The following is a 53,894-nucleotide window of genomic DNA, read 5'->3' as shown; positions in this document are numbered from 1 at the left end:
ATCTGTAAATACTCTCAGATAATAAGAACTACTTGATTGAACTTGATTTTTTGTTTGAACTTCCTCAAAGTCTGGAGTTACTGATTAGCATTGTTTAAAATGAATCTAGGCTTGTTAGATTCCTAGATGGTTGATTGATAATACGATTAATGAAGCTAATTCTAAGTAATAGACAAAAACACTTAGTAAAAGAATTATGTTAAATCATTCTTATTTTATTAAAAAAGTAAATTAATAAATCTATGTAAACAATTTATCTCAATAAGAAATATTTACTAAAAAAAATATGTTATAATACTATATATTCTTGAGAAAACCTTTTTATATTCCATTAGATTCTAATATGAAAGGTAGTTAGAAAATCGGGAGCCCTAGTGATTACATGCTCAAATTCCATAAACGAAAGTTTTCCGTCCCCATCGACATCTGCCTCTTCAATCACTTTTTCTGCAATTTGTTGTCTATCTTCTGGAGTTAGCTCTTGAGTATTTCTGGTGAGCAGAAGTAGGGCTTGGTCAATATCTTCAGGTCCTACGTGTTGGTCACTATCAAAATCTATAACAGATAATATACATATAAATATATATATGTACATATATGTATATAAATATATGTATATATATAGATATATATATATATATATATATATATATATATATATATATATATATGTAAAAGATATAATCTTTTAGCGAATTTGTCCTCCTAGGCCATATATTTGGCCATTTAATTTAATATATATATATATATATATATATATATATATATATATATATATATATATTTATATATATATATATATATATATATATATATATATATATATACATCTTTATACCATACCTACCATTACCTGTATATAAATATATGTATATAAATATATATATATATATATATATATATATATACATATATATATATATATATATATATATATATATATATATATATATATATATATATATATATATATATATTATATATATATATATATATACAGGGAGTTTCAAAAAGGTATGTCTTAAATTAAATTACGCATTCCGGGGACAAAAATAAATTGATTGAATCCAACTTACCTTAGTACAAAAGTGTACACAAAAAAGTTACAGCTCTTTAAAGTTACAAAATAAAAATTGTTTTTTTTTGCATTATCTCCTAAACTACTTGACATTTTGTAATAAAAATAGACACGTTACTTTCTTGTTCTTAAAGCATTTTTCATACAAAAGAAACAACAAAATCTAAGCGCACAGAAAAATGTTAAGGGGGATGTGCAGCCCTAAATCCCCCCAAACTTTTGAGTACGTTCAAATCGAATGAATTTTGTGGCATCATTAGTTTAACACATTATTTTTTAAATTTTGTGCCTTTTATCACTTTTTTCAAAAATGAGTTACGGCTCTTTTCATTAACCTTTAAAAAATTAAGTGTAACTAAATAAATGACAAATGAATTAACAAGTACAAAAAATGTCTATAACCTCTGTAAATATAATATTACAATGAATGTTCAAAATGACCTCCATTTTCTTCAATACACATTCGGTATCGTTTTAATAAGGAAATTCGAATGCGCTGAAAAATCATATTTTTCTGACGAAATTGATTTACAGCTTCAATTATTCTAACCCTCAATTGTTGTTCGTCCTCTATTGTTACAGAATACACTTTTTCTTTCATAAACCCCCAAAAGCAAAAGTCCATGGGGTTAAGACCTAGACTTCTGGGTGGCCAAGAACTAGGCGCGTCACGACCTATTCCAATCCACAAAAATCCTCAAAATTCGAAGAAACTCTTTTTTTGTGTTTTTTGTAATAGTAGAGTTATATTGGCATTTCTACACTGAAACATACTCCAAATTCGAAAAAGCTGCATTTTCGATGATTTTTTACATATTTTAAGTACCTAACCTCATTTAAGTGTGAGAAATAACGATTTTTGTTTCCCCCCTCTTTATTCGAGTCGTGATTATTCTTTAAATAGTATCATTTATGGATTAAATTAATAAAACAATTATATTTAAATTTTATATTTGGACTCTTCTCATTCTATTATAAATATATTAATAAGAATCTGTTAATAATAATGATATATTATAAAATTAAAAAATAGTAAAAATATTCAAAATCACATTAAAACAATAGTTTTAGTATTCGTTACTATCTTCGTTTATTGCGGTGTCAGTATCTGGTATGTTCAATAAGTTTGAGAAAGTATTCTTGCTGATCTACTAATTTATGACTTACACCTTGCATTGCTAAGCTAATAAATAATTGCGGCAATGTAAGAACAAAACCCTACAGTTTAATCCATGGGTACAGTTACAAAATAACAAAAATCGTTATTTATTGACTGAAGTTAAGTTTATGTGGTAAAAACATGGGGAAAATACCAAAAATGGATTTTTTCATATTTTAAGAATGTTAAGGATGCTAAGGCAGTGACAGAAAATATCAAATTTAACCCTGCCATTCAAAAGAATGGAACAAAGTTACACGAAAAATATTTATTCAGAAGTTTGCCAATAATTACCTCCATAACCTAAAAATTCGATGAAAAATTCAAATATTTTTCCTGAGCTTAATTTTGATCCAAAAATCTGAAAAAATCAAACGGTTTGTGAGCATTAAAACGTATGTTCGTAAAATATTTCAGATTTTTTAAAGCAAAGGATCGCTCAGATTTTTTTTTTTTTTTCGAAAAAACACATTTTTTGCAAAGGCCCCAGTTGCCACCTAGGAAGCTAAAAATTTGGCTAAACGGGTTTCCAGATATGTACTTTCAAGTGCCTAACCCCACATAAAAATACAGCCGAGGGCAGATCTTATCATCCTATTCCGTTATAGCCTTTATAGCGTTTTATTTTCGAATTAATTTTATTTATAATTTTAGTTATTTTGTCATTGCCACCAACCAGAAATACAATTATATTTCTTGTGTTTTAATAGGGGCACGAGCAATAACCAAAACTCCATACTGAAAGTAAAGCTTTTTCTTCAACCAGTGAAATAGTGGACACTCATCATTCAGTAGAAAAACTTGATTTTGGTTTATTTTTTTATAAATCAGTAAGTATATGTAAGGAAAATAGAGGTTAACGTATTTGCGTGACTATCTCAAGTTTGTTTGTAAGTACTTTGTGTACACTGAATTTATTTTTTTTTTTACAGGTAGACGATGCTACTAAAAAAAAACTTTGGACTCCGGATTCTAAATTCAAGTTTCCATAAACTTAAAATTTCAAATGAGTTAGTTAACGGATTTGTACTGGCTGGTATATTTTCCAACAATGAATGCTCTATACTACAAGTTTTGTGCGTTATGTGCAACTGTTGGAGGAGAACAAGGATCAAGAGCACGAAAATTAGATAATTCCATTTAGAAAAGAGAAATATGCAGTGGAAGATTTTAAAAAATTTTCCGAAAATCTATATCATAAAATTTTTTTATACAAAGCGGCAAATTTTCTAGCAACATATACTGGAGAAAAAGACAATATTAATAAAAAAGAAAATTACAAATAGAAAAAAATAGAAAATCCCCTAAAATCCTATATTAAGACGGCCATTTTTCTTGCTAAAATGGGTCAATCTTTTAGAGGTCTTTCGTAAATCAGAAAATATTTCAGACGTTAGGCCATAAACTAATAAATAATATTCACCATAAATTTTAGATCCCTGCTTCAATTTGCTTCTCTGTGATCCTGATCCTTTTCTTCATCACCCACGAAATCAGACATTGTACTTCTCTCCATTCTTTCTTTCGTTTCAACATTATGTTTACTATGTTTCTTTCATCCAGCCCGAAACCCATTCGCCTCTCGAAATCTTCCCTCTCATTTGTTCATCTCTGGCAGTTAAAAATGTGGGCGGGAGTATCTGGTACCCCACAAACAGTACAGTCTGCCGAGGCAGATTAGCCTATTCTATTTGTGAAGGTTCCAAAACTGCTATCTCCGGTCAGAAACTGCGTCAGAAAGTAGTCTAGTTTCCTGAACTTACATTCCCACCACGGCCTCAGATCGGGAATAAGCTCCTTCGTCCACCTTGCCTTTCCGCTATCATTCGCCCATTCTCTCTGCCACTCTGCTATCGTTCTTTCTCTCTCATTGGCATCTATATTTCCATCCGTCCTCCTCACTTACACCATCAGCCGCTGTTTGCACAACAAAACGATCGGTATCACCGCTCCAACGACATATAGAGTCTCATTTGAAACCGTCCTATATGCGCTAGATTCAATGCGCTACACCACACGGGGCAGCGTGGGTTACCACCGACTGGAAAACTCCATTTAGCACCCTTCTTTTGGTGCTACCTTGGCCTCCAATGTTTGACTTCAGCCGTATGAACACCTCCAGAATTCGGTTCGCCTTCTCTACTGTCTTATGGATGTGTACCCGAACCTTAGTCCTTCCGGCAATCAGACTCTCAGATACTTAATTGATTTAACCGGTGCAACCTCCACACCTTCCACTATAAAGTGAAGAGAGGATTTTTCTTGGTTCCCTTTGAGAACTCACACCTCAGTTTTCTGAGGCGCTAGCTGTAGATCGTCCTTTCTAATCCACCTACTAATGCGACGCAGGGCTGTGTTAGCCGCATTAGCCATGTCCGTTTTCTGACTAGCCTTCGCAACTAGTGCGAGATCAACGGCATAAGCTAGAAGAGTTTGGCATTTGTAGCTTCAACACCCCGTCGTACAGGACATTCCACAGGATGGGACCTAATACTGAACCCTGCGGAACACCCTACGACAAACTGATGTGGTATCTTTTTCTCTTATGGACCTTTGAGTGTAGTATCTATCAATTACGTTGACCAGGTACTCACTAACGCCCAATTCTCTCCCATGATGCCATGTTAAAGGAATTCTTGACGTCAAGCCAGATGAGAGCAACCCATCTCTTTGTATCCTGCATAACTAAAGAGGTTACTTCTGTGACCGCATCTATGGTGGACCTTTTGTCGCATTATTAAATTCTTTGGTATATATTGAAAACACCGAAATATTTTTTCAATCCTTTTTGTGTCGACGAGTTGATAATAAACACATTTTTTAAGTCTGTTTATATATCACAGATGCATAGTTCCTCGGTGTTCTTTGATCGTTAAGCCGCCTAATATTGCGCGTTAAATAAATATTCCCGTTTATATATTTTGTTTATACCAAGTTGGGCAAATGAAATTATAGATAATTACATAACTCTCAGTAAGGCCGTTGTCAAGAGCAGTTGGTTTCGTTGTAATCCAAATTTAGTTTCAAATTCGTATTAGATTTTCGTTTTTTGCCTTTTTTTCATGAGAAAATGTGTAGCAGTGTAAAGTTTTATGTGCAGTTAATAAGATTTAAAAGATTGGTCATTAAGAACAGACGCAGTGTGTTTAGTCGGAAAAAACCGGCAAATTTGTTGAAAAAAAAAGTAATTTATTCTCAATGTAATGTGTCAGTTCAGATAAGAGTAATCACTGTTTTTGTTTTATGTCATCTCTCACCTAAGAGATTTGTATCTAAGAGATTTGCTGCGTTTTCAACAAGTTTGAAAAATACCCACATGGTTCCAGTTTTTAAAGCAGATTTTCGAAGTTTGTGTCCAGTACCAACTTTCAGCCTCAATTTGTCTGTCCTAAGAAGCCGTTTCAGAATATCTTTCGCAGTTTGGAGATGAATTTGTTCGTATGGCAGAGAGTGTAAGTCAAGTTCCTAACCCCAGAAATTTTAGTGAAATCCAGGTAACTTTTGTATTTGATTTTTAAAGGAAAAATAAACATTTTCTAATAATAATTGCTTTTACAACAATTTAAGAAATTGTAATAATTAAAATTGTATATCATAGGGCGAGGCTTAGCTGTCATATTAATTGTCCTCAGTTTTAAAATTTAATATTGACATCTGACAGCTAGCTTTATTTTTTTGACATTTGGTAAATACCTAATCATAATAGAGATTTTGTTTTTGTTTTTTAAAAAAAGTTAACCTCTATGCATAGTTTCACTTGAAAAGATAGTTTTTCATTTGTAATAATTTATTTCTGCTACAAATTGTTGTTCATTAACAATTGTAAGTTTTATAGTATCTCCAACTTTAAGAGTTTGTAAACTGATAGAACGTAGTAAGTTTGTTTTTGATATTTTGTATTTTATGGTTATTATTTATATTTGTAACTGTTTATATGTGTTTGTGGTGAGACAACAATAAATATTTAATTTTTTTCCCTAAACCATCTTGTTTATTTCTCTTAACTAACTCTCTAACCCTTTTTTGTGTTTTTAAGAAGGAAGAACCTTTTCTCTAATCCAGCAGAAAGATTCTTCAAAGCGGTGTCCTTATTTTAAATAGCTTGAGAACGTTCTTGTGTTTTGTTTGTCCAGGATACTAATGTAAGTAGCCTTTTAGTCAAAAGTTTCGTTTTATTTTGCTTGCCCTATCTTTACCCCAATAATTTCTGTCCCAAATTTTCAACTCCTTTTAATAATACCCTATGTGGTAGGTAAAATAATCGTTACACTTTTAGCCCTAAAATCATATTGGCGGTAGCTCAGTGAATGCTTTTCTTCTAGCTCTTACTCAAGACAGCCTTTTACAAGCTGCTCGTGTAATTTAGCTATCGAACTAAGAAGGCAAATTGGCCGAAATCGCACCTCTTGCTCTTCACCTCTACCTTTCGGGATAAGGACAACCTTAGTGTCTTTCAACATTGTTGGAAACTGCTGTTTTTCAATCAGTTTATTTAGCAATCAATTAAGTACAAAGATCTGAAAATACAAATAAGGAAACAATGGAAAATGGAAAGTAATCAGACGATACCTGCTATTCTCTCTACTACTGGAGTTATCCCGAAGAGCCTCTTAGAGAACACAAAACAGCTGGTTAATAAACATCTCTATAAAACCATGCAAAAAGCAGTACTGCTCTCAACATCAAGATGCGTAAGAAAATTTTTGGGAGATACCCCATCGTACCAAGTCACCTAGTGCTCTATATCATGGGAAGAGTCTCACCAGAGGTAATGTATGGCTAAATCTGGATAATAATATTTATTTGCTTCCCATTATACAATATAAAATAATGTTACACTATAATAGTTCAATATAATAGAATTAGAATTAATTTTAAGTTAAATATTTTGTTCAAACAAATAGTTGTTAGCAAATAAACAAAAAAGGAATTCCCTGTTGAACTAGAGGTTGTGCTCAGGGATTACACTCATTTACACTATTCAAATAATATTTCTTCTACAGCACCATCAGGTTAATAATATAAAATATTACAAAGTATGTAAGTATATAGCATAGTGTGGTATAGTATTAGTTATATTATGATGAATTTAATCAAAGAAGATCGCTTTTATAAAAATAGATTTAATCATGTTGAATGAGTTGATTTTTCTCATACAGGTTTTATAGATCTCGGGTAAATAGTTAAATATTATAGGAATAGAGTATGTGAAATTGTGTTTTCCAATTGATTTATAAGCACTAGTAATTTGGACATAGTCATGAACTTTTCTTCTAGTGCTGTAAGTATGATCTATTGATTTTAACATGTTTATTTTTGTATGTAAGCAAAATTATGTTTAACAAATATAACTGTCTAATATTAAAAATACTTGATTGCTGGTAAAGAAGTTCTGATAAATATAAGCGAGAGTTTTTTAGCATTATTTTCAAAAATCTCCTTTGTAGTATTTCGAGTTTATTCAAATGAGAACCATATATATGTTCCACCTCATGCTAAAATAGCATATCTAAGACATGATTCTATCGAAGAATATTATACTATTTTTAAGTAAGACAATACTACAATACTACTACAAGTACTATATCAATATGTACATCCCACTTTAAGTGACAATCAATATTAACGCCTAAATATTTTAAGTATTTTTTTCCTATTTATTTTAATGTATGCGTTATTATGACTTACTTTTTTTTATTTAGATAAAGTACCTCGACAGCTATGGGCATTCGTCCAGGAACAATAATATTAAATATATAATAAATAAGGCTAAGACTAATAGGCTTTTGATTCAATACCGCATGAATGGCTTATACATAGATATATTAAAAATATATAAAGTCGATGATAATCTCGTGACCTTTTTGAAGCATATAATGGCTAAGAGTGGAAGACTAAAATTCACCTTCAAATACCTGGTGAAACCAATATCGAAACTGAAGATAACCCTATTAACCGGGTTCTTTTTCAGGGAGACTCGTTAAGTCCACTTTGGTTCTGCCTAGCGATGAACCCACTATCTCAGCTGCTGAACTCCACTGACTCAGGATTTAGCATCAAAAATAACAACACTGTTGTGGCGAAGCTTAATCATCTGTTGTATACGGATGATTTAAAATTAATGGCTTCCACTCGAAACAACTTAGATCAGATGCTAAAAACTGTAGAAACTTTCTCAAATGATATTAGTATGCATTTTGGACTAGACAAGTGCCGTATACCAAATATAGTCAGAGGAAAGGTTCAGCCCGGAGGTTTCGATATGCAAGATGGCCAAAACATCGAGGCAATGGGTGAAAATGATATGAACAAATATCTCGGAGTACAGCAAGCGCGAAAAATTGACCATAAACTAATGAAAACCGAACTAACTTCCGAGTTCGTACGAAGAGTAAGACAACTAAATCGGTCATATCTTAATAGTAAAAATTTGTTTAAGGCATTAAATACATACGCCTGTTCCGCGCTGAGCTACTCATTTGGTATTATAAAGTGGTCAAAAACGGATATAGAGAGTCTTCAGCGGAAAGTAAGAACACTTCTCACAAAGGCGCAAAAACACCATCCACGCAGTGCAGTAGAGAGAACAACATTACCGCGATATCAAGGGGGAAGAGGACTTATGGACATAGGTGAGCAATTGGATAAACAGGTTGCTAATTTAAGAACTTATTTCCAGGTGCAGGCTGAGACATCTACCTTACATCGAGCAATTTGCGCAGTAGATGATACAGCGCCGCTAAAACTGAGGGAACAAGAAATGCGTATAAACCATCTGACTAAGCAAGAAAAAATGCGCACCTGGATGAGTAAACCTCTGCATGGGCGACATCTCAATGAGATCAGCCAAGAATATGTCGACAATACAGCGTCGAACTACTGGTTGACATCAGGAAAGATGTTTCCCGAGAATGAGGGTTTCCTACTTGCCATTCAGGATCAGGTTATACCAACTAAGAATTACCTGAAATATATTTTTAAAGATCCTCAAGTCCAAAATGACAAATGCCGATATGGATGCCAAGCCCAAGAAACCATCCAACATCCTGGGGGCTGCCAGGCGTTTGTCGGAACTGATTATAAAGAACGCCATGACTCAGTAGGAAAGATTATCCACCAAGAACTAGCTGACAAACTGGGACTTCTCCAAACCGCCATCTTCCTTATTATCAATATGTCCCTGACAGAATGCTTGAAAATGACAACTACAAGCTATACTGGGACCGCACTGTGCTCACAGACTAACCAGTGGCACATAATAGACCGGATCTCATACTAGTTAATAAACTTACGAGGCAAACAACACTTATTGATGTGGCGATACCTAACACCAATAATTTGCGTGTTAAATACAACGAAAAGATTGCCAAGTATAGAGATCTAGAAATACAAATCAGAAGACAATGGAGAATGGAAAGTACCCAGACAGTACCTATTATTCTATCTACTACTGGTGTTATTCCCTAAAACCTCCTAGCGAACATAAAACAGCTGGGTCTAAATGAACATCTTTATAAGGCCATGCAGAAAGCTGTACTCCTCGCGACGTCCAGGTGTGTACGAAAATTTTTGAGAGATACTCCAGCAAACCAAGTCACTTAGGGCTCGATAACATGGAAAGAGTCCCACCAGAGCTCAATCCTTTTGATACCGTAGGTATCTGGGATGAGTGAATTTTCCCCCTAGAGGGAGTGTGAGCCGTATGGCTCAATCGACATAATAAATAAGGAGAACAAATAATAATTATATCACTTTAACTAATGTCTATTAGGTTAAATGTTGTAGAGTTGAGCGGTATTTAGATACTGTGTAGTTTTTGTGATCTATGTAGGGTTGTTGAGCATTTCCTTAAGAGTAGGTTTCAAGTCCAGTGCTTTATACAGGTTGGTGGATTGTTTGCAGTCAGTAAGGATGTGTTTTACAGTCAGGTAAATATTGCAATGGTGGCAAGTGGACGAGTTTCAGAGGACATTAAGAAACCGTAGGTAAGTTTGGTGCGGTTGATTCGGAGTCTTCTAATAGTCGATGCTTCTCTTTTAGTTAGGAAGTCCAGGAAGAGATGACCAATAAACGGTTGGAGTTCATGTAGAGTTGTTTTGCTCTTGTGCCATAAGTTTGCCAAGTCTCCTCTACTGACTTTTTGAAAATGAGTTTGAGATCATTAGCTAGTTGAATTGGAGTGACTCTAGTGTTATGGTTGGTAGCTTCTTTGGCAAAATGATCTGCTGTTTCATTACCAGTAATTCCACTATGAGAAAGCAGCCATATGAGAGAGACTGTTACATCATGAGCATAGAGATTTTAGTATAATGTCATGAATGTTTGAAACTAAAGGGTGGTCAGTGAAAATTATATTGACTAAATGGATAGATGAAAGGGAATCTGAACAAATGGCAATGTTTTGATGGGAGATGCATTTAAAATTCAACAGAACACTATATAGTCCCACTGTGTAAACTTCCACTGCATATTAAAGGTAACCGAGATGATCTTAAAAGTTCATATTTAGTAGTTACTGCACAGGCAATACCAGTGGTACTTTTAGAAGCATCGGTAAAGAGAATTAAATCATATGATTCTTTTGTATAATTTCTAAAAATGCTTTCTTTATAAGAATGTTAGAAAATTCATGTTTTTTAAAGATGCTGAGTGAGATGTCGTAAATTTTTAGCTTGTAGGAAAGTAAAGGTAGAAGAAATGAACTAGTCAGAAGGAGGTCAATATTTTTAATTAGTGGAGAAATTAATTGAGGTATAGGTTTTACGATAAGGTGTTGGATATTGTTAGTGAAAGAAGACGGCATTGTGGCAATTAGGAAATGAATGGTATTAAAGGAATTTGTGTATGTTGATGCCACAGACGAAAGTAGAATATATTGTCGTCTTAAAGTAAGAGGAGGTTCATTGTATTCAAGGTACATACTCTCGATATGACTAGAGCGAAAAGCACCTAGACATAGACAGAGTGCGCTATTTTGAACAGAGTTAAATGAATCTATGTGAGATCGAGAGGAAGAAGAATCGATAAAGCTTCCGTCGTCGAGCTTAGATACGATGAGGGCTCTATAGACTTTTAATAAAGTAGTTTCATCGGCACCCCATTGAAGATGACTGAGGGTTTTAAGAACGTTCAACCTTTTAAAACAATTGGTTTTAGGTTCGGAGATTTGATTCTTTCAATTTAATCTGGTGTTAAATACCAACCCGAGAATTTTACATTTATTAACAACAGAAAGTGGCGAATTATTGTTAAATAAAATTTGGGGTAACAGAGTGAAAATTCTTCTGGAAAATTTTATTAATTTGGTTTTGCTCTGAGAGAGTAATAATCCTAGTTCGTTAGATCTATCTTGAAGTAGATTTACTGCACTTTGCATAGGTTTACATGTGGTGAGGACAGATTCACCATGAGTGTAAATGATTAGGTCATGATTGTATTTAACATATTTGATGGGAGCAGGAAAGGACCTGTAAATTCCGTTGATTGCAAGAATTAATAGAGTTGAACTTAATACAGATCCTTGAGAGACACCTAGATTTTGAGGAAGATATTGAGAAAGTTTACCATTTGCAAGGACTTTAAAGGGTCTTCCAGTAGTTCCAGTTAAAAGTGTTTTACAAATAAGACAATATTACCTTTTAAATTATAGTGGAAGAGTTTGTCAGTGATTGCTTCGCTGGAGATTGAATCAAATGCCTCTTTAATTCAAATATAGGTGCTACAACATCTTGTTAATTGTTTATTGCTTGAGAAATGTGTATTTGAAGAAGAACAAGGTTATCAAGAGTAGGCCGATGATGTCGGAAGCCGGATTGAGCGTCGGGAATAATATTATACTTTTCAAGGAACCAAGTGAGTCTTTTATTTATCATCTTTTCGAGAAGTTTGCAGGTGGTACAAGCAAGAGAAATCGGATGACAAGATTTAGGAGTTATAGAGGGTTGGTCAGATTTTTTAATTGGAATGATTATAGAATTGCGCTAAATATCTGGGAATTTATGTGTGTTCCAGATAAGGTTATAAAATATATAAGGGATATCATCAGGACCAGCAGCAGATTTTCTACATAAAGGCAAGGTAAATTAGTTCATATACTGTAAAAACGTAACATGGTCGGGAGTTAACGAGCAGGTGGTGAAAGATTGAGTGTGTAAAGGACTGGGAGGGCAAGTCATATTACTTTTATTGAATTTGTCTTTAAAATAATTAGCGAGTGTGTCGGAAATTAATTGGCTGCTAGAGATAACTGTGTTGCTAAAGATGATAGGAGAAATCTTAAGGTTAGTTTTATTACCTTGGATTTGTGAAATTGTTTCCCTAGTTAAGTAGGGTTTTTATTGTGTGTTAGGTAGGAAGTGTAATTTTGCTACGAGGATCTTTTGCTTTGTTTAATAATGAAGTTGGCTTAGCTTTAAGTGGTTAGTGTATTAGATTTTCCTGGGTTTTGTTTCGCCGATATTTATTTAAAGCATTATTGGATAAATGGATGGCATTATTACAATCAACTTAGAACCAGGGTACCATTTTGTGAGTAGAAGAGATGATTTTTTTACCAATATGTGATTCGGCAGCAGTAAGTAAGGACTATAATAATATTTCGGTTTTAGAATTAAATTTTAACCAATCAGCGTTTTGAAAGTTCCAGAAACTTCTAGTAGTGGTTTGCTTATTGGAAGAGCTGGATATGATGATAGCCCACATGATTGCTATCATGTGGGCCATAAAAAACTTCCCAGGAGAGAAAAGGTGCAATTTTGGTGTCACAAAGACTAAGATCAATAGCTAAAAATGATGCTGAAGAGATGTTAAAATAGATATTAAGTCCAATATTTAAGAGAAAGGTGAACAATTAAAGACGTTTTAAATAACTTTGCCTTTATTAAAAGTACGGAATAAGCCCTAAATTCTGTTATGCACAATAAAGTCACCAGCAAAAATATACGGGAGGAGAAGTTGAAATATTAAATCGACTATTTTTTTTTTTTATTATTAAGGATATGGTCAGGAGGAATGTATATGCTGCAAATGGTAAGTTTTTTAGGACACCAAGCAGAAACTGCTACTCTTTCTAAAGTTATAATTAAAGGAGTATACATCACTAGAAACAAAAATTGAGGTACCATCACTGGCCCTTGTACAGTTTGTGCGAATATGATGATATCCTTTAAAGTTTTTAAGTTTGGCTTGTTGGTTGATTTTAAAATTTGTTTCCTGAAGACAAAGGTGTCGGGACTCTGGGAGGAAATAATCTTTTGATTTTTTTCTAGGCGAGGCTTCTCATCGCAATTCCAGTGTATTAAATTAAATGTTATTAAATTTTAAACATTATATAAAGAAGAGAAAACTATTGAGAAGTAACCGAGAAGTCACTTGTATAACTATCGTTAGTGAACAGTTGTTCTGTGAGATCTTTTTGATCGGGATAAAGTTTTAGTTTAATTTTATTTAACAGACGTGTTATACGGTTTTTTAATAATCTTCTTTTTTATTTTAGTATGGATTAGGGCAAGATCTTTTATTCACGAGGGTATCTCAGTGGTAAATTTAGTGGCTTCATTTAGAGAGCCATTGGTGCGAAAGTAATTTTCGAGGAAAGCAGTAAGTTGGGTTACACTGAGTGAAAAAGATTCTGGGACGTCTTCGTAAAGTTTATTAATAATGGAGAGAGATTCTTGATTAATAGTGTGACAGTCATAATCAGTTGATTTAGATTTTCTTAATTTCTTTTTGGCAGGTTTTTGTATGCTAGTTGAAGAGAACTCGGGCGGAGGCATTGGATTAGGAATTTGGTGGGAGAGTATTAGCGGGTGATATGAACTGAGATTAGTCAAGTGTACTTTCAATAGAACGTGACCTTTTTTCAACAATTTTTTAGTTTGTGAGCTCGGGACAGGAGGAAGGTGTAAGTGTTTCTACAGAGTATGAGTTAGGAATATTTTAAATGGTACTGTATTGGTTAAAATGCCACTAGATGGTTGTTCAATATTTGACGTGTCAATTTGAATTGGAGGAAAGTCGTGGGAACGGACATTATTTTGGATATTGGATTATGACTCTGCAGTTTGTCCAACCTGTTTGTAAAAAAAGTATTCTTGTTTATCAGTTGAAATAAATATTCTGTGAATTAATTTTTAATAGAAATGGTAGTCGATGTTTGCAGAGAACAATCATCACTGTTGGATAAAATATAAGTTACGCAGCGAAGACTCAAAACATGAGCGTATTCATCATCAGGTGATCCATATTTAACGTAAGAAATAAAAGAGGTAAGTGTTAATCCTAGATCTTGGAGTGGTTTTCAATTGTAGGGTGAGGAATGGATGGGCTAACATTAGAATATAATATTCTTTTATTAGGTGAAATAAGTCTGCGTATTGGAATAACATTTAAATTAATAGTAATGTTTTGATGAGTGCTTAGAAGATTGTCAACTCGCGTTGAAGAAGATAAGTAAATACAGATACAAGCATGGGAGATTCTAGATGCGAAGTGTACGTTTTTGGGAGCAACAATACTACCTACTACTTTAAAGTACTTAAACAGCACAGTATTAAGCAGAGTATAATAATTGCATTGTCTCGAGAAGGCACAGAGAGTGAAGGTAATTTTGCAGAGGTAGCAGCTGCATAAGATCTGAGTGCATGTGTATTATTTGTATGTAAAGTTAAGTTTGACATATTGTTATGATCCTGATTACCAAAACCACAAGAAACTGGTTAAATTAGGAAAAGGTTAAATGAGAGTAAATGTCAGCTACGATGACAATCTGCAACACAGTGACAGGACTATTAAACTCAACTAAATAAGCAAATCAAAATAATATTCACCTGGTTTCTACTTAACAGCCAATTTATTGTACTTTTTGCAATCACATTTTTAAAAATGATAAAAACTCTTCAAATTGCTATTAACTTAACGACCTGTACTCGATGAAGACCAGCACGTGAATGAGCTTAAATTTGATTCCAAGAAGTCGGGTAAATTATTTTTGTATATTGAAAATAGTATAAAATAAATTTTATCAGTATTAACTGTCAGTAATTTTCTATTTAGCCATTCTAGAACCTTTATGCTTTCTTTTTCTGTTAAAGTTTTAAGTTTATTACAAGAATCACTAGTGTTAAGTAAAAATATTTCCATGTGTTTTCATTGCTGCTAGATCATTTATGTATTATTGAAAGCAGTAAATAATTTAAAACAGTACTTTGAGGCACACCATACTTAATGAATTTTTCAGCACTTACTTTGTTATTAATTTTGACAATTTGCGATCTATTTTTGAAATAACTTTGAAATAGTAAGTACGGTATGCCTCTTATGCCAAGATTATCCAAAGCACCTGACAACTGCTGATGACTAAGAGTGTAAATGCCTTGGCTAGATCCAAAAATATCGCTAAAGAAGGAGAGCCATTATCTAGCATCTTATACAAATAATCAGTAGAGGCCGTTATAAAATAAATTGGTTTGGAGACAGCATGTTAAACTTTGTTTAACGTGCTGTCAAAAGATATTGATTTAGTCGTTGGTCATTTATCCAAGGCCCTTTCAAAAAATTTTTCAAGGCTGGTAATAAGTGATATAGTACGATAATTTTGCACCAATTTTGTATTACCTGTTTTAAATATAGATACAATTACAGCTTTCTTAAAATAATCAGGACATGTACCATGTTCAAATATTTTATTTATTAAATCAGTTGTCGGATCAACAACATAATTAGAAATTACCTTTAACAGATCGGCGGCAATGTTGTCTATGCCAGGAGATTTTTTTGGTTTCAGGGAATGAGTAATACTCTGAATTTTTGATTTCATTACAGGTTTTAGAAAAAACGTACTATGACATGAAGTTTTTGGAGGATCAGAAGAAGAGGATATTTTAATATTAGAAAAATAATCATTAAAAATATTGCTTATACTCTGAGTGATTAACTCATTATTTTGATTTAAAATGGAATTAATTTCACTTTTGTGCTATTATTACCCAATTTTTTAATAGTATTCCTATATATTTGAAGAGTTTAATGTGAAACAATAACAAGCTACACATGAGTTCAAAAAGAGTTAGTGCTATGATCGGTTAAAGTAATAGTATAACAAGCCACTAAAAATTTATTTCAGCCCGTCGTTAATAGATGACGCGACAAACCTATGGTAACAGTGTTGCATAGATCTAGTTTCTCTTAGAATCTACTCGACATAATGACAAGCCACATCAAAATGGCGAACATGGGCGAAAGCGATTCAGATATTTCTGTGAGTTCTGACGATTCTAGTAAGACAAATACTGAAGTTCAGTCGACATTCGATGACAGTGACCGTGATCCTGACTATGTACAATCTAGAAGTGACTCAAGTGATGAAAATACAGCGGTACGTAATTTTTTTGTTAAATGTGGCTTGTCACATTATTACCATTAAAGATTAAAGTATGATTGTTGTGGCTTGTGACATGGCTTGTTATATTATTGCATTTTGTTGTAGGATAATGAACAAGGTCCGTCAAGAAAAAGGACAAAACCAAACACATCCGACAAAACTCCAACAAGTCGATGGAGACAAAGCAATGAACACTGTTATTCAAGATCAAAAAGAAAAATTCGACGAAATTTAGGGCAACCATATGTAAGCGACAAAACGAAAAAAAATGTGCCTGGTCGAGAATTGGGACCGCCTTGCAGTTGCACTAAGAAGTGTAGGGAAAAGCTTCAGGGCCACGAGAGCAATATTTTTAACGAATTCTGGAACCTCGGTTCATGGGAGTTACAAAATAGCTACTTATTCGGATGTATAGATATTGTTAAGAAGAAAAGGTCCTACCGAAAGAAGAAAAAACATCAAGAATCGCATAGAAAGAGCAATGCAGTCTACTCCATTAATGTTAATGGTGAAACTACACGTGTCTGTAAAACAGAATTTTTAAATATCCACGGACTTCAAGCTTCTAAGGGCAGAGTAAATAACATTGTTCACAAGAAGATAGAAGGAAATCTAGTACCAGAAAGAGACAACAGAGGAAAGCATACAAACCGTGTGAACAAAATATCTGATTCTGAAATACTAAGTGTTAAAAACCACATACATTCGATTCCAAAGTATCAAAGTCACTACAGTCGACACAAGAACATAAATAAAGTTTATCTGGATCATAACATAAGTATAGCCAGTCTCTATTTGGATCGATATGTCCCTTGGTGTACAGAAATGGGAATTGAACCAGTCAAGGAGCATACTTACCGTAAAATATTTTGTACCGAGTATAATATTGGATTCAAGCTGCCAAAATCAGATACTTGCAAGACATGCGACGAAATTAATATCCAAATAGAGTCAGCAAAATCAGAATAAAATGATTATAGCGAATTAACAACAAGACTTAACTTGCACAAGTGTAAGGCTCAGGCAATGCAACAACTACTAAAGAGCGAAACAGCCCAGTCCAAAATTGATAACAGGACATGTGTTTTATCGTTTGACTTGCAGCAAGCGTTACCGATTCCCAAATTAACCACTGGTCCTGCATTTTATTGCAGGAAAATCTGGATGTATAATCTAGGAATCCATGATTGTACGGAAGACGCTGGTCATATGTTTGTCTGGACGGAAAACATTGCAAAAAGAGGAAGTGATGAAATTGCATCAATACTCATAAAATTTCTAAGCTCAAGGATAGGTGAAGTAGAGCATCTCGTTTTCTTCACGGATAATTGTCCCGGGCAAAACAAAAACTGGCTTTTAATGTATTTATGGTTCCAGCTAGTGAAGGAACAAAAGTTTAAGTCTATTTCACACCATTTTTTAGTCAGCGGACACACTCACCTTCCCTCCGACAGGGAATTTGCTCTTATAGAAAAACGACATAGAAAGTATGCTCCGCTTGTGTACTCTCCTGAGGAATGGCAAAAAATTATAAAAGAATCTAATAAAAAGAAGCCCTTCAACTTAACTGTTATGAAGCAGGAAGATTTCTTCAATGTACAACCACTCTTAGAGAACATTAAAAAGAGTACTCGCACTGATGACCAGCAATCTTTGGATTTTTCCAATGTTTTTTCCTTTTTGTTCAGGAGTGATAACAGGACATGTGTTTTATCGTTTGACTTGCAGCAAGCGTTACCGATTCCCAAATTAACCACTGGTCCTGCATTTTATTGCAGGAAAATCTGGATATATAATCTAGGAATCCATGATTGTACGGAAGACGCTGGTCATATGTTTGTCTGGACGGAAAACATTGCAAAAAGAGGAAGTGATGAAATTGCATCAATACTCATAAAATTTCTAAGCTCAAGGATAGGTGAAGTAGAGCATCTCGTTTTCTTCACGGATAATTGTCCCGGGTAAAACAAAAACTGGCTTTTAATGTATTTATGGTTCCAGCTAGTGAAGGAACAAAAGTTTAAGTCTATTTCACACCATTTTTTAGTCAGCGGACACACTCACCTTCCCTCCGACAGGGAATTTGCTCTTATAGAAAAACGACATAGAAAGTATGCTCCGCTTGTGTACTCTCCTGAGGAATGGCAAAAAATTATAAAAGAATCTAATAAAAAGAAGCCCTTCAACTTAACTGTTATGAAGCAGGAAGATTTCTTCAATGTACAACCACTCTTAGAGAACATTAAAAAGAGTACTCGCACTGATGACCAGCAATCTTTGGATTTTTCCAATGTTTTTTCCTTTTTGTTCAGGAGTGATAACAGACAAGCATTTTACGTTAAACATTCTGTGAATGGTACCTACAACCCCGTTAGTGTTGTCAAGAAGGGACGTCCTAATGTGCTTACTGTATCTGCTTTAAAACAGGAGTATATTGAGCCCATTCGGATTGCAAAAAAGAAACTCGAAAATGTAAGTAATGTAATGTAATGTAAAATCATTATTACCCTACATACCTTCAGTGTATCATTCATTCTACAAGAGTTTGCAAGAGAATGTCAGCCCTGATGTTGCTGATGAGGTCGCCGAGTTGGTTGATTAAATAAGATTTTGGGTACTTATCATTAATGTAATAATGTAACAAGCCACATTTTTTTTAAATAAAGACTGTTTTTATCTCAACTTTGGAGTAATTTTATTAATATTGTTATAAATATAGTTCCATAGCGCAACATGCACCCACATATCTAAATTAAAACAACAAAAGTTGTTGCTGGATTTTATAATATTATTTTTAACATTCAAAGTCAAATATCTCACTTTTGCCTTTTTGAGGCTTGTCATTATTTCACATTAAGCTCTTCATTTATATTTTGTAATTTCCATGTGATTCCGAATAATTTTTGTTTACCTCACTAATTAGCTTGTTTAATTTTAATTTTTGATTTTACTAAGCCGTCTGTCATCCAGATATTTCGCTTAACCTCATATATTTTTATCTTTATTTCTTTGGTATTTTTATTGAGTATGATGAGGGTGTCGGTAAAATTATTTAAGAAATCATTAGGGCTATTTATATCAGAACAGTGATCCCAATTTTGAAAACTAAAATCTCTTTTTAAATCATCAAAATTAATTATTTTCCTAAATTTAGTTTGGCATTCAATTTTATTTTTTTTTTCAAAAAAAAAACTTACAAATGTTGCTTTATGATCAGTCACTGAGAGAGCCAAATAGTTCATAAAGCATTATGATTAAACAAAACTTATCTTTTACAAAAATGTGGTCTATGCAACTACGAAAATCTCCCTGAACTCTAGGATTTTTAATTTATTATAGATAAAAAATTATGTTCACTCAATATACTTAAATACTCAGAAGACTCGCGTGTCATATTTTTGATATTAATATTACCCAATAAAACATGATATTGACAAACCGAATTTTAGTGATCGCTAAATATTTATATAGACCAATAAAAAAGGCCCTTCATCTATCGATGGTGGTCTGTAAATTAATGTTATTATTGTATTTTGATTATATTTGCCTAATATACTTATGAACATATGTTATATGCTATTTTAGAATATAATAACTCCATTCATTCATCAACTAAACAAAAGCGAATCAAAATTCTCAATGGCCATATCGATCCACAAGATCCATTTCAGATCGATATTAATAGAACCCTAATAAATAACTATACATAGTGCCACTGATTAAAGACAGAAGAAATCTACAGTGAAATAAATAAAAAGCTACAAAAAACCAGAAACAGAAAAATATTGAGAAAATAAATAAAAAAAGACAAACACCAATAAATTATAAACCCAGCATAAAAGTTTACACTAGAAAAACAGTAAAAAGAAACAAACTTCTTCCGAGATTTTCTTCCCGCATTGTGAAAAATAATAATCCCGAACAATAGATACTCAATATACATCGATACATAAAAAAAACATCAAACATGAGCCACAGACTAACGCTAAAACTGCTTTAAAGATGTACCTTAGTAGCAGCCCAACAAGTTCAAATTCAAAACCTCATAGATACAGACCAGCAGTCATGACTTCATCCACTATTTCCATCTAGAACCCATGGCAGAAGAGATTGAATCCATATAATCTCAGTATATTACTACCAACAGAGAAATAGAAAATGAACTTAGTTAACCATATTTTGACAACCTACACAACTTTGATAAAACTGTACAGTACCTCCTCCAAACAGCAAAAGAGAAACTAAATACAATATATCCAATATCCAGAAGCAAAAGAGAACTTATAAACGGATTGGGAAGTGTAATAAAATCTATTTCTGGATAGATATATGTAATGGATATGGTAATCTGGATCAAGAATATGCTGAAAGATACAACGCCGCCATTAAATCACTTGAAAATAACCAACAGAACACTATTACCAACATCAATAGTCAACTTAGTCTTAATAAGAGAATAATGACAGATTTTAACCAAGCAATTTCATTACTTACACACAATCAAGGAATCATAGCTGAAGAGACAAACAAAATTAACTTGAGATGAACCAATTCGTTTTCGATTTTAATGATTATACGCAAGTTCGGAATATCCTTGATCAGATAAATCTAAATAAAAAAACAATTATACAAATACTGGATAATCTACAAACAACAATTATATCTGCAAGAATCAAAACTTTACACAACAGTCTCATCAAACCTGAATAAATAAAATGGACCATGCAAAAGGTGCTTGAACACCACCCTGCATCACAGATTCCCTATATTGAAGAAGAAGACTGAACCAAATACTATGAAATCATAGACATTGATACTTACTATACGAGTCACACCCTTGTTTTCATTTTACATTTTCCTAGCCTTCATTCCAAGGCGTTCACATACTTCCATTTATACTCACTCCCAACTAATAATCACACAATAATCATTCCACCTGGTCGACACCTAGTCCACAACTCAGACCTTTTTCAATATATGAATCTACCATGTAAAAGAAGCGAATCCAAATCATTCATCTGTCCTTACAAATTTTCACAAGAGAATGACCAGACTTATGACTGCATCGTCCAAATTCTCAAGTTAATCAATAATGCTGCCCAATGACAAAGTGTTCTTGTCACTGTCACTACAAACATCATCCAAAAAGTATCAGATGCACACTACATTGCTGTTTTTTTCAAGGGCTACGAAAGTATCTACCCATTGCACTACCACTGAAATAGAAGTACTCGAAGGGACCTATCTAATTGAGTTACCGCCAGGATGTGAACTACGAACCAATGTTGAAGTTAACACGAATTCCAAAACAACAATTAAAGAAGAACCACTAACATTACCAAAAGTCAAGACTACCACCATTCCAAAGAACTACCTAATAGTCACACCCCTAAAATTGGAAATAATTCCTTTCCGGATGGACAGGAAGAAGGGTTCCAGTCCATCCTCCTAATACAAATGGACCACAGCTACATATGGATACCACCGATATATATCCTGGTAGTAATCCTTTTAATTTTTGGTTTTTTCAAGCTACGCAAACTAAAAAAAAGAAAAAGATTAGCAGAATCCAACCACAGCAGAAGACATCCCTGACCAAAGCCAAGAGTACTCAAAAACAGTATACAGAGTTTTGTTTATCGCTCAAAAAACTTCCTCAGGGAATGGAGAAACTGCGATACATTAACCCCGATTGTCAGCGGTATTTGAGTTCAATAGTCCAGCCGATCAGCAGTTTCGACACATATTGCAGACAGGTCGTCATCAATTAATTTCTTATAAATACTGTAAATTTTTATTTTTAAGTCAGTTTTAATTTAATTAAATAAATTGCTGTTACTCTGTTAGTTGTACCTTTAAAAGGGTCTTTTTAAAAAGTACTTTCGGGAGTGACAACCCTTAAGTTATGTCATCCTCAAGTAAGTAATACATTCTATTTCATGTTTTGTTTTCGATTTTGTATCTTGATTTGATTTCATCCTTTTCGGACACAGAGTTTCGGACACACCTTTGAAGACTTTGGTACAGATAATCTATTTTAACTAGAGACAAATGTTAGAATCACAGTTTGTTTTACTGAGGTACCTATATAGATTTAGTGTCTATATCCTACCTTTTTTGCGGAACCTTTGCTGAATTCGCTGTCTCCCTAGGTGTATAGTGGAGTTAGCAGACGCCTATCTACTGAGTGTGGAGCCTCTTGAATTTTTTTACCACGCTTGGTTTAGTCATAGCAACTCATGTCACCTACAGTTCAAGTAGAGTCAATAATTTCAGTCTACTAGACTTTAAAGAGTCTGGTGATCGATGGCACGCTAGCCAATCCCTTGTAACTAGTGTTTTTTGTTTAATCCTAAACTAGCCATCATCTAAAATATATTACTAAGAAGTTTCGATTCAGTCAAGAGGTCATTTGTTGATGTCTTGGTTTCTTTATCAAAAACTGGATAAAGTTATCCAAGTTTTCTCTTTTAAGAAGGGGCACAAGTAGCATGATTTTTTTCTTTAAATATCAAATATACAAAATTTATTTGATATTCCCCTGGCTGATACTATTTACTTAAAAATGTATTTGCTGAATTAGCAGAAAAAAATATCAACGGCGTAGTTATCGAATGTGACCTCGCCTTAATTGGGTTTTAATTTAAATAAGTTCCTACAAACATTTGAAGACCCGGCGCTTTAAGGTTTAATTTTGAATCCAAGGCATCGCAGAAGAAAGATCCGATTGGGGAAGTACGACATTGATAAAAGAAGTCAGGAAGAACAATTTAGGGTCTGAACTAAAAAACATTGTTTTTGTAGAGTTTTGAAAACCGGCAAAATTTTCTTTTAATCCATAAGTTTTGGTGAGAAAAAGTGATTTGAGCTTAATATGCCATGTGGCAATCTTTGTAAAGTGAGTTTCACCGTTTTGTTGTAAGCTGTATCCTGTGACAAGGGATTTGATAACAGCATCCTGAGGGCTAAGTAAGCCAACATGATTTGAGTAAAAAACAAGCAGCCGAGTTTAAGAAATCACATATTGTTATCATCCAGGATAAGCTGAAGTCAAGTTTTGGTATTTGATTTGATTTTTTCCAGGATTTGTCAAGCCTCTATTTTGTGTCTCTCATGGGTCGGTTCTAGATTGTTTTGAAGTTAGTTCGACAATTTTTTCTATTCAAATGTAACGTAAGAGACTTTTTTATAAATTTAAAAAAATAACTAGCCAGTGAAGCAAGTAGTTTTGTTAAATTTTTGTAAATAAAATATACATTTAAAGTTAGTATAAAAAGATTTGTTCTCATGTCAATTTAAAAGGTTTAAAAAAAAAGTTTTTTTTTTAAATAAAATTAACCTTTGTTAAAAATAAATATGTAATTTTTCTCTTAAACTAAGAGTTTAAAAAAATTATTTCTTTTAAAAAGATATTCACCCTTAAAATTTTTTAGGAAAGCAAAACCTTTTTTCTAAGCAGCAAGAGGATTTTTTTAAACAGCGTCCTAATTTTAAATAGTTTAGAAATCTTCCTGTTTAGTGTTGCCCAGGATATCTCTTTAAGTATTTCTTGATTTCTCTTTCGAAATAAGTTTCTTCAGTCCTCCCAAAAAAAAAAGGAATCCTTATCTACGATCTTGCTCTTCAACGGAAGCACGAGTAACGGTTCTCAAACGTTTCAATTGTTTGCTTACCGCATCTCCAAGCCCAGTAATTGTTCAGTCCCCCCTTTTAGCCCCTCATAAGCAAAATTTTTATTGTTACAATATTTAATCGTAACTAATCTAGATTTTTATTAAGGCTTCTAATATTTTGGTTTAAAATGGTAAAATTTTCATTATTTTTACTTTTACAAAAATCCGCAGTTAACTTATTAAAATCTTCAATATGTTTAAGTTTAACACGTTAATCGCCCAAATGAAGCGAAAAATATCCCACCCCCAGGCCCAACTTAGTTTTTCTAGTAAATCATTAGGTTTTTACCTCGGATATGATGTACTGGCTGTTATAAAGCGCTAGGTTAAAAAAGTTCTCTAAAAATGTATTTTGAAAATGACACCCTACTTATGGGTTTCAGATCCTCTGACGACCAAGCGCCGCGAAACCCGAGTATCGGTTGTCATTTTTTTCGAGTTCTAGTAAGTCTGTGTGTGCTAAAATTGCAGTTGTTTTGTTTAGTCTACAATCCATGTGTTGAAATTACGGCGCGTAATAAGGTTGATTGTAAATTATAGAAAATTGTACTGTGTTTTGTGTCGTAATAAAATGGAAAAAAGTTACGAAAAGGAGCAAGAGAGACTTTTGAAATTATGGAATGAGTTATTATCAGACGAAAAACAAGAGACTTTAGACTTCATATATAATACTTCAGATGATTACTTGCCCAGTAATTCATCATCAGATGTTGAGTCTGATGAAAGTGCACTGAATTTAGAAGCAATGAAGAAAAAATTAAAAAGGTAATTATTATGTGAAACATATCACCAAAAAACTTATTAACTTATTTTCCTTTTTGTTGTGTTGTTTACGGCTTAAGGATTAAATATTTGTATGTAGTTCAGTTCTAGTTAACCACTTTTAAATCTAAATAAAACGTTTCAATGTTTCTACAACTATAGTTCAACCTTCAGGATTTTTTGAACTAAATCACTTTTAGGTTCCCTATAAAAGCAAAGATTTCTATTGATGAGCTTCCGCCTAACACCTCAATACCTTCAGTTTCCACCACTATCTGCGAAACAGCTATAAACACTGCAAGGTCTAATGTATTACACTCCAATATATCTTCAAGTAGTGATTCTGATGATTTGTTAGAAGAAATAAATCCGAGAAAAAAAACTAAAAGGTAAATATAGCAATTTTCCCATGCAAATTGAAAATGAAAATGATGAAGGGCTTTTACAAGATGAACTACACTGGTTTCCTCCGAATGGTTTCCATTTAAAAAATTTCAATTTTGATGTAGATCATGTCGGTATTACAACACAGATAGCTGAGAGTTTTACTACAAAGGCACCATATGATTTTTTCAAGATATATCTCAGTGATGAACTTCTGGATTTGATTGTGGTAGAGACCAAGAGATATGCTCAACAAACCAAAAACAAACCTATGGCATTTTCCTCGCGATTACACAGATGGAAAGATACTAACAGAGACGAAATTACCACATTCTTTGGAATTGTAATGTATAAGTAGAAAAAACAATCCAAAGGATGTAGAGACCCAAAAATTAAATAAAGGAGAAATTTACGCAACAGAAAGTAATACAGGGGTAGTTGTTTTAAAATGGCAAGATGAACGTGATATTCTTTGTCTCAGCACTATTCATAGTGATACAACCATAACATTCATAGATCTATACGATCAGTTGAAATCATATTCTTCCCATTTGCGTAAAGAGATCAAGTGGTATAGAAAACTTGCATTTGAAATATTACTTGGCTCAGCAGTAGTAAACGCTTTTATAATATATAAAATGGTGACAACGGCCAAAATATCAATTACGGATTTTAGACAGAGCATTGCTCTAAGTATGTTACAAATGCATGAAGTGGATGTCCCGAAGGTGCAGGAAAATGACAACATAAAGCATATTTTCATGAAGTTGCTTCAAAAGATCGTCGAAAATGTGTAGTATGTTATGCGAAAATAAGAATTAAAATAAAAATGTTTTTTCATAAATCCTTATAATTTTTTTGAAAAATCTTTAATGATAGTAAATACATAAAAAGTGCCGAGCTCAATCACTAGTATTACCTGCCAGGCCCATCTGTAAAAACTTTCATATAGATTAATGTGTTTCGAAGTACGGCAGTTGGGTTACGGGCTTTTATGTTAACGCTAGTAGTGAAGGTTGCCCTATGGGTGTCGGGGCGTGTACGACCACAGGATCTGAAACCCAAATGTCGGGTGTCGTGACGATTAACGTGTTAAGAATAATTACGGGAATGTAGTCTACATCACGGATGTATAGATCCATATTATAACAACAACTAAAAAGATTTGATAGTAAACTACCTAAGAATTTGTCTTACAAAATTCTAGCACTTACTGCTTTGCTGCCGAGTATTAAGTCTTTCTTTGGTACCTGAAGTAGAGTTTTATCTTGATTTTGGCTTTTTTCTTCTTTGTGTCTATCTTGATTTTTGTTCTTCTCCACTCCTCTTAGTACTTCTTTATGGTTTATAATATTTTTCTTCTCCGAACTCTTTTTTCTGATTTACATTTATCATTATCTGATTCCTTTGTCAGTTTTTCAGTCAGTTTAGTTATCGGGACAAGGTTTTGTTGTTGGGTAGCCTCTTCTTTCTGTGATGAATTCTTGGGCGTAGCTAAGGTAAATTGTGAGATGCTGTCTTCAAAAAATGTTTTAGAATTAAGTGTAGGTGTTTCTGGTGCACTGTGTGCTTTAGGTTTTTCTGATTGAACATCATCTTCATCTTCATCCTTTTCCTTATTTCTTAAGTATTTGGCAGAATATTTTTCAATATTTATGACTAAGTACCTGCCACGAATTTTACCATAATTTTTTTCCCTTGCTAGTTTAAGATGTGCAGGGAGAAGGTTTTGGTCTTGTCTATCCTCGTAGCATAGATCGTGATGTATATAAATATTGATATTACGTAATTTACTACATTTTTTTAGTAATATATTTTTCTTAAGATTATCTATCTTAAGAAATTCAACTTTAACTGCATTTTTGCAAACTGACACTTCTACTTTAAGCACCTCGTGGAACAAGTTAAGTACTTCTGCAATTACATCTCCATTTTCAGGCTTTTCTATCCCATATTTCAGAATATTATTTTTTCTCATTTGCCTGTCTGTCTACATCTACAAAGATAAATAACATGCTACCATTTTTTGGACAATGTTTTTAATTTAATTTCATATATTCTAATGAATTAGCTTCCAAATAAAGTTGTTCTAGGAACGCACCTCGAAAACATTAGTAATATAAGTTATTATATTTTAAATATAATTAAATTACAAATTATATTATAAGTATAATATATTATATTTATAATATATCATAATGACGATGAAAACATATTATGTTTTCATCGTCATTATGAATAACTCACTTAAAATTAATTGTTAGAAGAATTTTTAATTTGTATTTGAGAACAATTTCCGAAGTAAAAATAGAAACGTTAAAATAAATGTATTTTCAATTAAAATTCTGATTAATTTTCATGAAGTACAGTAGGTAACCGAAAAGACAAAATAAAATAGTTTCAGAACCATATCAAGAAATATAAATCAAATTAATATAATACCAACTCGGGAAATAAATAACGTCATTTTGAAGTACATTAATTTAAGTAGTAAAAAACCATTTAACACATTAATAATACATATTGAATTTTGTTCGTGATAACTCGCGCTATAGAATTATCACATTTTTTGTATAACAGTGCAATAATGTGTAGTGTGGAGTGTATAACAAAGCATAATTGAAACAGTGATCAGACGTCTTCATTTTATAATCACACTAAATAAATAGCTATACGTACCATAAATACGAAAGGCATAAAAAACTTTTATATCTCGAGGAGCTTGTTCGCTGAAAACCGAAAGGAGATCCAAAAAATCCTCAAACGATAAGTTACCTTTACCATCTCTAGAGAATACTTCACATATTCGTTTTTTGAAGGGATTTTCCTAAAAAAAGACATCACACAAATAATACAGATCTTAATTCAAGCACGTATCATATGCGGTTGGCATTTTTAAAATAAGTTCTCATTTTAACTAATAAAAATAAAAAAGTATCGGTGTTTGTACAAAATAATTTCAGAGTTTTAGAACTGTATCATATGTGTGGTTCAAAATATTTAGAAGAGGTAATTAAATGTTATACAGACTGTACTTGAATCAAGTTTATAAAAAAGCTTACCAATATTCCTGTTATATACGCTCGCGGACTAATAGTCGTCATATAAGCAGGGTTCACACGCGGTGGATTCTCTTAAGAATTCTAATTATCTTTGGGGGTTTAGCGGTATTTGTATATAACGGATTCGCGGTATTTCTTTCGCTGTATACACGATACTGTTTCTTTGTGGGTAGTCGTTCACTAAGAGAGAATACACCTGTTCAATTTGCGTGCCGTTAGTTGAGATGTTTTTCGCCATTACTAGGTTGGTCATATATTGTGTTTTGGAGAAATTAATTTTAAGTCTAACTCATGTACACGAGCGCAATTCTTTTATTATAAGTGTTGAAGCTCCTTCCAGTTGAGTTTGGACAAAGATTAGGGAAACAACCCATCTACCAATACCAGTACTTACTTTGCATAATTTAATAATTACTGAACACGATCAAATTGCTCACATGAAGCTCACACTTTTTCATAATAAGAGTAAAAATGTTCCGGTCAATCCGGATGTATGTTTATAGTTATATTAATGTAATATAACTTGCCAATAAACATAACATAAACCAATATGTTTTAGATTGGCAAGACAAATTCTATCTGAACACAACCAGTTACTATACTGAAAGACACGAAGAAAGAAATAAATTAAATAACATGCAATTAAATTTAATATTAACTAATTGTACTGGCTGTTTAAATGTTTTTGCATTTCTTTGCAATGCATTTAATTCAGTAATTAATGTCACACAGTCGGAAAGTTAAAGGGAAACCACTTATACAGGGTGAGTCATGAGGAACTTTACATACTTCTACCATATGTAGAGTCCCTCAGGAAGTATATCATGTGGCCACTAAAAAATGTCAACTCCTCTTCTTTATTAATTAACAGGGTGATTTGTGTAATTGACCATTTATTTCATTTTACTGTAGTGTTTATACGGCTCATTTGATTTTTTAAATTTTTGCATGATACAGTACACTACTATCAAGCATTCGACTGGTATTAGCTAAACTAAAAAATTCCAGGACTGGCTTTGGAAAAATTAATTTAGGGATTCGTATTAAATATTACACCCTGTATATATATTTTTTTTAAAATGCAATAAGTGATTTTCAAACTACATAAATAGCCAATGAAAACGACATATGCGACAATGTTGTCGCACTTTTATTAAATTTTTAGTGAACGATCAAATCTTACCAAAAATAGAACAACCATAATGGAGTATCAAATTATAAGGTAATTAATTTAAACAAATGTTATAAATTTCAAACATTTTAATTGAAATTATAAACTGAGTCACTACACAACAAAAAACAGTAACTACTAACAATAACGAAGAACAATTTAAAAAAAAAACTAAAAATATGTACATAGGTATGATAAACCCGTAAATTAGAACTGGAAAAGATACAATAATGGTAACAAAATAAAAATAATTCAAAATAGATTTTCGAATTGGAACCCTGCAGCCTATACACATTTTTGTTGCCGAATTGTTAATTGACGTATTGAATTACGGATACTCTGGGGGTCGTTTCTAATAGTATTACAACAATGTATAATTCTATCAATTAATTGTTGTCGGTTATTAATATTCACTGCGTAAACTAGTTGCTTCAATCGTCCCCAAATATGGTAATCAACGGGATTGAAATCAGGGGATCTTGAAGGCCACGAAATAGGACCTGCACGTCCTATCCACCTGTTGCCATAAACATTATTGAGATGTTGTCTCACTGCCAGTAAAAAGTGTGGGGGTGCCCCATCATGCTGAAAATACATCCCTCGGATAGCAACGTTCGCGTTGGCAAGCAAATTCGGCAAAATATTTTGTAGAAAGTTCAAATAGACCTGCCCTGTTAAAAGACCATCAAAAAAGTGAGGACCTGCTAATTGGTTATTTATGACACCAATCCACACGTTAACCGAAAACATTAACTGAGAACGACGTTCTCGAATAGCATGGGGATTTTCTTCTGTCCACACATGTGAATTTCGTGAATTATTTATCCCGTCTCTGGTAAATTGGGCTTCATCTGTAAATAGTGTCCTGTATAGCGTTGGTCGATTATTGTTAATCCATCTACAAAATTCCAACCTATCGATCTCATCTCCAGCATGTAGTCGCTGAACAATTTGAATGTGATATGGGTATAGATTATTTTTTTGTAAGACTCTACTTACTTTTGATTGAGTAACATTGAGTTCTCGACTTACTTGTCTAGTGCTTATTGTAGGGTTCATAGTAACGGCGTCCATAATGTCATCTTCCTGCGCTTCATCTACATGTCGCTCTGTTGTTCCACTAGGAAAAGTGCCATTTTCTCGCAAATAATTAAAAACTGACCCAAATGTTGGATGAGTGGGAGTTCGACGATTAGGAAATCTCCTGCGATATTCTCTACTAGCAGCCCTACCATTCCCATTACAGAATAAATAAACAAATATTATGTCTGCATATTCTGTGGTCGAAAACTGATGTGGCATTTTGAACGAAAGTAACAAAAGCTCTACCAAAACTAACACAATGTACTTAACGTAGATATGACAGAAGAGATATGTATTCTTGTACACATAAATAACAATTGATAATGACAATAATGAAAATGGGTATAAAATATCAAGAAACGTCAAACGGTCAACGCCAACCTTCATTTTAAACTTTTTTAGATTTATTTTTATTTAGTACAGTTGATGCAATGTATTATTATTTGACATAAAATTTTAATCATTTACAATCAACAAAAACTAACACATACAAGAGGTTTGAGTTTTTAATCAATTTAATTTATTATTTATCGAAAATAATGCCCCAATACGATCTATGAGTAAAAATTTAAAATTGAAAAACAATTGATTCTATCGTAGAGATAATACAAAGTGACAGTAAAGATGTTAATTTTCTACGTGTTAGATTATATTGTAGGAACTCATTTTAATTAAAATGTTTGAAATTTATAACATTTGTTTAAATTAATACCTTGTAATTTGATACTTCATTATGGTTGTTCTATTTTTGGTAAGATTTGATCGTTCACTAAAAATTTAATAAAAGTGCGACAGCATTGTCGCATATGTCGTTTTCATTGGCTATTTATGTAGTTTGAAAATGAATTTATACAGGGTGTAATATTTAATACGAATCCCTAAATTAATTTTTCCAAAGCCAGTCCTGGAATTTTTTAGTTTAGCTAATACCAGTCGAATGCTTGATAGTAGTGTACTGTATCATGCAAAAATTAAAAAAATCAAATGAGTCGTATAAACACTACAGTAAAATGAAATAAATGGTCAATTACACAAATCACCCTGTTAATTAATAAAGAAGAGGAGTTGACATTTTTTAGTGGCCACATGATATGCTCCCTGAGGGACTCTACATATGGTAAAAGTATGTAAAGTTCCTCATGACTCACCCTGTATGATGATATTTTTGGGAAATATGTGGATATTTTATATTAGGCAAAAGGACTTTCCTACAGAACTCTAAGAATTTAAATTATATCTATATTCCACTTTTTCAGCATACAGGCTGATCTGGTAGGAATATATAGAGTAAGTAACACCGAGAACAAGTCTCCATGTCTTGCCGACTGCTCAATATATAAGTCGATCTGATAATCAGCGTACTAACGTTGATTGAATATCCAAATATTTGCATATTCAATCAACGGTTCTAGTCTAAGTAACACATTCATGTAGATTTTATACTACCACGTTAGACTTTTTGTTGTATAGCCTGCTTGGCTCTCATACCGAAGGGAATTTAAATTACATTATAGTTTAAGGACATTATGCTAGTACCATAGAAATATGTTTTAAGTTAAATGCAGGTATCATTCAAATTTTGTCTTACGTGCAATTCTGGAATTTTTTCTATGCTGTCTTCTAATGGAATTCTTGCGTTAATAGCCTCGTTTTTTCGCATTTGTTTTGGAATTAGATCTGGACGTACTTCTCGAAATGTTTTAAATACTCTAAAAAAAAACATTTTTAAAATTTTCATATACAGATTGAACCAATTTAAAACGGAACATACAATTTAATATATATCTGTTTGAACTGCATTTGAAATAGTGGACCAATATAAAACTTGGACAAAAATAAATCCATACCCGGTGATAGACATTGTATAAAATATCGTTCAACTATCAGTCTCCTTTAAAGGAAAGAGGAGCTTGCCTAATAGTCGGAGAGATAGAGCCGAAATTTTGAACTGATCAGTAATATGACATTTCTCTATTGGAATATATTCATTGTAACTGGGTTAAGACTTTTCCTTACAGGCGGGCGCCCCTCGTGGTACAGGGGGTGGCTATACAGGGATGAAGTTGTCATTTTTTTCGGAAAAATTAACGATCGATAATATGGCTAAAAACTTGCCCAGAGTAAGATCTTGGTATAACTAGACGAAATCCCAAGGGGCTGACGCGAGAGTGGATACATAAGGGGTGGCGGACAGGGGTGAAGTTGCAATTTTTTGGGGAAAAATTAACGATAAGTAATATGTCCGCCATTTTCATGGCTCATTATTTAGCCCCTAAAAACTATAAATCCAAAAGGGCAGACAGCTGGGTTGGTACAGAGAGCCATAAAACGGGGTCAAATGTACCACTTGCCTGCGCATTTTAGGTCTCGGCAACAATTTTCAAACTGATTTTATTATGATATTTTTATACCGATTGATTTGAAAATTTGTATGCTCACTTCTGTTACTATACTGAAAAGCGTCAAGTAGAGTTTTCCTCAAAATTTTCCAAAAAAATTTCCGTAAATGAAAATTTTCGTAATTTTTTGAGGTAAAATCTAATTTGTAGAATTCTTTCGATTTTCTGTCAGTTATACCATGATTTTGTTCCAAAAATTTTCAAACGATTTTTCCGATAAGAAAAAAAAATTAAGAAAAACTTCTGCTTCATTTTCAATCACTACTTCTCGAACTGATTCTGGCATCTGAGGTCCACTAAACCATTTGAATTTATATGTTTCATCTTCAAACTCCCAACCATGTTCTTCAACAATCAATTCTGTTGGTACTTTTTTATGAGCATTTGTCCAAATATTTGAAATATAATGAGCTCGCAGTAGATGTTGGTGTAATTCATCTTGACATGGTGGTAAGCTTGAAGCATCGAAATTTTTTAGTTTTTTTTTTAAGGTTCGTTCACATCATGCAACTTATACTGCCGGTTAAATAGTGAAAATCTGACATCGTTTACTTTTCTTTTTGGAATTGTTCTCGTCAGTCCTGTTCCATATAAGTGACATACGAAAGTTTCTAAGGTTTCAAAAACTTCATTACAATCGAAGTCAGTTTCACCAAGTTGAATAAAAGCATCTTGATACTTATTACATTTAGCGCATGCGTCTAGAATTACTGATCTAAATGAACGCGCATCATTATTATTTTAATATTTTAAAGTAATAATGATGCAAAATTAATGTCCAAACAGAATTTGTAAAATTATAATTAACTAATGAAAAAAAATTCAATCAATTTGAAAGTTAAAAAAAAATATTGAAAATATCTACAAAGTAAATTTCAAAACTTAAAAAAGTGATAATTCCACTATTAAATTGATTTTTATTAGTAAATATTTGTAAAATGTTAAAGGAATTCTACAAATTGAATTTTATCTATTGATAAATAGAAATAATATATTTTGTATTTGATTATTAATGTAATAATAAATCAAATTTTTCTTATATCTGAACAATCATTATTTATGCAATATAAATTTAAAAACCTTTTTATTGTAATAAAAAATAAGTAAAATTACTATTTGTTATACCAAAAATATTTAATAATTAACATTATAAAATTACTTTAATTTAATAAAATATCAAATATCAAACATTTATTCAATTAAAAATTAATTCGCAAAATATTTATATTTAAGAAAAAAATGTGATTTGTAAAGTAAAAAATATGACTTTAGTTTGGAAAAAAAAACATTATCATAATATCATTTTAATACTACAAAATATTCTATAAAAGATTCAGACGATGACGTAGAGTTTTATCAAATGTTTTAGAAAAGTTTTTCTAAATTTTTTTTCTTATCGGAAAAATCGTTTGAAAATTTTTTGGAAAAAAATCATGGTACAACTTACAGAAAATCGAAAGGATTCTACAAATTAGATTTTACCTCAAAAAATTACGAAAATTTTCATTTACGGAAATTTTTTTGGAAAATTTTGAGGAAAACTCTACCTGACGCTTCTCAGAATAGTAACAGAAGTGAGCATACAAATTTTCAAATCAATCGGTATAAAAATATCATAATAAAATCAGTTTTAAAATTGTTACCGAGACCTAAAATGCGCAGGCAAGTGGTACATTTGACCCCGTTTTGTGGCTCTCTGTACCAACCCAGCTGTCCGCCCTTTTGGATTTAAAGTTTTTAGGGGCTAAATAATGAGCCATGAAAATGGCGGACATATTACTTATCGTTAATTTTTCCCCAAAAAATTGCAATTTCACCCCTGTCCGCCACACCTTATGTATCTACTCTCGCGTCCGCCCTTTGGGATTTCGTCTAGTTATACCAAGATCTTGCTTGGGGCAAATTTTCAGCCATATTATCGATCGTTAATTTTTCCGAAAAAAATGACAACTTTATCCCTGTATAGCCACCCCCTGTACCACGAGGGGCGTCCGCCTGTAAGGCAAAGTCTTAACCCAGTTACAATGAATATATTCCAATAGAGAAATGTCATATTACTGATCAGTTCAAAATTTCGGCTTTATCTCTTGGACTATAAGGAAGTGATAAGTGGTTTGACAGCATAATAACTGCTTGTTTAGTCTAGTTTTTTCAGTGATTCTAGGCAACCTATTTGGGTGGAGTTTTGACTTGTTCTTGAATGAGTTCTGAATCCAGCAGCCCGCTGAAGTATTGGATTTTTATAATATAATTATTTGACAACCTTTTGTTGGCCAACCACCTAGAGCGGAGTTGAGCCGAAATACATTGATTTCGTATGTTCCGTTTTAAATTCGTTCAATCTGTAGATACATAGTTGCAAAATTGTTTCACAAAAATGATGCACTCAAACTAAATTATAAAATTGATGTTTATTGAAAAATAGCTACATAATTAAATATAATATATAACTTACATAAAATATATAAAACTAACAAAAAAAAATGAAAAACTTAACTATATAAACTTTTTGTTACCCCATATTAAACGTAGCTAGAATCAATATATTTTTCAATCTAACTCACACGATCAATATAACTCACACTTTTACTCAGCATCCCCAATAATGTGCTTGCTGAACGTCAGTAACTGGAGCAATTACTTGACCTAGCCTTATCCAATTTCTGTGGTCCGTGAGGTGAACGTAGACTTAATTTGGATTTACCGGAGAACATATGTCTCCTGTAATCATTTTAATTTTAAACTTGGTAAAGCCGCTGGTGCCTGTACTGCAGTAGTAGGTTAACAAGTAAAAAAATGTCCTTCATTTTTAACTGCTTTTCCAATGCAGTTATTTACTACAGTTATTTATTGGAAAGATCTAAAGTCTTTAAACCAGCTTAAAAGCTGTTTGGTAACTTATATACTTTATAAAACCAAAAACCAATCGTATTTCCCAAAGGTAGCTCTTGGACAGTTATAATATTTTATTCATTGTATTTTGAAGTATTCGTTGAGCGGTAGTTATCGATTTATTGGGTGATCGGCCAATCACACCTTAGATATATATATACATATGTATGGTATGTCCAACAAATATGTATATATATATATATATATATATATATATATATATATATATATATATATATATATATGTATATATAAGTATATGTATATATATATATATATATATATATATATATATATATATATATATATATTTATATATATATATATATATATTTATATATATATATACTTATATATACATATATATATATATATATATATATATATATATATATATATATATATATATATACATATTTGTTGGACATACCTGCTATTATCACCATCGTTTATATTAAACGTGTTGTTTTCATCGGGCGGCTTATCGCCGCCCGTTTTTTCTGACATCACTTACGCCTTAAAAAACTCTAATATGCTCTCCGTAAATATCAATACCAAAACTAACAACTAATTACACTTATATTTTAAAAGAAACAATCACCAGCTAATTCACAAAACTCGAATACGTCCACCCACCTTGACTAACGAATTCGAACTCCCGATCAGGCATAGATAATATACTAGATTTAGAAAGCGATATCCAGGAAGCACTAGCGATGCGACAACACTGTATAGCAATATTTTTCGATATAAAGAAAGCATTCAACACGTGCTGGAGATATAATATTTTAAAAAAGCTGCACTCATGAAATATCCGGGGAAACTCTCTAGAATTTATTAAAAACTTTTTACGACAAAGAGCATTTGATGTCAGAGTTCAAAGTTCATATTATTCCGAAGAACATATTGAGGAAAACGGAACCCCTCAAGGTTCTATAATTAGCCCGACATTATTCCTAATCGCCATAAATGATATAATTAAAAATTTAAAAAAACCTTTGAAAGCTCGTCTTTACGCAGACGATTTGGTGGTTTATATCAAGGGCAAAGATTCTTCACTTATGTCGAAATACTTACAAAATTTTCTAAAACAACTGGAAGAATGGTCCTGCGACACAGGATTTAAATTTTCCGTATCTAAAACAGTGGGAATGGTATTCACTAATAAACACGCTTTCAGTAAACCGATATTAAAGTTTTTTTAATTCAGAGCTCATGTTTAAAACAGACATCAAATTCATGGGAATGTGGTTGGACAAAAAACTATCCTAGAAAAAACACATAGATCAACTTGTCGCATCGTGCAATAAAAGATTAAATATATTAGGAACTTTATCTAAAAGGGATTGGGGCTCTGATTACGATACACTAATTAGTCTATATAAAGCATTAATTAGATCTAAAATATATTTTGGCTCCATTGCGTATATTTCTGCATCCGACACAACACTAAAACCATTAGATAGTATACACAATAACGCATTAAGAATTGCTCTGGGAGCATTTAGAACAACACCGGTAGAAAGTTTATATGGTGAAACTGGAGAACCATCTTTACTACACCGTCGCATTTATTTAACATTAACACATGCAACTTCTATAGCATCCAATCGAAATAGACCTATTTTTGATAATACATTCAATAACAAACATACTCTTCAAAATAGATCTAATTCACACAAACCTTTCTATGAGAGAATTCGATTCTATCTAAGATATTTAAACCTAGATTTTCCAGATATATTTCAAATAAATTTGAACCATCCTCCACCTTGGTGCACCAATATCCCCGAAATAAATTATAATCTTACTGTATTTAATAAGCATTCTACAAATCCGGCTGTTATTAAAAATAACCTTAATTCAATCATAAACAAACATGGAGAAAATTGCTGCAGGATATTTACAGATGCATCCAAATGCAACACAGGAGTTGGTGCTGCATATGTAACGTCTAACAATCAATTTCAATTCAGACTGCCCAAATATTTCAGCATCTTCTTTGCTGAACTTTATGCAATACTCAAAGCTCTTGAACATATCAACAATAATAAAATACCAAAATGCTTGATTCTTTGTGATTCCCTTGGTGTTTTACAAACCTTAAATCATATGTATCCTAACTCGTCTACGTTTAGACCATACAAGATATACGCATTCGTACCTTTTTACCAGAGATAATCCTCCTAAATGTGACATTTGTAACGAAACAAACAGTGTTAAACATTTTTTAATTGAGTGTCCACTTTTTGTAAATGAACGCAACAGGTTCAATATTCCAAACAATATCAATAAACTCTTAGGTACAGACTTAAATTATGCTGATTTGGGAAAATATTTAAAATGTATAGGATTATATTATAAAATTTAAACTATTAGAATTGTACACCTACACTGTATTCCCGCTAATCACCTTATGGTGGATGCGGTAAACTTTTTCAATAAAAAAAAAATTGAAAAACGTCTGAATCTCAAATAAGATCAATTAAACCGAATTTTAGTCCATACTTAATACTACCAATAAAAAGAAGGTTGCAAGTAATTCTAAATAGATAGGATAGGACATGACAAATTTATATATTTACCTTATTACCAAAAGTCCCACTTCAATTTAATTGCAACAGCAGACTCCGTATACAGATTGAACGAATTTAAAACGGAACATACAATTTAATATATGTCTGTTTGAACTGCATTTGAAATAGTGGACCAATATAAAACTTGGACAAAAATAAATCCATACCCGGTGATAGACATTGTATAAAATATCGTTCAACTATCTGTCTCCTTTAAAGGAAAGAGAGCTTGCCTAATAGTCGGAGAGATAGAGCAGAAATTTTGAACTGATCAGTAATATGACATTTCTCTATTGGAATATATTCATTGTAACTGGGTTAAGACTTTGCCTTGCGTGCGGATGCCCCTCGTGGTACAGGGGGTGGCTATACAGGGATGAAGTTGTAATTTTTTTCGGAAAAATTAACGATCGATAATATGGCTGAAAATTTGCCCAGAGTAAGATCTTGGTATAACTAGACGAAATCCCAAAGGGCGGACGCGAGAGTGGATACATAAGGAGTGGCGGACAGGGGTGAAATTGAAATTTTTTGGGGAAAAATTAACGATAAGTAATATGTCCGCCATTTTCATGGCTCATTATTTAGCCCCTAAAAACTCTAAATCCAAAAGAGCGGACAGCTGGGTTGGTACAGAGATCCATAAAACGGGGTCAAATGTACCACTTGCCTGCGCATTTTAGGTTTCGGTAACAATTTTCAAACTGATTTTATTATGATATTTTTATACCGATCGATTTGAAAATTTGTATGCTCACTTCTGTTACTATTCAAAAAAGCATCAAGTAGAGTTTTCCTCAAAATTTTCCAAAAAAATTTCCGTAAATGAAAATTTTCGTAATTTTTTGAGGTAAAATCTAATTTGTAGAATCCTTTCGATTTTTCTGTCAGTTTTACCATGATTTTTTTCCAAAAATTTTCAAACGATTTTTCCGATAAGAAAAAAAAATTTAGAAAAACTTTAAAAATTTCGTCATTTTTCTCACTCTCATTGATGTCATCACATTCATCATCTTCGTCACTTTCACTTTCAATAATATCACATTCATTATCTGCTTCATTTTCAATCACTACTTCTCGAACTGATTCTGGCATCTGAGGTCCACTAAACCATTTGAATTTATATGTTTCATCTTCAAACTCCCAATCATGTTCTTCAACAATCAATTCTGTTGGTACTTTTTTATGAGCATTTGTCCAAATATTTGAAATATAATGGGCTCGCAGTAGATGTTGGTGTAATTCATCTTGACATGGTGGTAAGCTTGAAGCATCGAAATTTTTTAGTTTTTTTTTAAAAGGCTCGTTCACATCATGCAACTTATACTGCCGGTTAAATAGTGAAAATCTGACATCGTTTACTTTTCTTTTTGGAATTGTTCTCGTCAGTCCTGTTCCATATAAGTGACATATGAAAGTTTCTAAGGTTTCAAAAACTTCATTACAATCGAAGTCAGTTTCACCAAATTGGATAAAAGCATCTTGATACTTATTACATTTAGCGCATGCGTCTAGAATTACTGATCTAAATGGAACGCGCATCATTATTATTTTAATATTTTAAAATAATAATGATGCAAAATTAATGTCCAAACAGAATTTATTTAATTATAATTAACTAATGAAAAAAAATGCAATCAATTTGAAAGTTAAAAAAAATATTGAAAATATCTACAAAGTAAATTTCAAAACTTAAAAAATTGATAATTCCATTATTAAATTGATTTTTATTAATAATTATTTGTAAAATGTTAAAGGAATTCTACAAACTGAATTTTACCTATTGATAAATAGAAATAATATATTTTGTATTTGATTATTAATGTAATAATAAATCAAATTTTTCTTATATCTGAACAACCATTATTTATGCAATATAAATTTAAAAACCTTTTTATTGTAATAAAATATAAGTAAAATTACTATTTGTTATACCAAAAATATTTAATAGTTAACATTATAAGATTAATCGGTAAGATAGTTTCGAAACAAATGTTTCTGTCTTTTTCATATTATAAGATTACTTTAATTTAATAAAATATCAAATATCAAATAATTTATTCAATTAAAAATTAATTCGTAAAATATTTATATTTAAGAAAAAAATATGATTTGTAAAGTAAATATGACTTTAGTTTGAAAAAAAAACATTATCATAATATCAGTTTAAAACTACAAAATATTCTATAAAAGATTCAGTCGATGACGTAGAGTTTTATCAAAGGTTTTAGAAAAGTTTTTCTAAATTTTTTTTTCATATCGGAAAAATCGTTTGAAAATTTTTAAAAAAAAATCATGGTATAACTGACAGAAAATCGAAAGGATTCTACAAATTAGATTTTACCTCAAAAAATTACGAAAATTTTCATTTACGGAAATTTTTTTGGAAAATTTTGAGGAAAACTCCACTTGACGCTTTTCAGAATAGTAACAGAAGTGAGCATACAAATTTTCAAATCAATCGGTATAAAAATATCATAATAAAATCAGTTTGAAAATTGTTACCGAAACCTAAAATGCGCAGGCAAGGTGGTACATTTGACCCCGTTTTATGGATCTCTGTACCAACCCAGCTGTCCGCTCTTTTGGATTTAGAGTTTTTAGGGGCTAAATAATGAGCCATGAAAATGGCGGACATATTACTTATCGTTAATTTTTCCCCAAAAAATTGCAATTTCACCCCTGTCCGCCACCCCTTATGTATCCACTCTTGCGTCCGCCCTTTGGGATTTCGTCTAGTTATACCAAGATCTTACTCTGGGCAAATTTTCAGTCATATTAGCGATCGTTAATTTTTCCGAAAAAAATTACAACTTCATCCCTGTACAGCCACCCCCTGTACCACGAGGGGCGTCCGCCTGTAAAGCAAAGTCTTAACCCAGTTACAATGAATAAATTCCAATAGAGAAATGTCATATTACTGATCAGTTCAAAATTTCGGCTCTATCTCTTGGACTATAAGGAAGCGATAAGTGGTTTGACAGCATAATAACTGCTTGTGTAGTCTAGTTTTCACAGTTATTCTAGGCAACCTATTTGGGTGGAGTTTTAACTTGTTCTTGAATGAATTCAGAATCCAGCAGCCCGCTGAAGTATTGGATTTTTATAATATAATTATTTGACAACCTTTTGTTGCCCAACCACCTAGAGCGGAGTTGAGCCGAAATACATTGATTTCGTATGTTCCGTTTTAAATTCGTTCAATCTGTATAATATAATCATAATACTACTGTAGCTAACAGATTGCCTAGGCTACTGATATGTACAAGCTAACCAAAAAGTTCCAGAAAACTTCCATACCGCACTCATGACAGTGTCATAAACTTTTCAAATGCAAAAAATTTATATAATAAACTGTAGTCATATTAATTATAGTTTGTAAATATATTTATATAATCTCTAGTGTTGACCTACTATGTATTAAAATTGTATGTTAACTTTAGAAACCCTATTAGCCTTAGAGATTGATGAAGTAATATATAAAAAAATATCTTAAAACTTCGACAAAGTAGAAGTAGATAAACATTAATGAAAATAATGAAAACGATATACCTAAAATACAAATATTTTTCAAATTCTATTAGAAACAGATATAAGTAATACTGTAAGAAATATGCTGTAGGATATAATATCTAGTAATATCTAAAATATTAGAATATGAGATACACAGTTCTCATAACTACTGCCCTCTAATATCTCTCATAGTCAAAGAAAGCCAACTTAGGTAGTTGTCATATCCAAATAAGAATCTTATAGTGCTAAGTAGTATTTGGAGTAATTAGTGTTAGAATATCCAACATAAAAAGTGGATGTTGTTCTATATGAAGTGACATTGTTGACAGTGCAATGAGTAATGTCATAAATAGGTCATAAACTACTGTCAGTCAAGTTTTGTATTGTTCTGTATGTAAGAAGGAATAAAGTATAATTGTTGATGGCCAGACGTTTATTGGTGCATATTTCCTAAAGTACATATTTCCTTGTCTCTTGATGTCTTCAAACTAGAAGGAGGACTTCACCTAACTTAAATTATAACAGGTTATGGGCCCAGTCCACGTGTGAACTGTGAACAAATTAGGTTCGTACTTCATTCAGTTTTGTTTGTTGTTATTGTCGGTGAATAAAATATGGCGACCAGCAATAACGATTATAAAATTCAAGTTGACAAACTCGAGGGTCCTGAAGACTGGGCGAAGTGGAAATGGCACGTTTCGATGTTATTACGTTCGTATGCACTTGAAGACATTGTAAACGGTATGTGTAAGTGTCCTGAGGTTAGTGAAGATTCAACTTCAGCGGAAATACAGAAGCATCAGCAATGGTTAAAAGACGATGCGAAAGCGGCAAGTTTGTTAGCAGGTACGCTAGGAAAAACTGTTGCCGAGCTGGTGTTGACGTGTACTCACGCTAGTGAAATATGGGACAAATTGCGTGCGAGATTTGAACGTAGCAGCACGCAACGGCTAAACATGTTAATTGAAGCCTTTTTTAGAGTCCAACGTGATGAAAAAGAAGATATTAGTGCACATGTTGCGAAGTTGCAGAAACTGTTTGTAGATTTAAATGATGAACTGCAGAAGCATGATGAAAATGTTTTATCCGAAAGAATGTTAAATGGTCGGATCTTATCAACTTTGGGTAAGTACTTTGATAATTTCAAAGATTTGTGGGACACGATACCATCAAAGAATCAAACTTTGAATTTACTGATTGAGAAATTGTGTACTATTGAATTACGCGACCAAAGTACTGTAGAATCTTTTACGTTCATTGCACGCAATAGCCCGACAGAAAAATACAATCAGAACCAAAGTATGAAGTCAAAGAAAAATGTACATCGTGCAAAAGAAAAATTTCCATGTCACAAATGCAAGAAACTAGGCCATTGGGCGAAAGAGTGTCCGTTGAAAAAATCAGGTGAGAATTTAGGTAAGAAGAAAAGTAATGATGCTGCTTTTTTGTCTGTTGTTTTAAGTGCCTCATCTAACAATTGTATTGAAGCTGGAAAATGGTATTGTGACAGTGGAGCAACAAATCAATCATATCACTACAGATAAGCAATATTTCTCATTTTATACAGAATTTGCTGAACCAGAAAGTATATCACTGGGTAAGAAGGATGTATGTATGTTAGCCCATGGACAAGGAACAGTGAAAATTCAAACGCATCTTAATAATAAATGGAAAGGTGCTGACTTGAAGAATGTTTTTTATGTTCCTGACGCAAGTGCTCATTTGTTTTCTGTGAAAGCTGCTGCACAAAGGGGTTTTATTACAGTACTTGATGAAAAAGGTGTAAATATATATGATAAAAACACTTGTAAATCTGTAATGACTGGGTACTTCAGTAATGGCCTGTATGCACTTGATATACGTGTTATGAAACCGACAAATCCCGTTCAAGTAAACTTAGCAGAGTCAACAGATATGTTGCAAGTGTACCATGAAAGATTTGGTCATCAGCATAAGCAACACATAAAGAAGGTATTGAAGAAAATGAATATAGACATTGATGGGTGCAAAGAAAGCTTTTGCGATGGATGTGCAATTGGAAAAATGCATAGATTGCCATTTAAATCTAGGATCAATCGACCACAAGTCATTGGTGAGCAGATCCATGCAGATGTGAATGGGCCCATGTCTATAGAATCACTGGGAAAAGCACGTTATTACGTATGTTTTAAAGATGACTTTAGTAAGTTTCGGAAAGTTTTCTTTATGAAACACAAAAGTGAGGTATGTACTTTCTTAGAACAATTTTTAAATGAAGCTAGTACAAATGGCCATGTAGTAAAGCAACTGAGATGCGATGGAGGGAGAGAGTTTGACAATAGAAAGGTATCTGAACTTCTTGCGAAGAGAGGTATAGAGCATTCTAACAATTAGTAAAGGAAATCTGCAATAAACTAAGATAAACAATTCTCTTCGTTTGAATTTGTCGATCATCTAAATGTAATCTAATGTAGATAGTTCTGCAAGATGTTGAATTATTTTAGCCCTTATTAAATTTTTGTAAATAGGGATTTCTTTTTATTTATAAATGAGATTGCTTTAAATCAAGTGCAGTTCTCCCTAGAAAAAAAGTTGAAAGAATATGCACATAAAGTACTGAATATACATGAGTATATATACAACAAAAACATAGCTTTTGAATGTTTAGGGATCAAGATATTAAGCATATATGATTATGTAACAAAAGTTACAAAAATAAATCTTAATTGTTTCCTTAATTAACACATACCTTAATATTTCTTTTCTGGTAAAGAAAGTACAATCCTATAAAAAACACATATTTGTTACAAAAATGTGTACAATTAGTCACATAACTTATTTTACCTGATAATTTTCCAACTGTTGTTCCGTAAAAGTTACCAACTTATTCCCCATTGTGGTTCATGACGATTAAATGATTTTGCCTTGAGCTCTTACTACCACACACTGCCCTACCTAACTAGTCGTGACCCTCTAGTTTCCATAGAAATTAAGGTGTGTCCATGGTAATTATACAAATATATATTGATCGTACGTGGATAATGTTTATTCTATAATGTAGTCTGTTAAATGGTATTCTTTTTTATTTTAAACTTTAAATTATCGTTTTAGAACAATACAGGTAATTAAAAGAATATACATATAGAATAATCCAATGTATTAACTTTATGACGCTGAATAATCGAATCATTATGAGTTTTTCTTTTTTATTTTCCCTTTTACATATAGATTATTTGATAATAAACTTTAAAAATATAATGTGTGTTAGGTTTTTGTTAGTTATTTCACCAATTTGAGTACATTTTCTAGATCACACGTCCCTTTTGTGGCTTTGCAGGCTTATATATTCAGATAATTATCATTCTGATTTTGACGTGACGTCTTAAATTAGGTTGTGGCTCGGAGTCACTCATGAAAAAGTGTAACGCCCGCTCACGTCTGTTACGATGAGTCACCGAACGAGAGAGAGGCCCGCCGGACCGGCGAATGCCTTGCGTCTCTCTCCCACTCAAACATGATCGGTCCGCTGGTGCGATGCTATTTCTCCTATCATCGTCCTATCCTCAACAAAATCACTCAAATAGAAATTAGTTAAGTTTAAGTTTACATGTACAATGTTTTAGTAAACAAAATATATTTCTATAGTTAAAATTTGTGCAATTCTTATTTTCATTCAATTCCTTGTTCCTATTGTGCAATTTAATAATATTCATATCAATAAATATTCTACCGAGAAAAAGACGTTGTCACGTAAAATCTTCGCCCGTAAAACCGACTTTACAGGCAACCGATTTTTTTTTTTTTAATCCCTAATAAATGATTATGCTATCATATTCTATTGTTAATATATTCCGTCAGTTTTTTGAAACTCTAAATTTTATTGAATCTTATTTCATATAATACCATCGTCCACATAATAAAGTGTTTCCTTGAAGTGGTGATAAATATTCTCGCCAAACTTCATTAGGCCGAGTATCGCTTCATTAGGCCGAGTCTAACACGGTTTCCTTCTGCGACTTTTTTTGGTTCATTTTTTCCCTAATTTTCCCGAAACATGTCGATTTTACAACATACCAAAAATTTATAAATACGAAAAACACCAAAATAAAATTTCCTGATGATAAATATAGGTTATTCAAGTCGTCTGATGAATCCAACATGTCGTAAAAAGGACTGTGACGAAATACATAGATAACCAGCTAATTTTTTCAAGATACTTTCATTAACAGCAGCAAAACAACTTTTTTTATTGTCTGACGGAACTTGTTTTCCGATTTTCGGGAATATTAGAGGAAAAACGCCCCAGAACCAAAATAAGTCGCAGAGGGAAACCGTGTCAGACTCGGCCTAATAAACCGATATTCAAAGTTTGGAGAGAGTATCTATCATAAACTTTTTTTTCGACGGACGCTAAACATGACCTTCCATCTCCACCTCCTGGAGGTAAGGCAGATATCAACGTTGAAATCTTAAATCGAAAACCCTATTTTTTATTACATAATCGGATTCTACATGAAAAAGTAAACAAATTTTATCTGATTTTTTTTATTCGCGATAGATGGCGCTGTAATCGCAGAAAAACAAATACAGGATCAGAAGTCAGTGCACTATCAGAAGTCTGCAAACTAATTTTTGTGGTAGGGTAACGGGTACAGTTGTTGGCCGGCCACTAGTGATTGGCCACTTTCAAAAAAATCCGAAATATTAAGATTTTCAGAAAATATAAGGAAATAAATTTACTTGCATTAAAATCTAGCAACATTGCTGTATATTTGGTCTAGCTATCATCTCTCTCAGTTAAAATTATCTAGTTGTTACGGCGTGTGTTGTTTGAAGTTTAACAGGTGCATCCAGGTTTAAGAGTTTTTTAAAGAATTTGTTAAGGAAGGCTATTCACGAGGTGAGTTATATTGGCTAATAGTATTATGTATCCGGATATATTAATATTTTATGGCAATTTAGTGGGGTACATCTTACATTATCAGTGGTTTTAATATTTAAGTTATGCATTTTTGGCGGTAAATTTGAGTGGCTAAGCACTGTATCTTAAATATGTCCGTGTTATAATGATTGGCCTGCCGGCCAATTACTGTACCTACTTCGAATTAAAATGTTTATTATAATTTAGACTTTTTCAGCCTAGTTTGGTCCAAAATAAGATATTTTAAACATTTTTTCTTATTTTTTAAGGCAATAACCAGTGGTTGGCCGACTGCCAATCACTAAACCACAGGGTGGCCAATAACTGTAATGTGTAATAAGAATATATTTTTTGTCCGGATTTGTATTTATAAAATTACAATCGTTTTAGTTGTTATAAAATTAATGCTAATGTGGGCATATTGAATCAAATTTGAAACGTCCGTATTGTAACTAACATTATTACTAATAAATGATTTTTATTTTTAGAATCAAAAATGCCAAATATCCGGAAAGATAAAACGTATCACAAACAATATACAGAACAAGATCTTCAGTCTGCTTTTCAGGCCATCGAAAATGGCATGAGCCAACGAAAAGCCGCTGAACAATTTAATGTGCCAAGAGCAACATTGCAATTTAGAGCAAGTGAAAAATTTAATGAAAAAACTACCCTTGGTCCCAATCCTATTCTTAGTTTGGAGGAAGAGAATCGTTTAAAGCATTGAATCATAACATGTCAAGACAAAGGTTTTGGTAAGAGTGCAAGATATACAAGACTCGGTTAAAGGTTTTCTTGACGCATATCCACGTGCAAACCCTTTTACTGACAATCGGCCCGGAAGAGGTTGGTATAGATCCTTTTTAAGGCGACATCCAGATTTAAGTGAGAGAACTCCAGAAGCAGTAACGGCAGCAAGTTCAGTTGTGTCTGAAAAAGATGTAAAAAAATGGTTCACTGGTGTTCATGAATACTTGCATCGTAAAGGTTACATTGATATTCTTCAAGACCCTTCACGTATTTTAAATGGCGATGAAACCTGCTTCCTCTTATGTCCTAAGAATAAACGAGTGTTGGCTGTAAAGGGAAGCAAAAATGTATATCAAATAGAGCATCACCCCAAAGTTAATTTAGCGGTTATGTTTACCTTTACAGCATGTAGAGAAACAACAGCAGCAATGATTATTTACCCTTATAAACGAATTCCTAGCAATATTTTAAATACCGTTTCACGAGAATGGGGCATAGGATGTAGCGATACGGGATGGATGAAGAATGAAAACTTCTATGAATACATAGCAAACGTCTTATATAAGTACCTAGTTGCGAAAAACACTAATTTTCCAGTTATTTTGTTCGTTGATGGACATAAAACTCACTTAACCATTCAAACTAGTGAATTATGTTCAAAGTTACAAATTATTTTAGTGGCCTTATATCCCAATGCAACCAGAATTATACAACCTGCAGATATTGCTGTATTTAAACCATTAAAGGCAAATTGAAACCGGGCAGTATTAAAGTTTAGACGCGAAAACCCGAATTCAGTAGTTACCAAAGAGAATTTTGCATTGGTACTAAACCATCGAGCAAAAAGACAAAAGAGGGAATCTAATCGTTATGAAAAGGAGACCAAAAAAGTGGCCTCTGATGGCGGACATATCCGGAAATGCGAATGCGCCAAATTTAAATTTTCCGACACTTATTAACAGTAGCTATAAAATAGTTTTCAGAATGTGTCTTAGACGAGAAAATTTTAATTAAATACTAACGATAACAGTCTAAAATATGAAACAATTGTTAAAAAACTTCAATATAAATAAGATTTCATGTGACAGTTGGGACAAATAATAACATAACCCAACTAAATTTGATTTCTTAAACAAGGAAAGACTCCCTTTCCTTGTTTAATTTGGCCTCTCAAGATGGCACTTCCTGTCTAACAATATTTTTGCCCCCACTACCTTTACATTCCCTCTTTTGTCTTTTTGCTCGATGTACTAAACACAGCCATTAGTCAATTAAAATCAGATTCCATAATTAATGGCTTTAAAGCATCTGGATTGTATCCACGGAACCCTGAAGCAATAGACTATTCCAAATATTTGGGGAAGATCAAAAACCCGCATAAAGGTATTAATCACACTATTTCTATGACAAAATCAATAACATATGAAGATTTTGTAGACACAGTTGGAGCCGCAAAAATATTAGAATTTCAAAGTTTGGATAATTGCGAAGAACTAAGTGGAGATTTAAAATTGCTCTTTAATATATTTAATTTATTTCAAAATACCATAGATCTACCCACGATTCAGATAACAGAGACAAGTGGAATCACAAATGATATACAAGATACCTCTATCATCACAGAAACCCATATATCTTCAGATATTACACTTAACCCTGTAGATAGCAATGAAATCATAAGCAACTTACAAGATATTCCTGTTATTACAGAAGAAAATCTACTTTCGGATTTTCGAATTCAACTTCCAGAAAACGTTGATATTACATATAATATAAAAGATGTCACAGAAGATACAATGACAGAAGATATTCAATCGACATCCAATAATAATCTGCCTTTAGTTAATCAAGACAACTCATTATCTAAAGAAATTGACACCTCAATCAACAAATTCTTTTTTTTTTGGCCAAAAACCCCAGAAAGAAAGGGCAAAACGCAAACAGAAAGGTTGCCTTTCGTGCTCACTTCTTCAGATCGTCAAAATGCAGAGAGGTGTAAAATTGAAGAAAAAGCAGAACAAGAGAAAATAAAATTAGAACGAAAACAAAAGCGAATTGACGCAAAAGCAAACAATAAAGGTAAAAAAAAACAGGCAAATCAAGATGAAAGTAATAAAAAAAATTGCCACAGGAGTCAATTCCGGGAGCACAAAATGTCAAACTGTTGTGAAGAATAAGGAAAATGTTACAGTAAATACAGTTGATATTGCAGATACAAATATTTTGAAAGCAGATACACTTATTGATCATACAATTAAAAGCACTACTTTGAAAAGTGGAGTTAGACTACATATACCAGATGTTGTCCTCAAAGAAAAACAAGAATTGTCACGAAACCAATTTACTGATTCTATAGAGGAAAACGTTAATCTGCCCACAATTGATAACATATTTTTTGATGCCTGCAACAATATGAATTCATCAAATTTGAAGACTATATCCCAAAGCAAATGTACAAATTTGGAAACCAGCCAAGAAAAACTTGCTGGTGAGTCGGCTAAAAGAAAGTTATTTTTTGAAACTGAGGGATATCCAGAACATGAAAAAATACAAATTCTCTCAGATATAACGGTGAAACAATCAGACGACACCAACCCACCTGTAAATAACCTTTTGTATACAGGATTGTGTTATTGTTGTTCCTATAATATATCTAAATCAAAAGTTGGAATAAAATGTCTATTTTGTGTTAGAGGCTACCATATTGGTACTTGTGCAAAGAAACAACAAGAAATTGAAAACTTAAATAGTTTTGTGTGCCTTACCTGCAGGGACAAAAAAAGAAAATTAGGAATTTTATGAATGGCCAATGACTGTAATTCTATATGCCAATAACTATATTTGTATTGCCAATAACTGTGTAGTTCTGTAAGTTTTCAAATTTGTGTTTATTTTTAATATACATTATTATTTCTGATTAAAATAACCTGAGTTTTTATGAAATCTGATGTTTCATTGTGTGTCTCCACTCTCCACCCACACCTTAACAAGGGCTTAAGGAATGAAGAGGAGAAGGATATTTTTGGCCAATACTTTACCAAAGAAAATTATACAAATAAACAAGTGTCAGGATATCTGTGTTTTATTTTGGTTGTTTTCGGGACTTTGGTTTGTTAATGTCATGGAAAAAAGATATAGTCATAAAATAATAAATAAAAACTTTCCTGTGCCATTATATTGTTATATTTTTAATAATTCTAATTTATCTATTATTTATTTATTAAAAGCTTTTATTTATAACACTTATAAATTTATTAAAGTCTTTATTAAATAATTTATCTTAATTATACAATTTATTATAATTCGTGCGTACAATTTAAACGCGGCGCGCGATCTTCAGATATTAACTGTTCTCTTCCCAACAAAATTTCTCTTTTTATATAAAACTCCGTTAGTTTCGGAATTCACTATAGCAGACATGAATTTACTCGAACATTTTTGGTGGTGTTGACAAGAATAACGGGAACGCCATCGACTAAACTAGAAGGCGGTCAACGGCTAAAACTAGTTTTTCAACTGCTTGGAAACCTCGAGATGGATAACTCATCATAATTCGGGTCTAGAGGCTTCTGGTAAACAAACGCCGAAATGACTACAACAAAAACAGAATTAGTCATAATATATTTACAGTTAGGCCATGATATTTATTATCGTAACAATATTATATACTCACAGTCTGATATTATGCTATACATTTATATATAAAAATGCTTAAGTATATACTATATTTTTGGACAGAGAATATATTTTTTGGCATAGAATAAGTTTTTATTTTATGACTATATATATATTTTCCATTAAAAGCATACTTTTTGAATTTTGGTGCCTAAAATTCAGAGAATATTTTTTGAATTTGCCGCCTAAAATTCGGAACCTACGTTTTGAATTTGCCGCCAAATGAAATTAGTTTCGGCCCGTCCGCATTTGGCGCTAGAAACTCTCTCCCAAAACCTTCTATGGAAGTTACCTTGCTTAGGGGGGTATATACATACTCTGCTTCTGCTCTGTTGTTATCTGTTATTTGTTATTGTATCTGTTATTGTACTATGAGCATCGAGCAGAGGTATGTAAGACAGGGGATATGACATACGGTGAAATAGATGGGATCGGTTCGCCATATTGGTGAGTATCTGACAGATTGTTGTTTGTGTCGAGTAGTTCTGTGCATAAAAATTTAATTTTAAAAATATTTTGAGCTTATTTTTGTACGGTTTTTACGTTTATTTAAAGTGAAACTATTCTGACATCGTGTTCTTTTATTTTATGTCCAAATAACACTCGTAATAATAAGAAAATCTCCACTGGAATATCTTTTCATAGGTTAGTATGAAATTGTAAACAGTGTACAGGGCGGTATTACTTCCGTTTTTAGTGATGCCGCGTGTAAAAAGAACATGTAATCTTTTTAATTTGGTTTATGTGGTTGTAGATTTCCTAAAGATGTTGAAAGGAGAAATGCCTGGATACAGTTCGTAAATAGTGTGGGAACTGGGAACCTTCAAAATTTAGTAAATTGGACATTATGATTATAAATACACCTGGACATTACACAGTATACAACTTCAATTGTACATTTCACTTGCTTTCATTTGCAAATAAATAAGTTTGTATAGGTGTGAACAAAGAGATTTCAACTAGAAGGTTCTTGATATTTTGTATAAAGTACTAGTTAATAATTAATCACATTTTTGTTTTGGCCATTCATAAATATGTACTATTTGCCATTTTTCTTGATGTAACAACAGCAGTTTTTTGCGTTTAAAAATATGATTTATGCTTTTTTTATAATAAAGCTACTTTATTTGTGTACAAAATGAAGTTTCAGTCAGCTTATAAAAAAATTTTGGTGCATGTTGAACTGAATAAATTTAGTGGTAACTGCTTTGCTTTAGAAGATTTAAATATTTTAAAATGCAATCCCACCGATCACATTAATATCACTTCCAGAGAATATAGATTGAGTAATAGTTGTGATACTGATGTGTCAGTAGATATAATTCATGATCACAGCTATATCAATCCTTTCTCTCAATACTCTAAAAGCATAACTACATACATTGCTGGTTATGTTGTGTTTTACTTACAAAAAAGATTAGTATGTAGTGAATGTTTAAGCGCCTCAGTAAGTGTCACTCAGAACAACTTTTTATTTTCATTTATTGATAAAAAGAATAAAAAAGGATTGCAATATCCATCTGAAAGTGTAATTGATATATGCTTTATGGCTGAGACAATTTTAAAAGAAATCCCTTCTCCAACTTGTATGAGTACCAACGATTTAGTTACAAAAGTTTTACGGAGGTACATAAACAAAGACATCTTTTTAAATTTACTTAGTCATAGCATTGATCAACAATTCTCAGATAATCACAGAATACTTCTAATAAAGGCTGTAGCAAGCCGCTATATTGATAATAGGATGTTCTATATGTGCAAGAGTAAGACTGACAAATCTCTCAGTATGAGACCTCTTATTAATAAAGTGGTATTATTTAGTGGACACTTTAGTGGAATTCAAATTGTTAAAAAAAAAAATATTGTTTAAAAATTCTTGTAAACATTGTTAACATCAATATAATAAAGCTCTTTCATTTTTCTAATTTTTATTCGAGGGCTCGATATACCATCATATTGTGAGCTAGTTTTTGTACCAGCTTTATACATATAATGAGTGTCTCAAACTTTATATGTTACGGAAAATAAACGAAAAGCCGGTGAATATCGACAATCGCCTGTTGAGTTAGTTATTGTTGACAGTTGCAACAGCTAAAAAGTAGTATTTTCAACCGTTTAAAATATCCCGCGACTTTGACACTAGCTATAATATCCCTTATCATAGGCTCGCATTACTGGAAAAGGGATCTTTATATGCAGATATAACAATTCCATAGAAACCACAATAAGTTAAAAAAGGATAAAGAACACGGCATGTCTTTGATACAATTCTTTAACTACCTACCTATACACAATAACTAATTTTTATATTTTTTATATAAATTTATAAAATAATTATATATAAATATATAATTTATATTAATAGTACATGGAACTAACATATCTAAATGTATATAATCTTATGTAAGTGCACTTGCTAATTGTTGTTTTTTACTTG

At 32.3% G+C, this 53,894-nt stretch overlaps 2 protein-coding genes across 2 annotated transcripts; one reads left to right on the top strand and one right to left on the bottom strand.

The window, feature by feature from the left end:
- Positions 1–205: 205 nt before the first annotated feature.
- On the bottom strand, positions 206–45,043 carry Cib2 (Calcium and integrin binding family member 2). The gene is made up of 5 exons (XM_072546425.1): positions 44,956–45,043; positions 44,861–44,895; positions 32,341–32,461; positions 28,116–28,263; positions 206–555 (listed from the first exon to the last, which is right to left on the bottom strand). Exons 1-5 carry the CDS (start codon positions 45,004–45,006, stop codon positions 332–334), a joined length of 579 nt encoding a protein of 192 aa, XP_072402526.1. The 5' UTR covers positions 45,007–45,043; the 3' UTR covers positions 206–331.
- Positions 45,044–47,528: 2,485 nt separating this feature from the next.
- LOC140451688 (uncharacterized) lies at positions 47,529–48,537 on the top strand. The gene is made up of 2 exons (XM_072545531.1): positions 47,529–47,675; positions 47,782–48,537. Exons 1-2 carry the CDS (start codon positions 47,529–47,531, stop codon positions 48,535–48,537), a joined length of 903 nt encoding a protein of 300 aa, XP_072401632.1.
- Positions 48,538–53,894: the final 5,357 nt, after the last annotated feature.

This window comes from Diabrotica undecimpunctata, chromosome 10, assembly GCF_040954645.1.
Source record: "Diabrotica undecimpunctata isolate CICGRU chromosome 10, icDiaUnde3, whole genome shotgun sequence".
In the NCBI taxonomy this organism is placed as follows: domain Eukaryota; kingdom Metazoa; phylum Arthropoda; class Insecta; order Coleoptera; family Chrysomelidae; genus Diabrotica; species Diabrotica undecimpunctata.
This window is presented reverse-complemented; position numbering and strand designations above follow the sequence as displayed.

Bases quoted from the DNA above. Each gene is read 5' to 3' on its own strand.
- Cib2 (XM_072546425.1), bottom strand. From the start codon at position 45,006: ATGGGGAATAAGTTGGTAACTTTTACGGAACAACAGTTGGAAAATTAT. The intron at 32,462-44,860 runs GTATGTGTTAAT...GTTTTTTTTTAG, and splicing joins ACCAGAAAAGAAATATTAAG to AGTATTTAAAACATTTCGAG. The intron at 28,264-32,340 runs GTAAGACAAAAT...GTCTTTTTTTAG, and splicing joins AAAAAATTCCAGAATTGCAC to GAAAATCCCTTCAAAAAACG.
- LOC140451688 (XM_072545531.1), top strand. From the start codon at position 47,529: ATGCCAAATATCCGGAAAGATAAAACGTATCACAAACAATATACAGAA. The intron at 47,676-47,781 runs GCAAGTGAAAAA...GTCAAGACAAAG, and splicing joins GAGCAACATTGCAATTTAGA to GTTTTGGTAAGAGTGCAAGA.